The sequence below is a fragment of the Chaetodon trifascialis genome, chromosome 21 (genome assembly GCF_039877785.1).
Source record: "Chaetodon trifascialis isolate fChaTrf1 chromosome 21, fChaTrf1.hap1, whole genome shotgun sequence".
Taxonomy (NCBI): domain Eukaryota; kingdom Metazoa; phylum Chordata; class Actinopteri; order Chaetodontiformes; family Chaetodontidae; genus Chaetodon; species Chaetodon trifascialis.
The window spans coordinates 14,869,843-14,941,931 of NC_092076.1; the positions used below are offsets into that span (position 1 = coordinate 14,869,843).

At 42.4% G+C, this 72,089-nt stretch overlaps 2 protein-coding genes across 2 annotated transcripts; one reads left to right on the forward strand and one right to left on the reverse strand.

Annotated features, from left to right (window-relative positions):
- The first annotated feature begins 15,399 nt into the window (after window positions 1–15,399).
- hs3st3l (heparan sulfate (glucosamine) 3-O-sulfotransferase 3-like) lies at window positions 15,400–28,601 on the forward strand. Its single transcript, XM_070991066.1, has 3 exons — window positions 15,400–16,268; window positions 25,857–26,086; window positions 27,122–28,601. The coding sequence occupies exons 1-3, from the start codon at window positions 15,778–15,780 to the stop codon at window positions 27,508–27,510; spliced, it is 1,110 nt and encodes a 369-aa protein (XP_070847167.1). The 5' UTR covers window positions 15,400–15,777; the 3' UTR covers window positions 27,511–28,601.
- Window positions 28,602–29,137: 536 nt separating this feature from the next.
- On the reverse strand, window positions 29,138–45,397 carry gsg1l2b (gsg1-like 2b). The gene is made up of 5 exons (XM_070990541.1): window positions 44,927–45,397; window positions 43,786–43,833; window positions 41,932–42,084; window positions 32,133–32,244; window positions 29,138–32,049 (listed from the first exon to the last, which is right to left on the reverse strand). The coding sequence occupies exons 1-5, from the start codon at window positions 45,225–45,227 to the stop codon at window positions 31,749–31,751; spliced, it is 915 nt and encodes a 304-aa protein (XP_070846642.1). The 5' UTR covers window positions 45,228–45,397; the 3' UTR covers window positions 29,138–31,748.
- Between the last annotated feature and the right edge of the window lie 26,692 nt (window positions 45,398–72,089).

Consider the following 72,089-nt stretch of genomic DNA (forward strand, 5'->3'; position numbering starts at 1 on the left):
AAGGGAGATGGGGAACACACACACACACACACACAAGCAAATAAACTTGAGCACACACACAAACAGTCCTAACCCTACCCACCCCCACCCTCATGTTCACACCCTCCCCTCATCTAAATTAGAGCGGGGTGATAATGGGGAGGGGATGGCTAATGAAACAGAAGGGGCACTGAGCAAGCAGGGATTTCAAAAGCCTGATGTCTCGGGATGCCTTGACCCCCAGCTCAGCTCCTCACCTTCTTGGCCTCCTTAGGCCCCCATATTCTAACCCAACAGGGCTCAAGGAGAGGCTGAAGCTTTTCAGAGGATTTGATTGGATTTTTCTGTGAAAGGAAGAAAACATCATCCTGTGGAACTGTGCCTCTCGGTGCCTTGCCTCACAATGACGAAGATGTCTGCATGTGTGCCTCAGAGTAGCTATCAACTTCTAGAGGGTCGTATCTGAGTGGCCCCTGGATGGCTTGGAGATGCCTTACATAAGCTGTGCTCACAGAGAAAACATACTTGTGCACACACATGCTCACTGAAATGTGAAAATGTTGTGCTCAGTCACATTTTATAGATCTGATTTAATCCCCTCGAGGCACTGTTTTTAAATGTGAAAAACGTCTCCATGGCAACATTGAAAGAATGAATAAATGCTCTTATTATTTTTACTTACCACCATCATCATATTAATGGTAAATAATACAGCTCCAATAAGAGTAACCCCACCCACCCCTGAACATGCAAGAACAAACAAGAACAGACATACTGGTTAAAAAACATACAAACATTCAAAGACATGCATGATATATGAATATATAAAGGGTAATGCAGCTTTCCATATACACCACAAAACTGAATGCAATTATCGCCAGGTGGCAAAGATGCATGTAGCCGATCCCTTAATGAAACAGCTGATCTTCTCCAATGGCAAATAGTACATAACATCTTTTATCCAGTGACCTTCCATTCACATAAGATGAGCCTTCAGGCAAGAAGTGAGCAAAAAGCAACAATATCATCTTGAGCTCTGCTTGGGTTAGTTTTTTTATTCGCTCAAGAAGAGAATCCAAGAGGGATGGAGAGGGCAGGAGGGGAAACAGCTGGAATGAGACGCCATAAAGCTTCTGAGCCGCAAATATCTGTAAAAGTTTGCCCTGAGAGTATCAAATGTATTACTGTTCAAAGGAGGCATAAGTGCCATTTGTGTAGAGATCACGCAGTGAGGAGATGCCACTTTTTGACCGTATATCAAATATTGTATCTATTGCAAGAAAATTGGCATTACCAAAACAAAGAAATGTACATGTTTTTTCTGCAGTAATAGTGACCCCCAGATGACTGTTCTCCAGTGATGACGGACTATTACTGTCAGTGCTGTAAAAGCAGATGGAGGGCAGGAAGTGATTTTCTGCATGGGAGGCACTATAACACACACCCAGGTTTTGCGTCATTTATGGTTGCTCAAATAAATCAAACCAAGAAGCTATGAGGAGCATTTATCGAGGACCAAAAGTGGTGAAAAATGCAAGAAATTGACCCAAAAGTGCTCAGGAGGAGCAGAACTGGGTAAAGGTTGACAGACAGCTAAAACACGGTGGGTAGGTTTAATGTGTGCCAAAGACGTGAGCTCACTCGTGGCACTATGAAGATGTTGAAAAAACCTGCACAAAGAGGATCTTGAGGGAATCAGTGTGAACATTTGCAAGCTAGGCTAACTAGCTTTGACATTCCAAATATTCATTGTTGTAAAGGTTAGATCAACAAACAAAGCCAATGAGGGCCTTTTGAAAAGGGAAGAAAAAAGAAATGCCTTGGTGATGAAATAAAATGTTACATATCTTGACATAATATTGCCAGATGTCCCTCTTTCAATGTATTTCTCATTGGCTTTGTTCATTTTCAACAAAAGTTTTGCACATTTATGAAAGATGAACAGAAAAAATAAAAACTGTATGTTGCTTAAAATTTCATTTTAATTGCCTCTTGTATATTCATTTTAAGTACATTTAATATCCTCTTGATAATCCTATCTGTTTCACAAATATGTCCCTCCTCCATTGAAAAATGAAATAACATGAACAGTACCTGCAATACCCTTTCCCTCTACAAAAAATTAAGGGAATTCAAATTTCAATTTGTCTGAATGGATGCCAAAAATCGCAAAAATGACCCAAGAGACTTGTGTTTGCAAACACAAAGCACATATAACTGGTAGAGCCTGACAGCACCAATAGGTCTCATTGTGCCTTGTGGAGTGGAACACATAAAATCAGTGTCACCAGGGGAAACATTAAGGCAAAACTGCATCCACAAAACATGTCCTCACAGTACACTTCATCTAAACAGTCCCGTTCACCTTTAAAATGCATGTCGTACGCCCTGCAAGCTGCTTTACCAACAGATGTTACAGATTTTTAGCTTTAGCAAAGCCTTAAGTCAGTCACATCACTACACAAGTCCCCTTGTATGAACTGTTTTTGTGTCCTGCCTCTGTTGGACTCTTTTGCTTTGGTCCTAGCTGGAGCTGACGGAAAGCGTAAACAGGCCTGAAGGAGGTTCAGTTCAGGGGGTGCAGAAGGGGACATGGATGGAGGAGGGGGATCACAGTGGGAATACAGAGAGTATAGGAGAAAGAGGGAAGGCATGCATGGACGTAGACAAGGACAGAAGCAGGAATTCTAATTGTCTGTTAAGAAGACTTTTGTTCTCTTGCACCGGGCTGACAGCATGTTTCTTTACGCACCCACTAAAAGGTCCAGTGTGTGTGTATGTGTATGTGTGTATGTGAGCATGTGCGTCTTTTACGTGGCCACTAACAGGTCTCGGATCACTGGTCGTGAAAAGAGCGGCTGGTAACCGTTGTGTTTCTGCCGGTGGAACTCTGCTCTTTGATTGGTTGGCTGGAGTGCTGCTGCTGCAGGCAGGAAGGGTCATTTTGGATTTGTGAATGGAGGCCATGTGTGCTGTTGGGTAATCTTTATCCATTATACAGTTGGGACCCAACTGTATAATGGACCAAAGAACGTGGCTTCTGTTGTGTACACGTGCTTCCTTTCACCAAGCACTTATTCGGCAGACTTCTTTGTGGCATGAGATAATGTTCAGAGATGTTTAAAGGGACATTTCCACACGCTTCCCACACTTTTGACCAACTGTATAAACCAGGGAAAAATAGATTGATCAGTTTGTGACATACTGACATTATGATTTATTAATAAAAACTAACCACTAATGTTACAGCACCATTTTGCAAGTATAATTGCAGAGAGAACAGGCATTCAAAGTTTTGGTATCTCTTTGTATTAAGATACACATATTCACCATTAACTAGTCGCTTATTAGCATGCATATTAGTAGCATACCGACGCTTTATTAGTCATTATAAAGTACTTATTAATGCCTTATTCTGCACGACCATATTTTACTTCTACTAGGCCACAAACTGAGACATGCTTATTGATAGTATAAGCAAGTTTTTGTACATGAATTACGGTCTGAATAACCTAACCCAAACCCTTAATAACACCAGGCCATTAACTAAGAGTTTTCCCTCAATAACCTCCTAATTACTGCTTATTAGTCGAAGGACGTTCTTACATGATTTTTCTTAATAACCTAATCCTAAACCTTAATAACACTAATCCCTCAACCCCAACCCCCAGAGTAAGGCATTAAAAAGTGTTTTATAATGGCTAATAAAGAGCCAATATGGCACTAAGATGCACCCTAATAAGCTATTAGTTAATGGTGAATATAAGTACCTTAATACAAAGAGATACAAAAACTTTGAATGCCTTTTCTCTCTGTATTTATACTATAAAAACTTGCAAAATCGTGCTGTAACAGTAGTCGAACAAAGTCATACTCTTGCTCTTTTTTTTTTTTCCAAAATATTTTTATTAAGATCAATTGCAGTTCAGAAAAATGAGATAGAAAACATTGCCATTTCTGGTAAAACCTTTCAGTGCATCCTCTTATCGTGTATTTTATTTTCTCGAGTTTTAGAAAAAACATCATGTCCTGGAGCCACAGGGAAATAGAGGGACATCTGGCAGATTTCCAGTGCAACAGTAGAGTACGTCTTGCTATTAAGGATGTAAAGGCCACAATATCCTTTTGTGCCGAATTCAGTACTAATGATGGATCAGGAATCCCAAATATGGCAATAAATGGAGAGGGCAGCAGAGTCACTTTAAGGACCTTGGAAATAATTGCAAAGTAACTGGACCAAAAACTGTATAAATCAGGGCAAAGAAAAAACATATGACCAAGGTGACAGGGAGAACCCTTGCATTTATCACAGCAATCATCAACTTCTGGGTAAATCTCAGAGAGTCTTGATTTAGAGAAATGGACTCTGTACAATACTTTAAACTGAATCAAGCTAAGACGAGCACATGAGGAAGATGTTCTAATTCTATCAAGAGCATCTTCCCAGAGCTCTTCAGTCATCTGTATACCCAATTCTCTCTCCCACACAATTTTAATTTTGATGCTTGATTCATCATTTAATCTTAAAATAGAATTATAAAGCTTAGATATCAACCCTTTATGTTGTGGAATATGTGAGACCATACTTTCCCAGGGCTGTTCAGGAGGTATAGAGGGGAAACTGGGGAAAACATTTAGAGACAAAATCACGAATTTGGAAATAACGAAACAAATGAGTGCCAGGTAAGTTATAATTAGAGGATAAATTGGTACATACTCTGCTCTTAACTTAGTTTCCAGTCCCTGTGTTTTGGCTTTTTAGGGCAGCATACCTGATTGATCGATCAGCCTATTATCATTTGATGGATTTAGGATTGTTATCAGTCCTGATGGAGGCCTGGCTATAGTGGTCACCGATGGGACGTTGGTAGAAGCTGCGTTAGACTCAGGGGAGCTGGGGATCGATGGAGGGACTGCTGGCTGGGATCTCCTCTGCTCAGCTGAAATAATGGCAAACCGCTCTGGTCTCTGTGGGAGTATTAGAGTATGTAGATAATGGCAGGGCCAGCTTTGAGCGGCTTAGATGTGCCTTAAACAAAGAAATGAAAAGCTTGGAGAAAATTATGCAAACAAACATTATAACTTAGATTTTTCTGGACAGATTTTCATGTATTAAAAAATATATATTTAACATTTAGAATAGTCAAATTAGTTCAAAAATAAGCTTTTTTTTGTATAAGGCAATGCTTGGATTAGAATCCCATGATGTTATTTATTCATTTCCTCAACATGGATGAGGACAAATATTGGCAGATTGGGATTTTAGCTGTACAAACATTTCTCAGGGGCAAAATTGGAGACAGGAATAATCTTGATTGACTTGAGTTGTGTCTTCACATACAGTGTTTGTTTGCCATAGTTTTCCACAAAAATCCAAAGGAAGTAACTGCAAGGTGCTCAGATGGTGGTTAGTCTTCAGCAGCGACGCCCTACTTGGTAGAGGGAAGATACTCGAGTTAAGACAGACCAGAGGATATCAAAAGCTGAATTCTGTCTTTCTTTAGGGCCTGTGCACCTCCTCTTAAGAACCCTAATCAAAAGGAGCAATGTCTCAGTCCCACCAGGTTATTTTAAACCTAAAAAAAATGATAAAAGTGCTGCACAACAAAATGAAAGTCTTCTTTTAGTTGAGCTTCGTGACAAAAATGCTAAAAAAAAGCAACCACAAGCAGTGTTGATGGAGAGGGGTTCTGCAGACGTTGTGCTTGGGATAAGCAGTTCTAAGCATTTGCTATCTGGTGGCACCACTGCAGCACCACACACACCTGCAGATGACACCTACTGATGTGACTCCTCACAAACACACACTGTTAACAGCAGCCTTGCAGCTCAGAGTGGCCAGTTGTCCTGTTGTCCAGTCACTGCACTACAGTGCAACACTGTTGGTGTTTCCCAGAGCAGTTTTTACATCTTTTGGGGCAAGCTCAAGTGAATTTTGAAGTCCTTAAAGCTGCTATAATTAATATATGTTTATTAGCAATGTCTGATGTGATGACTATATGTAATGTGAAACAAGATGCCCCTAATGGCACTCCTATCAGCTGACTCTGCGGTTCTCTCAGCTCTATTAAGCGCAGCCACAACTTAATTGTTTATGTTCACTCTCACTGCTCTCATCAGCCTCATTTCCAGCAGCGTGCAAGCAGTTATTTTCAGTGAGAAGACTTCAATAAACCCACTGTGCGCCATCTTCTCAGTAGCAAACAGCAGGCAATATTGGAGTTCAGTGGCCATAAACTCCAAGTCAATGATAATGTTGTTCAAGCTGCTGGCTGAGTCAGTAAGCAACTGTTTGCTTGCTACAGGAACTTTATGAGGTGATAATGTGTCGTTGGGTTTACAGCTGATTCTACTGAATGCAAGTGGCCTATAAATAAATATATAAATATCAATATCAAGTATTAAATCTATTATCAGGAAATTGTGATAGGCTTGGTGAAGAACCCATTATTTTACTTTTGGACTCACACCCTCAATATTTCAGACTTGATTCTACTGAATGCAAGTGGCCTATAAATAAATATATAAATATCAATATCAAGTATTAAATCTATTATCAGGAAATTGTGATAGGCTTGGTGAAGAACCCATTATTTTACTTTTGGACTCACACCCTCAATATTTCAGACTTGGGACTTGATTTGGGACTTGACTGTCAAGTCTTAAGACTATCTTGTCTTGCAAGATGATGACTTCATCTTGAAACAGGCAAAAAGTTTCAAGTTTCATGTTCACCGGTACAGATCACCTCTTCCATCTGTGTGTGTGAAGCTGCTCTCCAGAAAGAGAGACAGAGTCAGTGGTGCTAAACAGTGGGGTCCTCAACAACATACTGTCTTTCACTCTATGGTTCTTCATAAAAACAAGGCAAGTAGTCCCAAGGCCCATTAGGCTGAATGTGTTTGTGTGTCTGTAGATACAAGTGAGCAGTGTGTTTACGTGTGGGTCCATTAGGTGAGAGCAGCATATGTCACAGCTCAGTCAGATGGGCTTCTGTCTCAGTGGGAATACACTCCCTACAGCTGGCATTCACGGGGGAATGCACACACACACACACACACACACACACACACACACACACACACACACACACACACACACACACACACACACACACACACACACACACACACACACACACACACACACACACACAGAGCACAAGGAAAAGATGTGTAAATCTGTCCTTTGTGCTTAACCTCTTTACAAGATGGGATTATTTTCACTGTATAATTAGGAATTGTGACGTGCCTCGGTGGAATTGGGGCCATTAGCAACAACAGCAACAACAACAAAAACAGTTCAAGGTATATTCATGTGCTCTCAGATACATCTTAAAAACAAAGTAGGATAAGCACCATAATAATCATATTTTGAACAGTCAACAAAACGCTTAGCAAAATGTATTAATGTGGCACATTTGCTGCGTTGATTCTACTCAATATGCTTTGAAGACCTTATCGTCAAGTCTAAAGGTCTGTTCACACCAACATTTGAAACCACAATTTTTTTAAAAATCATTAATAGATTTGCTCACATGGAACAAATGAACCTGGGAGAACTCTGACCCTTGAAACTGCACCACTGACCAATAACAGTCTGTCTTGACAGAGCTCACCTTTAAGGAAACCGAGAGCCTGAGAGTCCAAAACAGATTCAGCATTATTAACCTGTTGCAGCTTCCACTTACAACCTCCTCTGTCTGCTTCACAAATGAGGTGTGGTGCGCAAAGAGGAGTCAATGGTGCAATTACTTTTGAATAAACTGTGAAATTATTGTCATGTTAGCACTGAACTGACAGTTTTGTCTCTCTCTTCAATTAAATTCTTTACTGAATTATATGAGCTCAGTACATAGAAAACAGAGAGAAGCTCATGGAGGTATTGTGACTCATCGTTGCGCTAACGTGTCCCAGATGGCGAGCGTGTTAGCAGTTAGTGCGCCCATAACATTAGTTCAGTCCTGCAAGTCGGCACTTCATCAGCAAACTTCTAGATGCAAATGTGAATGCTGTGATAAGTCTGCACGTATGTCGTACTTAAAACTTCACTGTGTGTGTTCACCTCAGTGTTCTTTTGAGTCTCTGTGTGTGTGTCCCATTAGGAGCCAATGAGATGATGACCCCAGGGGCTAAATAAACAGGGTCATCAGTCTCTGGCTATTTGCTGCTGTCGGGACCAGAGTCAGGGGGGAAGGAGCAGGAAAGAGGGGTTTGATTCAAGGGATGTGGACACGGGGATGATGCTGAGTGGTAGCATTACGGCTACAGAAAAATAAGCTCGGGAAGCTGATTTAAGAATACTGATGAGAGCTAGTCGAGAGAAAATGATGCAGATTTGATCTCGATCCTGCTTTGCCCTGCCAAGAAGTGAATCATCCAACATCCCGACATGAGTGGATTGGAAAGAGGTGAGGAGAGTCTCTGCTAATATTTCACTCATCAACACTTGTAGGAAGGCTCAAATGTGATGAACGAAGTGAATACATTGAGGGTGTAATCCTGTTTGAGATTAGGGGTCAAAGGGGGCGCACATTTAGTGGCAGGGGATGCTAAAGGGAAAACTTAATCCCCAGTTCAGCCGTGCATGATAAATTGTGATTAAACATACCCCACTACTGTGATTTGACACATAACTACGGGCTAATATAGAGCATGTTCTGCATGGCGTTCTATGGTCCTGTTAGAAAAACACTGTCAGATGGAATGCTAATGGGTCACATGTAGCAAATAAATGAATGACAATGAGTGTGAACAAAAGTCCTATTGTTTAAATGTGAGAAAATCCAATATGTTCAATCACTTCTTATCTAATATCCTTTTGTATTGTAATCAGATGAAAGCCTGGAGAAAGAGAAGACATACAATTATTCCAACAAATCCATATGAGCGGTTCTGAGGATTAATTTTTCTTTATTGTGAGCCGTGGAACGAAAACACTAAACAGGACTTGTACCGAAGGAACATCCATTAGCTGTGGAGAAGAGTTTATGAACCTTGAAACGAGCTTGTAAAACTCTCAACCAACCCTTTGCGGACATACTCCGGACACGGTCCTTCTTTCCATGACAGCAGGTTTTATAAAAAGGTGAAACAGGAAACTGGATGGGATTACTCCCATATTGCTATACTCTATCTCTGTCTTTAATCCCCTTGCAGAGAGTATCCCTGTACAAACCCTGGATAACAGATTTATCTGGGATAACGTCTATGTCGTTACACAGTCTCCCTCCTCTCAGAGGCCGTGGGGAGCAATAATCTGTCTCTCTTTACAACAGGGATGTTAAACAATGCCAGCAGATGTGTCTAGAAGCCTGCGGAAATGAGGACAGGCTTTCCAGCAGGTAGTCTTAATCTCTTTTTTTCTGATCTGTCTCTCTCGCTCTCTCCTACACACACACACATACACACACACACTACCAGGTTAAAGTGGAGAGGCAGCATTAACCTGTTGTCGGCGGTGGTGATGTGACTCGGTGAAGTTGGGCGCCATCAGCTGTGCGTGCTGGCGAGCGTTCATGCATGAGCGCACAATTGCTTTGGCCCGGGTGTGATAATACATTTTAATGGCAGAAAACAGTGTGGAGAAATATGGTTCTCCTTGTAAAAAGCCAAATCAATATGGAATGTGAGGTGTTCATGCTTCAGCTGACTGCAGATGGGTCAATACTAAAAATGCATGGAGACGCAGAGAGAGGCTCTTTGCAATTACAATTCATTATTATTCCGTTAGGATCCATCGAGAAACACTCCCGTCGATACAGAGAGTCCTGCAGCACCTGCAGGCTCATTCTAGCTCCTGAGCAAACTGTAAATGTAGTGCGTCCTTCCATGCGAAAAGCCTGCATCCCTTCAATTGACTGTTTTAATCTTGTAACTTAAAGAGGTTAGAGGGTGTGGCTCAGCTGATTATCGCAACTCTGCTGCACAGTGGAGATGTAGGCGCACTGATAGTGGTGTTGGCACCAGCAACAGGGCATTAGGGCAGATTAGGGTCGGCCTAGCAAGCCTATTATGCCCCCCCCCCCCCCCCCGGATTGTTCTTGGGCTCTGGAGGAGGCATGACAAACCACGGCCGCTGAGCAAGGCATTGGAAAGTCAAGACATAGTGAGGTGTAGTGTAGGTCAGTGTAACTAGGCTGCCCAGTGCGTTGTCCAACCACATCTTTACTTTACCACTTGGAGTGGTGGGCGGCTGTGGCTCAGGAGGTAGCGTGGTCATCAGGAGGTCGATGGTTCGATCCGTGGCCTCGGCAGTCTACATGCTGAACTGTCCTTGGGCCTGTACCTCAAACACTGCCCCCGATGCTGTGCCATCGGTGTGTGAATTCATATGTACGTCGCTTTGGATAAAAGCCTCGGCCAAATGACTAATCGTAATTACAACTTGGGAAATCAAGTTAGCAGGTTTTTTTTATCCTGTTACCTTTGCTTGCCATTAAACTACATTTCCCAGCTTCCATCTCTGCAGAATCTCTGTAACAGAGTCTAGTGGCTGTCGACTGCAAGGACTGTAGGCTAGTCCAGTGACAGATGCCTAGTTTTGCTAGCTTGCTAGCTAATGTTACAGTAATCATACCTGTGGTCCTCCCTAGTTTTGATTAGATCTGCACCCATGTTTGTTTTCGAAATTTACAAAAATTGTCACAAATTGACACAGCCTCCCCTGATTTCACTGCTTAAAGCAAATTGAAATTTTGAATGTTTGAGTCAGGGTACAAATCAGGGAGCTTGGATCCAGTCTTTAGAAATCATGACTGTGTGGCAGTTCATTTTGACTGGACCTGTCCTCCCTCACGGAGGCAGCTTCAGACTCGATAAAACAGAGGTGTTTGAAAGCTGAGTGTTGACCTTAGTGACCAAGTGCTCCAGCTCTGTGATGTAGTCTTTTAACTTCCTGTCTACATCAGAAGTGGGTTGTTGAAATTGACATCTGCTGTTTTTCATCCAGAATCAGGTATTTTCTAACACTTGCTTTGCACTCTTTTATACTCAGCCTGCCGAGTCTCAAGCCTATTTAAGCTTTGAAGTGCTCCAACTGCCATTCACCAATACCGGCCTAATGAACAGGACTTTAAACTTTAACTTTAAACCACCAGATGCTGATAACAAAATGATGACATTTTTATTTTCCTCATTCATCTTTACAAATTGTGCTTCCTCACAGGTCAAAGTCTTCACAGGATGTCTTCATGCCCACTTTTTCCCCCTCTGATTTGTTTCTATTTTACTGTGATTGGTTGAGTAAGAGCAGACGCAGCCTTAGTCACAGAGGAACCTTCATCTTTGCAGAGATGAGCAACACCAAGTAACTGATGTTTGATAGTGAAATCTGAGCATCTGCAGCATTTGCTTCCTGTATCTGAAAAATATATATGATAGCTCACTGTAGGTTTGAAAAAGCTCACAAATAAAACATGGCCACAGCCTCCAACTGCCTTAATTGAAACAGCTCAGTGGATCAGTGGACCATGACCTGTATTTTACAACTACACAATAACCTCATTGGAGCTACGACATGGAGGGGTCAAAGAAGCACCTTGCTCATTAAAACCAAAACCATATACACATGAAAAGGCCTGAGGGCTCACACAAAGGAATTGCTCAAATACACACACACACACACACACACACACACACGCACGCACACAAAAACCCTCCCCAAAGCAGCATAAGTAGAGCTTATCCCTTCTTGGAGTGCTCTGATCTGATCTGGCACCTCTCATCCCTGTTCACCCTATGGGTCAAACGCACACACACACACACACACACACACACACACACACACACACACACACACACACACACACACACACACACACACTCTTCATCAGAGCACTGTGTGGTTTCTTTGCCAGCGTGTGGATCAATGACAGGTGGAGAAGGTGCTGGGGGAGCAGGAGGTGCAGGCCTCTGATCTGGGTGTGGCTCTGGCAAGGCTCAGTGACCCTACAGGCCTCCAATCCAGGGACACACGCAGGACATCAAGGCTCTTCAAGAGAATTCTGGACAGTAATTCAGCCACTACTACAGTACCTATTCATTCCAGATCCAGTTGAGCAGAAACTTACGTGAAGTTGCATACAAAAAAAAGACTTCATTATGTCTTGAATGCCCTGCAAAACCATTAAAACCCTGTTTTTAATACTGGCAAATTAAACTGGACAACACATTCAGAATGTGACGCTATGATTAAGCTAAGAAATAATGTTGCAGGCTTGTTACACCTTGCTATACTATACTATAAAATACTATATGATAGTTTTCCTAAAAAATGCATAGACTCATACAAAAGCAATCACTCTCACTCATCTCTTTTGACCCACTAGAAGTGGCGGTGTATTTATCTGCAGAGACCCTGCTTTCTGCCTGTATTTTCCTATTGTCCTCTTGTTTTTCTGTGGCTGGGACATTTCTGGGCCACAACCTTTGAGAAGTCCACGTGCTAGACCACAAGCAGCATGAATCTTAGAAGTTGGTGTGGATGTTCTCATTAGCTCTGAGTGATTCTGGTTTGTTTTCTACCCCTCATGCATGCGTGCATCTCACTGATGTTGCCTCTCACAACCCTGATAGTACTTTCACATAACCCCCGTTACACCGTTCCTTAGGCTGCTAGTAGCGTTTTGGTGTCTTGCTGCTAATTTCTGCACTCATGGTTTCACAGAAAGAACATTTTAAAGCAGGTCTGGATTGATTCAATGAAATATGACACATCCCACCACCTGCAGACTACTTTAAAGGGGTCAGTCCACCCAGCATTTCCTCTCATTTTCCTCTCATTTTACTGTATCTGCATGGGTTGAAGCAACTATAATTAGGAGGAAACTGTGCTTTTTTTTTTGGTAATTTAGGTGAACTGACCCTTTAAGAGCATGGCATGTGGTGCTGAGTGAAGTCCTAGGTCTTTATGTTTGAAATGGATGGTGAGATCAGTGGTCAGTGAATGCGGTTCATTAGTTTGCGACTGTGAGTGGCTTGAAGGTATAAGGCTCTCCACTGAGTGACTTATGGCTGTAATTTAGCCTTGATTACATACACCATTACTTTAACCCTAATTAGACTGTCACTCAGAGAAGAGGTGAAGGATGCAGACAGACTCCCTGCAAGGGATTCATAGAGGCTGTGTTGATGGCAAATATGTAGATTTTAAAGAGGAGCCGAGTGCATTAAAATAGAGAAGCTTCCAAAATTTGATGACAGAAAGCAGAAATGTAAAGTCACTGACATCCAAAACGTGTTTAGAAGTGAACTCCACAGTGACTGGTGTTCAGTTTAAAAGTATACACATTTGTGAAACCTCCTCATTTCATACATTGTGATGCAGGAGCGTATTAATCAGCTTGCTCTGGCCCTGTGTCGGATAATGAATCACTGCCTGGGCTCCGGCCCTGACCCCGGGGTCATGCTTTTATAGACGACCACTTCATCATGGAACAATCTGCTGGGCGACTGCAGACAAAAGACACACAACCTCACCTGATGACCTTGCTTCATGATCCATGGAGGGAGGTTGGAGAATAAAATAAACAGGAAATAAGAAAGATATAGATTCATACACAGACACTTTATTATGTCTGTGTATAAATTCTGTTCCAGTCTGCCTCACAAATGTTTGTCATGTCATGGTGGAATAAAGGGATACTTGAGGGTGACTTTGGTGGTAAGTGTTATTGAGTAGGCACATAATGATTATTATTTCAGGGTCAGTTGAGCATTGCATGGAGTTATTACTGGACTGATGACCAACTTCGGAGCGTTGATTTTCAACATTTCTCAGTGTAGGAATATTTCTGATGGACTCAGCAGCTCTGCATTTTTTTTTCAACTATACATCTACGAGCCCTCTGAAACTAAACATTAAATATATAACTTCATGGAGGGAAACCTGAGTGATGAGAAGTGATGATGGTGATGATTTTTATGGAAGAAAAAAGAAGTGGAGTCCTCAATAGCACTTATTTTTTCTCAAGTTGCTGTACATGAGATTGGGTCTCTCACACTAATGGCAACTGGGACAACTGGTCAATAAAGTGTCAGTAAAACAGAAAACTCTGAGGATGAGCTAATAGACATTTTAACGGACTAAATCAAATTATATCCATCTTTCATTCAGCCAGATGAAAGTGTCAAAATATATGGCATAATATATGGCATGCAAATGAATCTCCTTTGTCATAAAATATAACTCACAGTATATTGACAGGTATATGGTAAATCCTTTTCTCCCTGGTGGTTGGTTATTTTCTGTCTCTATAACAAGTACACAGGACAGTCAAATAAGAAAAAGTTTAATCTTGTTGAAAATGGATGGCAGATCTGTTTAGTCTCTCACTGCAGGACAATGTAGTGGTTTTATGGCACGGGTCACATCTGCTATGGGATAATGACAGGGGTAAGCCAAATGGAACATGAAGTATGTCCGTATTTGTGTGTGTGTGTGTGTGTGTGTGTGTGTGTGTGTGTGTGTGTGTGTGTGTGTGTGTGTGTGTGTGTGTGTGTGTGTGTGTGTGTGTGTGTGGTTGGAAGGGGGAACTAATGAGTCTCCTATGAGCTATTATATGTACCTTAGCTCCGCACTCTGCAATAATAAAAGCCAACATTGCAGAGCTCCCTAACTGGAGACTGCATCACAACACACGCCTCTGTTAATGCAAGTGATAAAGCATCCGCTGATGAAGTGCACACCTCTTCTTGGATCAAAAACAGCAAATCACCAATTGCTTGTTTGTTTGTCTTTTCAAAGCATGTGCCATTTGTTTAAGACTGGCATCATCTTTAAGAGTTGTTGATATGATTGTACAGTTTTGGGACATTTGTGCATGAGGCCTGGACGTGTATTCACACAGACTGTCCTTTGGGGTCAGGATCAACAGACTATTGGCAGCTGCACGATAGTCTAATACTGTCTGACCACTAAGCCAATTATGTGATAGGTCTTAGAGTGCAGAGTGTCAGCTGAGTGTGATAAACCCAGTTTCAGATGGCGCCAATGACCCACAGTAGTTTACTGATACATCCACTCCTGCTCAGAGTGTATCTGTGGGTACCTTAGTGTTTATATAACTATTCATCATAGAAGCAATTAGCTGGCACAAAGCTGCGGAAGACACAACACAATATGTGGCAGAATTTAAATCAAGCAATCATGTTAGATGAGAGTGATAATGGCACATATGAGGTATGGGACATGACTATCGTCTGCGCACTGGATTCATCCCATCCCAGGTTCCCCAATAAATAATACTGGAATGATGCGCGCCTCAGGGCATGACCCTGTGTGTGTGTGTGTGTGTGTGTGTGTGTGTGTGTGTGTGTGTGTATGTGTGTGTGTGTGTGTGTGTGTGTGTGAGAGAGAGAGAGAGAGAGAGAGAGAGAGAGAGAGAGAGAGAGAGAGAGAGAGAGAGAGAGATCTGGACGCGAATCCCCATGAGATGAGCCGTGGTGGAGAGATGCAGAGTAATCCCGTGGAGTGGGGAGAGAGGAAGATCTCCGCAGCAGCCCGGCTGCTATTAGAGCTTTATTCTCCCTACGTTGCCAGGGTGAGTGAGTAAGTTGGCGCACATTCTGGATATCACGCAAAAACTAGTTCCTCTGATTCACTAAAGCGGGCTGGTGGGCTGGTTGTGGAGGGGGGCTCAATGCGCTCCCGACGCGCAACATGAAGGGGGAGGAAAGCAGCGGAGCGCACTGAGAGACTCTCCAAGAGTTAGCGGTGTGTTTACGGCGTTTGAGTATGACGGGATGTGAGCTGAACTTATGGTAGAATGGCACCTTATCTCGCACGGATCTCTGAGGGATGGCAGCTTTTCACCACCACCACCATCATCATCATCACCACCACCATCCGAGCGCGGACCTGCGGCGACTCTTCCACCGGTTCACCATCGCGTCCTCTCTGAGCATCCTCTGCTTCTCCTTGGTCTATCTCCTCACCGGATGTTGCGAGTCAGAGCTGACAGAAAACTCTGAGATCAAGCCACCCACGCGCGAATTCCTCGCGTCAGGGTCGGGATGGCCGCACGAGAGAAACGGAACCAGCGTTATCAAAGAGGTCACCGCCTCGGCTGGCGAAGGCGCGTCCAGTGGTCATCCTGGGTTGGAGGCGAACAGCTCGGGGAAAGAATGGACAGCCACTCGGAGGCTACCCCAGGCTCTCATCATAGGGGTTAAAAAGGGAGGCACCAGGGCTCTGCTGGAGTTTCTGCGGCTCCACCCGGACATCCGCGCCCTGGGGTCAGAGCCGCACTTCTTCGACCGGCATTACGCACGGGGACTGGACTGGTACAGGTACGCACACATTACGCAGGGATTCTATCGCAGCCAAGGCAGTAAATCCACAACCAAATGTCCAAATTATGTTGTTTTTCATTTTCGCTTTTCTCTGTCTTATTCTGACACTACACTTCTAGAGATTTTCTCACTCCATTTGCAACTTTTTGCATAAAATGCTGCTCAATGCTTGACTAAAACACATAATGACAGACTCCCCTTGTCATTTAAATATTGGACTTTTTTATGCAAATCGGATGCTTTACATCAGTGCAGTCTAACTTGTATTGCCAAACAGGAGCCTGCAGCTTCCTCTGGAAGAAATGGATCTCTTTGTGTTGTTTGCATACCCAAACATATCCACAGCTATTCCGCAGAGGTTTAGGTGACAGTCAAAGAGACTTTGCCATCTGGCTATGCCAATCTGTGCATGTGTGCATGCGTGTGCCTGCAGTGCTTGCTGCGTGTGTGTGTGTGTGTGTGTGTGTGTGTGTGTGTGTGTGTGTGTTTGTGCATGTGTGTGTGTGTACAGTAGGGAGAGAGAGAGAGAGAGAGAGAGAGAGAGAGAGAGAGAGAGAGAGAGAGAGAGAGGCCTTGCAGGATGAGTTCTCACAGAGCAGCAGAGTAATCATCTCTGGAGCCTGAGCCAGATGTTACTGTTGTCATGTGGCTTTGTTCTCAGCCTGCAGTTCCATGAAAACTTGGAAATACTCAGCACACACACACACACACACACACACACACACACACACACACACACACACACACACACACACACACACACAGAAATGAAATTCAGGGGAACCAGATTCAAGTCACTCAAACAGCTTGAGGATAATTTGGGATGATAAAGGAAGGAAGAAAGGTTTTAACCAGACCCAGGATTTCAGGCTTCACTTTGCTTTTTCTAATTGCACATACTATAAACGCATGCACCTATAGACCTACAAACTGCTCCAAATATGGCAGATTAAAAATGCATCCAAATCTGGACTACGTGGCGTGCTGTTAACCAGATTACAGTATATTAATGGGGCTCAATAGTGCCATTGGCTCAGCTCTGGGAGCCTCTTTGGCATGTCAGCAACAATTTAACCTATGACGGAGATAAAGTGAAAGGATGAATTTTTGTTTTTAAGTTGATATGTCACAGACAGATGGAAAAACATGCTACTGTACATAGATGAGGGATTTTAACACAGCTAGGGAATTTGTGAAATCTGGAGGTACTGGAAAAGCCACTGTAGCCTTGCTGGTCTGCCAGCATGTCTCATGTGTGTGTGTACATGCGCGTGTGTGACACACCAGGTGATGTGAATGTGATACCAGATTGTCACGTCTTCCCCTCCGGCCAGATGGGGCTCGCTGCATGTCAAGCCACTTGACATCACTGTCAGCTCTGTCAATTGACCTCTGACTCCAGGTCACTTTATGCTGGGAGTTAATGATGTGTTCACACCACTTCATGACAAACAGCACACACCCAGAGTACACATCCTGACAAAGGAAATGCGTCTTTGTTTTGGTTGCTCAAAGAGAAAAATACAAGGAAGTTGCAAAATGACTTTAAAATTTAAAAGGTATATACTTCTTTATCAATTCACAACACATTTTCTTGTATGCAATTTAACTCTCACAGTTCAGTCAGAACTTACTGAACCACTTTATATAGAGATAAAATACCTAAAATGTTGATAAATCCCTCATTGCACAGGAAAACTACCGTTAAACACACCTACTGAATAAAAGGTCAACGCTGAAACAGACAAACGGACTCTTGATAAACTGCTAAAACCTACCAAAGCAAATGAGCTAGTCTGCTAGCATGTGTGCTGCTGACTGACCATTGCTTGCTGTTTGCTGATTGGATGGCCTATGTGCATGACTTCCACAGGGCTCGGCAGATATACTGCAAAATCTATAGTGAACTAGTAGCACAAGAATGGCAGAGAAAGTTTAGCCAAAATTTCCCAAATACTATCATGCTAGCTTGACATCCGTGCTGTTTCCTCTACCAAAAATTGTATTATTACATGCAATAGTTTTTTCTACACACAGCACTCATTTAACTATTATTCTACTTACATGTGTAACATTTAAGTTGCTGTTTTATATCCCCTTCGAGTATTTTCAGTTCCTACCTGCCATTGTTTTAAGAGGGGCAGTGATGAGTGTGACAGTTAACATGTGCAACACTGGAGTACCTAGAGAGAGTGAAGTTGGGTGTACACCATCTTACCATGTTGATGTTAGTTATATAAAATGAAAAGAAATTGTAGCTTCAGGGCTGGAGAACACTACAAACCAAGAAAACACCAAGAGAAAAAAACCAAGAGTTCCACTAGTGTTGAGTGGTGGCTTCTTCATTATCTGATATTCCTCCAGACAGACATTGGTAGAAATCACAGACCCACATTAAAGCATTTAGGGACGATTTTGTAATAAAGAAACTGAAAACTAACTTACGTTGATCCTTAACTGTTGTTTTAAATCTTATTAACTATAAGTTCTGTTTGCATGAATATTCATAAGGGGCATAATGTAATGTTTTTTGGGGAGGTTAGCTTTTTTTTATGTATTTCTCATTGTAACCTTTAAAGTAGAAATTATTTGGAATGATTCCCTTTGCATCGCAATGATAAAGCAATGTGCTGCTTTGTCAAAGTAAATATGTGACAGAATACAGAAAAAGTGTTTGATGGTAACTGAAAAGTCTTGCCATGGACCTCTATTAAGAAGTTCTATGTCACCACATTCCCAGATATCAGGTATTGGGATATTAGATTAACTTACTAAGTACACTATCAATATTATTGTTATGTTTGTTATTGTTATTAGTTCCAAAAACTATAAAGAATTAGATGCATGTTACTTTTCTGTGTAGGTGTTTTTTCTCTTAAGTCCTATCATGGACAATCAGAGAGGATCAGATATAATGCATCCTCCTCTGAATCACTCCTTGTCTCTCTTAGAGTAAAATAACATTTAGCTTTACCAGGGTAATTGAGATCAGAGCCCCTGACAAAGATCCACTAATGGTGTTTGGAGCGGAGATTGGATCTGGAACAACGCTGCGATGAGCTCTGAGATGGACTGGAAGCTTCCTCCTTACAGTGCTGTCTGAGATCGATAGCGCTATCTCCTGGCTCTGACCTTGGGTTGACTCCAGCATTAGAGCGGTTAGCGTTGGTCAGCTCGGCTTCTGTTACAATTAGGAGGAAGCTTTATCCTACATTGGCATAATCCCTCTGCATAGGCACACAGGGGTCATGTTACACACAGCCTTTTCAGTCTCTGTAGCTCTGGAGGAATCCATTAAAATTGCTCAGCTGGAAATTCACATCTCCCTCGTGATGGGCTCTTGCTGAAAGATGGCATGACAGGTGGACAGTGAAAAAAGGGGGGAGATAAAATAAGAGATAAGGCTCGGGTGAGCTGGAGGTTAAAGGGTGAAGTCAGTGTTACCGCAAGCTCACACATCTCCGTTGACCTTTGCTTCAACCCGGGGGACCGTCACCAGAGCTGTGTGTATGTATTTGTGTGGAAAGGCTGACTTCTTCTGGTTCTGTCATACTGTGGGGCCGGCTGTATTTTGTTCTTGAGGAAGATTTATCGATATATTATTGACTCTGATTTACCGGCACAGCTTTAACCTGATAGGTTGCATTGTCAGTGTTTGTTGCTCATTCTTATTTCCAAGAAGTTGTATTAAAAAAAAAAAGTCGATAGAGAAAACAAAAATGAAGAAGTCAACAGCTTTATTTGTGCTTTGTTGGTGTACAGTGATAAATTTTCTTTCAACAAATCCTCAACATCATCACCTGACAGCATATAATTGAATGAAATACATTTTAATAAAATTCCAAAAGCTAAGTGTAGAGGAGCTGCTAAACTCTAAACTCAACAGTATTGTCACCTTGGCTCTCACACAGTGGGTGTTCCACTAGCTAGTTAGCTGGACATGCTAATGTTTGCAGCTAGCTACATTAGTTACTTACACTTATGTTTTTATTTATTTATTTAATAAAAGCTTGAGAAATGATGCCAGCTGTCTAAAAATGTTCCTTGAGCAGGAGCTTCAGTTTGACTCTGTTTTATTGCAAAGCTTAGCATTAGCCAAGTGCTTGCCATTGACTAGGCTATTAACTATGGCTAGCATGAATAGCGTCTCTCAGATTTTCTCTTGTATTACACATTTTTATATGGCCCATCTCTTCTTTTATTTCTTTACCTGCATATGTTTAGATGTTTTGGGATGTTAACTAGGGCTGCACGGTGGCGCAGCAGGTAGTGCGTGTGCCTCACAGCAAGAAGGTTGCCGGTTCGATCCCCGGGTCAGGCGGGGCCTTCCTGTGTGAAGTTTGCATGTTCTTCTCTCCGGGTACTCTGGCTTCCTCCCACAGACCAAAAACATGCTCATTAGGTTAATTGATGACTCTAAATTGTCCGTGAGTGTGAGTGTTTGTTTGTCCTTGCATGTGGCCCTGCAATCAGCTGGTGACCGGTTCAGGGTGTACCCTGCCTCTTGCCTATTGTAGCTGGGATAGGCTCCAGCCCCCCGCAACCCCGAAAGGGATAGGCGGTATAGATAATGGATGGATGGGATGTTAACAAACTTTTTACTTTTTAAAGTAACTTTTTCAAAGGGATCAAAAATGTTTTAGATGTTCTTTCTCTGAGGCCTCTGCTTGCTTGAATCAATTTGGAGACACCATGCCTCTCAGGACATACGATCACAAGATGGGAGGGCCGAAATTACTCCGTCTTTTCAGAGTCAGCTGCTCTGATGGCACAGATTCATTTGCAATTCATATTGAACTCGTTAAGGGAGGCTTTTAAATTCATACCCATACATTGGTGGCTTTGTCCTGCCGTGACACAGCACATGGTGCTACTTGTGTTTTTTGTGTTTGTACAATGGAATATAATTGCCATGCAAATCAGAGAAGAATGGCTGCCAAAACATTTGATGTTCAGCACAATTCAGTGGGCGAGAATTAGCATCAAACACAGATAGGCAGATTTTCAGATGAATCCGATTTGTTGATCTGCAGGAGGGGAATCAAATGTTTTCATTTTTAGCCTTTTTTGGCATGTTTTTTGCACTGAGAAACATCATGTTGCATGTAAAGTAATTAAAGCTATAAGAACAGATTCAATTTTGGCTGAACTCTATAGGTTTTCTGTGGTGTGTGTGTGTGTGTGTGTGTGTGTGTGTGTGTGTGTGTGTGTGTGTGTGTGTGTGTGTGTGTGTGTATAACTGGGGTTCAGGTGTGGTCTGTCCTGTCTACGTACTGTATTGGAGGTGATCACCATAAGGCCCAGACGGGTGGGGCTATCTGGCCCTCATTAAGGCCCTCTCCTGGGGATTGGGAAGTGAAGGCGGGGGGTCTGGGGCCCCTCTATGATGGATGTGTCCTGGAAGTGGACAGGGCACAGCCACAATGGGCCGACCCCTTAATGGTCCTCCATACAGAGGAAATGGATGAGTGGCCCCCCAATAACACACTCATGCATTCATACAGACAAAAAAAAAAACACAGTCAAATCTCATATCTGGCTCATAAATAAGCAGTCAGGTGTGTATAATGAGCACAGTCAATACTCTGCTCTTTAACTGGTTATTGTTTCCTCCTTGGATGAAACATCAAAGATAAAGAGACCAGATTTTACATCTTTGATCGAGCACCCCCTCAAATCCCCCAATGCCTTGCTGAATATTTCCTGATGTATATGTGATGCATAGTGCAATTGCTTCACATTTGTTAACACACACACACACACACACACACACACACACACACACACACACACACACACACACACACACACACACACACACACACACACACACATGACACAGCATGCTACTTTGGGGCTCCAGAGGGTCCTGGCTCCCCCAGTCTCCACCTGCCACTCTTGGTCCCAGCTGAGGCCCAGTACTGCATTACCATTCGCAGCCCATCCCCTTACTTTTACACGAACGCCTTCCTGCCTCATACACCCCATCATACTGCACTCATCCCAGTACACACAAATCCCTACTGTCCCCAGTTGTACACCATCCACACCCGCCTACGCATAGTTACCCTAAGCCCCCATAGGATCAATAGCCAGTGGCCTTGGCTGGCCCAAGGTAATTCACCAGGGAGACTTCCTGAAATATTGGGAAATGGATGACAAAAGAGTGGTTCCTCAAAGGCAAACAGGGGCTTATTATAAGCTGCAGGATAATCCCTGTGTTCATCATACTGGATGTTTGATCTCACACTCAATAGTAAATGAGCAGTGTAAGGATGTTGGTAAAACAGGGGTTTTAAAATGCCAATTAATTGAGCCATCTTTTTTTTTGCTGGGATTTCCTCTGGAACACATGGTGTCACCAGCCGGTTCTATTCACCTGCCAGTGATGGGCTTGAATGCTTGGGAGTTTAACCCCCCCTCCTTTCTCCCCATTCCACTCCCCACTGTGCAAGCACCCAGGACAACCACTAGGAGTCAGTAATGCAGTAACGAGGTGAAGATGCCTCACTGGCTTCGCACCTGTGAACACGACTGATAAGTTATGCTGCTTGGAACCCGGAGTTACACTTTTTGTGACACATGAGAGTCTCAAAGTAGCAAAGATGGAAATAGCATGATGTTTGTTGTAACTTTGCCAAACATATTTGGGAGGCACCTGGGATGCATGATTGGATAAGAAATCAGATGACTCAGATTTGGAAAACTGGTTCATGTAACATCTCCCACCAGCAGTCAACACTGGATGATGATGTGTTCCCACCGATGACTATCATCTTTCCCTCATTTCAACCGAAACTGTTTCAGTTTCTTAAACTTGAATCTCACAATTTCTCACTATTTTCTCTAGATTCTTTGCTTTTGAGGATTGTTGCATTTCCTAATAAATGTCACATGCTATTTCTGCTAATATCATTCTCGAAATTTAAATGGCAAAATTTGTATTCTTTGGCTTTGCCCATTTAGATTTAACTCAATTGATGACATTGCATCTGACTCTGAGAAAGCATTGCATAACTAAAGCTTCAGTCTGCTTTCATGCAGGGATTACATGGCAACTGAAGTTACAGACATAACCCTGAGTTTTCAATGCCAAGAGCACCATAAGGGCATATTCAGTTATTAGCTATTTTGTCTGTCAATTAGTGTATCTGGGCAAATCATATAGCAGAGGCATATTTATAATAGATCTTTTCTTTTGATGCTGTTCTTACGGGCAGTAATTAGCTCTTTGTGCTTAGGTAATGGTATGGGGCTCTTGGCTCTAAGGCTATTCACAGACAGATTGCTAATGGAGGCACGTTTGTATGCACTCCCATCATTCCTTCATCAGTCACCCACCCCTTTCATTTAAAACACTCTAGCAAATGCTCAGGGACACACACACACACACACACACACACACACACACACACACACACGCACACAGTTGGGTGAGCACACACACAGGCTTTAAAGGGTCTGGTAAAAATCCACCACACCCACCTTTTATGTCTTCAGAGTTTGTGTGTATGAGCGTGTGTGTTAATGTGTCTTTTTATGTGTGTGTGTGTGTGTGTGTGTGTGTGTGTGTGTGTGTGTGTGTGTGTGTGTGTGAGGGATGGGTCCAGTGGGATGATCACAAATGCCTGACTAATGAGTGAATAATAAGTATATATTTGTGTTTTGCTTTGTGTATGTGTTTGTGTCTGTGTATGTGTGTGTGTGTGTGCCTTTGTACACTGGGCCTGCTGCATGTGTGTATGTGTGTGTCTGTAACAGACTGTGTTGCACCTCCTGTTCAGGGCATTGGAGTTAAAAGGGAGGTCCTCAGGCTAAGTGGTGGTAAGCACTATCCCACACCGATCAGATCAAATGAAATCACTGTGTGTGCGTGTGTGTTTGTGTGTGTGTGTGTGTGTATGTTTGTCAGATTCATAAAAATGGGGCCTGTTTCGGGGGGTGGATGTATTGACAGGAGGTCGTGTTGCAGGCACATCTGAAACCCGAGCTGATACCAGAGGACAGCCAGAGCATCCTGTCCTCACTGTATCAGCCATGTGTCCCCTCTGGTCTCTTTTTGTTTGTCCTTCTTTAATAACGTCTCATTTATGACTCCTTGGGAACATCTTTTATTGACTCTCTTGGGTTTGTGATACATCCCGAAAATAGGAGACTACATAAAAAAACAAGGTCACCTCAGTACTTACTTGTGAAGTGTCTCATTATGAGAGAGAGAGAGAAAATAAACTGGAAAAATAAAAGAAACAAATGTTACTCAAAACAGTTGCAACTGTGAAGAACTTAAAGCTGCATTAACAAATAATCTCATATTAACAATGGGTCAGCTGCCATTGTGCAATGTGAAGGGGATCACTTACAGTGATGGATACATAGAGAATTATGCATATATGTGAGTCAGAGGAGGTCTGCTGGATGTGTAAATTGACAGTTAGCTAGCGTTTACTGTAACTTTATTGTAATGTGATAATATGTAAATACCTTGTTCCATTGGTCCCAAGTGGCAAGAAAAACAAAACAAAACAAAAAGAAAAAGAACAACTGATGGAACTTTGTCTTTTATTATTATTATTATTATTATTATTATTATTATTGTCAACAAATGTCAACATCATGGTCGAACACCTCTGAAGGTTTCATTTTTAACCTGTGTATTTCAAAAAGCTTGTCAGTATATATATATATTTCTATATATTATTTGAAGGTTTGGAGATTAAAATCTGCCATTTATAAATCCATATCAGTTTAACGGACCAGTACCTTACTAAAAAAATGCATATTACATTGTACATCACAGTAACAATTTGCATCCATGCTGCCATGTTTTACAAAATTGAATGTATTTTTTTTAGCCATTTTAGACAACCATTAACTACCATTTGTACCCCTAAAGGCAATGTAATAGTTTCTATTACCAAACTTGCTTATTTTATGTAATCCACCTCAGTAAACATAGTTTGAATTATGTAGTTAAAGAGATAAACACACTGTTATGGGCCCTTAAGATCTGTTTAAATAATCTGAGATGCTGATTCAGAGCTGTGTATAACCATGCTGCTGAGGCTGTGTGTTTGGTCAGACAGTCAGGTGTGTGGCAGGTGTGTTGGCAGATGTCCTCGAGTCCCCAGCCGGTCCTGTGGACCCTCTGGAGTCATTTATCTCTAAATGAGTCCCATCTGCTGGGCTTCTGGTGTGGAAGTAGAGGTGAACAGAGCAGACACATTCAAGGAAAGCCCACTGTGTTTATGTCTCCTGCCTGTGTGTCTGGATCACTGAAGATCTACACGATGCATGCTCACTGCTCAGTCTGTAAGAGTATGATGTCTGTCAAAGTGACTAATGGGAGATTAAATGAGGTGTGTGTGTGTGTTTCTGATTGTTGAACACACACTACAAAGCCATCATAACCTCAGTTTCAGGCAAATATCTATATACATCCTTAACTTCTTGAACTATTAGAATATTTCCATGAAAACACATTTGAAACAGTAAGCAGCCTACAGTAACTGCAACCTGCATGCTGCAAATGCAATCTCACAAAAAAAAGTATTAAGTCTTAACAGCACATTTTTCCCGTACTTCCAGAAGTATGATGCCCAAAGCCCTGGACGGCCAGATCGTTATGGAGAAGACGCCTCGTTACTTTGTTACCGTGGAAACGCCAGCACGAGTCCATGCCATGTCGCAGGACGTGAAGCTGATTGTGGTCGTCCGTGACCCCGTAACCAGAGCCATATCTGACTACACACAGATCATCTCCAAGACCCCCGACATCCCTCCCTTTGAGAGCCTCGCCTTCAAGAACCGCAGCACAGGTACTGATGCTGCTGTTTGACTCCAAGATGGAGTGTTTTGAGTACATTCTCAGTATGACACCTGACACACACCACAAACATCGGACTCTTTTTCCACCTCGGTCTTTGATTTGTCTTTACTGTGCACAAGCAAGTAAAAACAAAAACAGAAAAAAGTCATCACACTCTCTCTCAAGGGCAGATATACAGGCAAGCAGCATGAGATGTGTGATCATCATTAGACAACAAGCTTCAGGTGCAGTGGATACAATAGAGATGTTCTTACACCACGGCCTTTATTTATTCAACTTAAATGAATTAAAAGTGCTCTAAATGGCCAACTCAGCTCATTGACTTCAATCTGCTTGTGTTAATATCTTTAGTACCAATTAAAAAAGAAAATGTAACTTGAAAAGAACAGTGATCTAATATAGTTTTCATGCATAAATATTTAAATAGGAAATGGGTTTGATATGGAAGCAAAAAGGAAGCCAAGCTGGAGCAGGAAAGAAATTCTGCTGCTCCTACATGAGGTACATCAGAGAAATCACTGGGAGAATTTAGTCCCACATTGACAGTTCAGACAATGAAGACGCATGGAAAGTGACTGCAGTGCCAGCTTTATTTGAGCTGTCTGAACCTCTGAAAAAGAAAATAAGAACGATACAGTATATCGAAAGCCTTTAGTATACTGAAGACACTGTCTGATTGGGCTGAGTTTGGATGCTGATTTGCCCCACTTCTGGCTGTAACACACAGCTCATGTAGGATATCTGACTTTAAAACCTGCCGTTCTCCTATTTGCCACAGTTTGTGTCAAAATTCTTCCTTCTTATAATTGCAGAACTTGCAGTTAATGTAGCTAATTTTGCATAATTCTAATCGTGTTAATTTGACTTTCTCAACTATCCAATCATATACAAGTACTTGCCCTGTGACCAGTAAGTAAAGGGAACACCTCAGAGGTAAAAGTTGGGATGAGATGATTTGAGACAATAGTGACAGTAGCAATGGTAGGTTTGAATAAGAGCCTTGGTATATCTGTCTTGTCTCCAGGTCAGATCGACTCTCTGTGGAGCCCGCTGTGGATTGGCCTGTATGCCCAGCACCTAGAGCGCTGGCTGACCTGGTTCCCCAGGACTCAGATCCATCTGGTCAGTGGCGAAAGGCTCATCTCCGACCCTGCCGGAGAGCTGGGCAAAGTCCAGGACTTTCTGGGTCTCCAGAGGATCGTCACAGACAAGCACTTCTACTTCAACAAAACGAAAGGCTTCCCCTGCCTAAAGAAGCCAGAGGGCAGCAGTAAACCTCACTGCCTGGGGAAGACAAAAGGGAGGACGCATGCCTCCATTGACCTGGAGGTGATGCAGAGACTGAGGGATTTCTACAAGCCACATAACCAGCGCTTCTATCAGATGGCGGGCCAGGACTTTGGATGGCAGTGACCCTTTGACTGTATGGAACCAGAGGCTTTTGTTAGCATTACAGTAGTTTGGGGAGAAGCCTGTGCAAATTTTTGCATCTTGACTGAAACAGATGCAAAGACTCAGAGTGCTAAAGATTCAGAGAACAGAGCCAATTCTCCACATCTGACCAGCAGGTGGACATGTCAGATACCCAGTGTCAATACATTTACCTCTATCAATCAATTGTCTTGTTCTAGAGTTTGAAGGACAGCAGCGTCATTTTATCTATCATAGATGTTCAGTCAAAAGGTGCTTTTGTGGTATTAACAAGGGTGTCTCCTTTCATGTTTGGTAGGCTACTTGTTCCTACCCCAGGTGGTAAAATACAGCATTTGTGTGCAAAGCTGGTCATGTGACTGTGGTTGCTATAGGTCGCAGCTGTAAAAAGTTGAATGGTGAAATACACAGTGTAGCTTTTCGTGTCTCTGGTCTGCAGTGTAACCCTGATGCTCTAGTTGGTAGGCTGTAGTGGCACAATGAACCAAGAACAGACACACTGTCACATTCCTGAATTTCCATAACTTTCTTTTTCTACCTGTTTGTTCTTCAGTCTCACTGGTTAAGAATTTAAGGGCAATCAATGCATATATATTGAGTATCGTCCTCCAAGCATTGTTCTCGAAAAAGGGGGGGATGAATCTTTTATGTGGTGAGCAGCAGCAGGGTGAGTGAGAGAATCTTTATATGAGCTCAGATTTGACTGAGTGGTTTTGTATTCCTGAATAATGAATGTGGATAAATGGATGTAGGGGAACTGGTGTGGATCACTTGCCTCTTTGCCTATTGGCGCATTTATGTGCTAGGCTTAGGTTAGAATCCAAATGCAGAACTACCCTACTGTACCTTCAGAGAAGTAAAGGGGCCACTGGAGGACAACCAAAACAAGACCAGGTCAAATCAATGAGAAAAGGTCGACCTATCAACGGTCATTTCTCTGAACGTGATGTATAAAGCTTTGAGGCTTTACTGTGTTACTGTGAGAAGGCCTGCTTACAGGGTTGTCTGTTTTCAGTTTGCATGTATTTGCACTAGTTTGAAAGCATAAAAAAATAAAACTATTTTTAAGCAAAGGATTTTTGTGCTGATCTTTCTCATATTTCTTGTTTTTCCTCATTGTTTGCCACAAAATGCTGTTTTTAAAAGGTCTCACTGAACCTTAATGAATCAGGTTTGGATTTATGTTGAACGTGAGTGCAGACAGCATTAGTGCAATTGCTTGGCAGATGTAAATCTGTTGACGTCAGAGATGTAGCCTACAAACTGCCTGCTTGATAAGATGCAAAAAATCTGGTGTTCCCTGTAATAATGTGAATCAAATTAGAGTAATGAGGAATTTTAATGAATTTATAATGTTGGTTTGTATGGGTAATTTGAATTTTAAAAGGGCTAAATTAAGATTAAAAATGTAAATTTGTGTGAGAAGACATTCTGGTATCCCAGTCCTGTATGTGTGTAGACAAACAGCTGAGTTAAAGATGGCAAACAAAGAGCAAATTTCATCCACAAAAACTGAAATTGAAAGCAAAAGACATGACATCTCTGCCACTGTCAGAGTTAGACAACACTGACACCTTGTGGAGAATAAAGGAAGCATTTGAGAGCTGTTGGAAAAGGTCCGGCAGAGAACGTGGTAAAAACAACTTCATTCTTTATTATGATGTTCCCTCCTTATCTACCCTTAAATAATAACTTTTCATAGAAATTTCTTCATATCAATATATTAGGTTGCAAATTATTATCCACAAAAAAGTAACTAAAGAACACTACACCAAAAGTGCCACTGCAAAGAAGTCTGACGTACACAAAAAGACACAACGATCCATGCTTCAGTATATAATGCAACCCAGGGTGACGAAAGAGAATTTGAACTGAAACAGAACAAATCTTTAAGTTTCTACAATAGATATCACTTTGAATTAAACAAATAAAATCCACAAATATATAATATACATTTTCAAATGCACTTAAAACGACTGGAAATAACAATCCCGCTCTGTGTTTCTCCATCAATATGATTCTGTGTGTACATACTGTAGGAAAAGTTATCAAATAAATATTACATAGAGAGCTTCCAAAGAGGTGCGCTCCTCTGGCGGATGAGTTTTGGCAGTTTGGACGGACAGCTACATGTTTCCTCTAATGCAGTTATGCAGCATCGCCCTCATTAAAATGTTGTGAGCACAGAGCATGCTGTTGGATCAGAGGCATGCCGCTGTAAGTAAAGGCACTCAGCATGGCCTATAGGCATCCTCCACCCATTTTACACTCTTTACACAGCTGTATTCCTCTGTGGGTGAAGCAACAGCCCTCAGGTCCACCTTGTTGCCACCTGTTACTTCCCTACAATGGCGAGACAAATACTCTGTAAATACTGTTGAACACCTGATGAGGTTAAGCTACGTAATGCTGTTTGGTTCACGTGTCAGGTGGATGTCACTCTACTATACAGTATGTGTACCATATGAAAAGCAAAATGTGGAGCTTCTTATCACAGGGCTGTCCATCAATACGTATCTATAGCTGAGTGAGTCACAGAATGTCATGGACACACACTTTTAGCAACTTAGTACATTTTCCTCAATGAATAAAATCCAGCAGGCAGCGAGCAAAGAGGCGCTAGAGTCATTATGGTGTGCTAATTTTGGATGGAAGAGTGTCGGCCGAGGGGGACCACTGATTGGGCCACTCTCGTCTTCACAGAGCTTCATCTTTGTACTGAGGGTTCTGTTGTCACAGGGTTTAAGCACCGACCCTTCAGAGCAGTATTGCTTGAGAGGAGGTGTAGGCCCACTGTAAGTTTACATCTGCTAACATAATTGTAGGGTGGATGTGGTGAGCTCCATTTGTTGAAAGATGTTATGTGTGGTTTAGCACTGGTCTTTAAAGGTGCTATATGTAACATTTAAGCATCAATACATCATCACCGCATCAAGTCTGAGACATTAGTATAGTATCTGTAAACAACTGAGACCACTGTTTGAAAGACTGCCAACCTTTATCTTGCAATTTTCACTTAATGTGACTGGTTCCTGGAAAAATTATCTCCATTATGTTTGTCTTGGAATGGAAACTGTCTCCAGGGCAGTAAGCAGGACTTCAGAAACACTGAAGTGTTTTGCCTGGTTTGGTTTCAATATTGCCTAAGCAGTAGCCTCTTGGTTATAATATTTGAGCATAATAAAAAGGTCTAATTTAATGTAAATATTGGGAAACAAACAAACAAACAAACAAAACACAGACTTGCAAAGTACATAGGTGCCTTAAAACATTAGTTCCCAACCTTCTGGCAGATGGCATTTGCTAGGAAAGAAAGTGATTTGGCAAACATTTGGCTGAATAATAATATCTTTATACTTTATTCGGTATTGTTGCTGTATAACTTTGGCACGTCTGTTTGTGCTACATCTCTCCTCTTTGCTCCCTACTAGCCCACAACCACAGAATTCTGATTTTGAAGTATGGTATCTTATCAGTCCATTACCAACTACTTGGTAATTCAAGTGTGTAGTAGTGTCCTAGCTAGCTAACTGCTGCAAGATAACGAGTAAAAGCAGAAACATGAAAAGTCTGAAACAGTATTTCTAAGGATGTTACAGGCGTGCTGTAACACCCATATGTCTAGCCTACTTTGAGCCAAATCTATATTTGGTTGTGATCAACTCTGTTGGCTGCTCTGCAACAACATTGTCAACAGTCCTGTGTGGAAAAGGTCGGGAATGCCTTAAAACATGATGATGGGGGTATATTATACACTAGTATGGGCAAGAAAGTCACAATGGGAAATATATCTTCAGATTCAAAGCTGCACTAATCAATAATTTTCTAACAACAACGGCTTAAATGACTATGTGTAATGTGAAAGGTGTTGCTGGCAGCATTGAACCTACAGGGAATCATCACCAGTGACACTCAGCTCTAAAAACGGTTTCAGCATCTGTCAGGTCATTGCTTTGGTTTTAAGGCCCACGACTTTCTTGTTTGATCCAAGCCCACCAATATCATCCACTCTTTTCAACCAAGTTCCAGTTTCCAGCCAAAAATCCCAGACGAACCCACTGTGCGCTCCCTGCCCATAACCAAACAGCAGCCGGAATATAGCAACGACTACATCACCAGAGCTCTCAACCATGTTCTCATTTGGTTCACAGTAATTATCTTATTGTACCACACTGGACATGACAATGACCTGCTGATGTTTGAAAATGCTACAAGCTCCTCTAGCAGTACTCCTCTCCCTGTGGGTCGGGCAGGTCATTGAGGTCCAGGAAGATGGAGGTGTTGGAGAGCTTCCGGCCGTTGGACGACAGATCCAGCAGCTCCTCGGCAGTGCTTGGCACCGAGCTGATGTACATGTCCCACACCTGCTCCGGAGAGTCCAGCTCCAGTAGCTTCTGCTTGATCTTCAGGTTCTTCTCAATGTTCCTGCGTTTGTGCTTGAACTCCAAGATGGTTTTGGTGTAGCGGTTGATGGTGGTGACTGAGGACGCCATGCAGGCTGTGAAGGAGCTCCACGCCAAACTAGAGGAAAGAGACTCAAACAGTTTGTTCCTTCCAAACAAGACATTGTTCATTCAGATATATCAGCTGTCTGTGGAACTCACATGTACGACCAGCTGTAGTCCCATGTTTGAGGTTTCCAGTCCTCTGGGCCCAGGCTGACAGTCAGCTGGAAGGCTGTGGTGAACATCATGTGGGCCACCATACCCAACAGACCTGCCAGACAGAGAGGGGACAACAGGTGGTGAAAGAGAGATCCTGAAATTCTCCTCTGGCACCAATCACTGCACTTCACCTCAGTCACCACTGGGTGGCAGTGTCATATTATACTAGGCTGAATACACGCTGAAACGACACAGTAAACCTACCTTCTGTGGGTGTCACGTAAGAAATTAACTAATCAATAGAACTGAACCTGTCGTATACCACATTTACCTCACCTCAATATATGAGAGCCAAGCAGCCATTTTATTTTCTGACAGCTGTACAAATAAGTTTCTCTCTTTTGTGTGAGCTTTGTTTGCCATTAAAATGTAGGCTTCAACACCAGTTTTGAGCTCCCTTACTGCCACTGATGGAACTAAGTACCTTTACTCAAGTAAAATTTTGAGAGACCTGTCCTTGACTTGAGTGTTAACATTTCGTGTGACCTAAAATCTTAGTTATTACTCTCCTAAATTTCCTTCACAGCTGTAGTTAAGATTTGAACACACATAATAAGCTTATAAACTACTCTTCCAACCTGTATTAGTGTGTGACCTCTTATAGAAAAGCAGTGTTGAGCTGTGAGCAAGGTGATTTCCTCTGTGAACCTTCAGATGGTTCACTGAAATAACAATCTGAGGTTAAATAGTCTAATATTTCACACAATGAAAAGTTTGTATTGTGATGGAGTAGTTTTACATTGTGAGAGCTTCTGCCATAACTACTGATTGCAATGTGGTTTATAGTGAGCCACGTTCAATATGCAGTGGCTTTACAACTGAGTCAAGATGTATTTAGGATATTTGCTAGGTATATCACCTGCCAGTGATCAGATCAGTCCACTTTTTATATTGAGACAAGGTATAACAGTGAGTCTACACCTTGGACATCAGTTCATTGCAGCAGAAATTACAACAAGAATGTTTTTCATTCTAACATAAACTCATTTCCTTACTACAGAAAAACATGGACAAGCACAGCTTCTATTTATGTTTTATTGTCTGCATATTCAAAACTGTTTCACCTTCAGAAAAGAAGTATCTTTTAAGACTATCCAACGTTCTTGGCAGATGTAACAATATCTCATGTAATGTTAGCAGGGGTTGCTGGACAGTAAACGTACCCAAATCCATGAAAGAACACGGCAGAGCTGCTAATGTTAAGCTCTGATATAATAGCACCTTGGCTGTCAGGTAACCTGAAATGTATTTAGCTAATGATGGTTATGGGCTTTAGAATTAATGCTGCATGCCTACTGTAAGTTAATACTGCAACTGGTCCTGCCTGTGCACTGTTATCTTCCACTCTTCCAGTCAATGCTGCATGTCCTTTCTTCAAGTACACCTCTCCTTGTCTCTCCTTTTCCAGCTCTTGCGTGGCTTTCTCTATACCCCTTTCATTCATTTTTTCCTTTTGTGTCCATGTTTTTTTTGTCTGTCATGTTTCAGATTTTGGCTGTGGCTCTTCTCACGCTGGACTTCTCAATGCCTATAAAACAGAGCAGGAGTGAAAACCAGCATGTGTAGCCTACCAATCCGATTACCACATAAGCCGCCCAAATCCTTCAACTGAACAAGGGCGCACCAGATTCGGCACCAAACACCTAAATTCTCATCTCATCCCTATCAGTGCTCATGTTTATTCCTAAAGATATCCCAGCGCAATATTATCATAATGTTATTCAGATCAGTGGCAGCTTTGTGTCAGGATGAGTGGAACAAATCTGAGATCTGAGTCTTGGCACGTTCTGTCATGTGGAAATTATGCATGTTCTGCTCAGAGAAGGTCAGGTTATTCCATGTGAAGTCAATAAGTGTCAATCCAGGTTGTTTGTGTTCAGTGGCAAAGCACTTAACAAGGACACACCGCATCACGGATGCGATGTTCCTTACACTGTTCAGCTGGATTACAGAAAGAATGTGGTTTTAGTGTTGTCAATAAACATCGTCGTGCAATGACGGCCACTAGAGGGAAGCACGGCTAACTGTGAATGACAACTGAGAGCAAGGTGTTTTCTCTCTGTTCTGTTCTGGCACATTGTGCGCAAGCCTCAATGAAAGTTTTACAATACACGCTACATCTTCATTATTTGGGCATTTAGAAGCCCAACTCTTAGTTTGGTTTCTTTTTGCGTTGTATTTGTATGAACAAAAAATGTAGGATTCACTAAGGAGTAAAAAGTTAATTGAGATTATATTTTCCAATCTGTGATCAGGACCTCTGCATAAAAACAATTCTGATTAACAGGATAGGAAAGCAGAAAGAAAACAGCTCCACTAAATTACTTTTTTGCTTGTAAATTATTCAATAATTTCACCTCTAAGAAAACAAACAAAGAAAAAAAACAACAACCCTGGAGTGGTCACAACTGCAAGGGACGGGTAACAAAGCAGCAGAAATTGATGTGGCCTCGTTTAAAAGGCCCCCACACACATTCACTGCATGTCACAGTATGGAGCTTCTTAAAATCTTGATCATAATCAGTGTCAGACTGCATGATAACAATTTTTAGACATGGCAGATTGTGTGATGAATGCCAAACAGCAAAATAAATGTAAAAGACATGCATTTTCCAAGTTCCTAAGCCTGTGGGTTAAATCTTACTATTCAGGTCATATAAAACTGGACTTGACTGTTAGCTCAAGGGTTGTAGTAGCTAGCAAAGTGGCAAAAAACTTTGAGAGATGTGGTTGTATTCTTATTTATTTCTCCCTCCTCCTCCTCCTGATCTAATAGTGTGAATGAGGGAGGTGTGGGTGGAGACTACACCTATCATACTGTATTTGCTAAGGATTTGACTCATGCCACATTTCCACTAGAGCGGCTCGACTCGACTCGACTCTACCAGGTTGTTTTGTGTTTCCATTAGGGATAGTACCTGGTACCAGATACTATTTTTAGTACCTGCTCTGGCGAGGTTCCAAGCGAGTAGAAGCGATACTATATGTGTGACGTCAACAGCCTGTCGGCCACTGATTGGCTGGGGGGTGTCGTTACTGGTCTGCGATGTCCAACACCAAAAAACAATCCCGCCCCCTCCATTGTAACGCCGGGCAACAGCAACGGCTGCAGCCCAAAGCCTTTTCTGGGTTTCTTCTCTTGCTTTGTGTGTGACAAAAAGCCACAAACCGAGCAACAAATACAACACCGCCTCGATGTCCTCCATTGTTTGTCAGCTCTGTTTGCGCCGCGTACAAATTGACGTCATGGCAGTTTCGCGCAGCTGTGTTATAACGACCCCCGCCTACGTTGAGGAGGTACTATGAAGTACTCAATTGTAATGGAAACTCAACCAAACCAAGTAGAGTAGAGTAGAACCGAGTCGAGTAGAGCTGGAACTGTGTAATGGAAATGCGCCATCAGATTCTTTTTGATTATAATATACCCCACCCACATCTTTGTTTGACTCTTACTTTTGTTTCACTGTGTGGTGCTTATAGTGTCACGTTTGCCAGTGAATTCTGCATCAATTCATGCTGTATGCTGATTGTTTGCTGTTGGGCCACCATGTCCGGAAAACTTTAAAGGGCATGCTGAAGAAGCAGGTTGATATGCAGGAGTAATGATGCAAAGAAAGATGACTAAAACAGAGGTGAAAACGGACCACCAAGTAAATGTCATTAAAGGTAGGGTGAGTGATTCCAGTGACTAATATTATCTTGCCATGATAATGCCATCTCTCCTCACAATGCATTTGCATGTTAGCATACTAAATTTACCATCCCTCTGGCTCCCCCATCTCCCCTTCCCTTATCCCGTGCATGAGCATGAATGCCACCTGTTGCTGATTGGCTGGAATAGTGGTCAGCCGTTGCTGATTGGCTGGAATAGTGTTGCGTGGCTCTGTCCGAGCCACTTTGTTTGTTTCCTATTTACAGAGCCAGGGCTGTGTACACAAACTAGATTTTTTTTTTTTTCTCAGCGCACACACAGAACAGACAGCTAGCAGATTGCGAGGAAATATTTACCAAATTTTAAATTCAGGGACTATCAGCAATCTCTCTCCAGAATGACTCACGCCACCTTTAAGCTGAAGCAACAAGAAGAAAAGAAAACTTAATGAAAGCCTCACAGCAAGCTGCCATCTCCTTCCTCCCCCATACTGCAGTGAATGGCATTTTACCTTCTTAGCCTCACTTAACTGGAGCCTACCACCTGCACAGGTAAGTATAGGGTGAGCTAAAAAGTGATCAATCATCAAAATCCATCAAAATAATTAACAAAACATTGATATAAAATTTCACTTACTGCTGGCATCACAATCGACCTATAAGAGGACATACACACCGATTCTAAACACCCAATTTAAGTCATCTACTACTGAACTATTTTATCTACCCTCCTACCTCTTAACAGTGCAAAGGCTCTTCCTGCTAATGATACAAGCCTGTTTTCACTGTGCTGATTGATCTACCACAACGTCCCGGGCTGAACAACACCCCCCCCCCCCCAAAAAAAAAAAAAAAATAACAACATCACACACACAACAGGGTGGATCCCTTTCAGCAGCTTAGACTCCTTTGATTCCACAAAAACACTAATCTTGTTATTTATATAACCTGATTTTTTATCTGATGTAATAAAAAAAACCTGATAAATCAAAATCAGTAATTATTTTTAAATACTTTTCCATGATTTAATGAAAGAAAATGAGCAGAATAAATATGATCCATTGGACAGAAACGTTGCTGCAGTCTGCTGTGTTGGCTGCAGTGGTCTGTGGGACTGTGGGGTAAGAGGTGGTCTGTGAGTGTGATGGTTCGGTTGACGGGCTACCCCCAGAGGAGCTTATGGAGCTTTCTACACGCTAAAGATTTCATCAAATTCTGAGATCCTGAGACAGAAAAACATAGTGAATAGGAGGGAACACGCACAAACAGTTGGGACCCACTGTTCTATTCCATTTCCATTTGGCATAACATCGTTCATTATCACTACTACTAAGGTGCAAAACATGGAAACACATTACAGCTTGGATGGCTGCAAAAAAAAGTATTTTTTTTAACATGGTAAAATGAATCAGCTGCACTGGAAGCTCATTTTCAACAACAATTTTTTTCCCTGTCATGCACTCACATGCTACCTCTCCATACACTCTCATAACCCCCCAGATGATTGACAGCTATAATAAAACTTAATCTGGTCCCTTCTATTGTTCCCCTGCACCTCATTACCATAACCACTCTCAATCTATTCACCCCACTAAAAACAAAAGCAAGTTTTCAATGCCTCCCTTAATTCAAACATTTTACAAGCACACTAAACCCTTTGTGATAAGCTCGGGAGGCCGTTTAAAAAGCCAACAGGCTGCGACAGATGCTGAAACATCTTTCTCACAAGGATGACAACTACACTCAGCGTGTAGTTCAGGGTTCACCTCTCCGTTTACGCAAACAGCTCACTTCTCCAGACAGTGAGTCATGTATAAATAAAACATAACACATGCAGACGAGGCTGACAGGTTCACTTACTGTTCGACTGAAAGTTAGAGCGGGCAAAATGCCAGGGCATGGCCGTGAAAACATAACTCATTCAAGCTTGAGTTTGAGAGGCTTCGCCAGCCAGAGAGCACGCTGGGTTCAAATCCTGTCAGCTAAGAATGAAAAGCTGAGGACACCACGAGCGGGTGGCTGGATTCATCTCTGTTGAACTGATTCTGAAGATGGTGTCGACCCCATATGAACCTATAGACTGACCCTGTCGCGTGTAGAATGCACCTAAAGCCAAATGTTTTCTGGCAACTTCTCTTATCCTGTCAAGTTGGGATGAGGCTCCTGCTCAAGCCATTGTTCAAAGGAGGAGATGGATTAGTCTGGATTAGTCAATAATGGGTCATTACTAAATGTAATGTGAAAAAGGTGACCAACACAAAGAGAATTATCTCCCGACTCTGCAATTAGCTTCAAATCTATTGAGTGTTTTAACATCTTTCAGCTAATTTGTTTGGTTTTTAGCCCCTTAACTCCCTCCACTCGCATGAACCTCATTTCTGGCTGCAGCAAGCATCTGCTTATACACTAAACAGCGGACAGGCAGTGTAAGCTGCTAGCTGGTGAACTTAGTGGAGCATTTAGCAGCTAAAAGGTCACTTATTTTCCTCAGGAGTTGGGTGAGACAAAAATAGCGCTGCAAATGAATACTAATGCTGCTCTGTCACTGCTGGATGTGTGAAGAGGCAACGGCTAGCCAAAGGCTTTGCAGTATCAACTGGGGTGATAATATGTCAATGCTGTGTTTACTGCTAGTCCCGCTCCCCTGAAGTGGCCAAAAGAAATCAAGTAATACAGGTTTAAGGTACACAAACTGTTGACTAGTTACTAAGAAAAGAATGAAAAACAAATGAGCAACTGTTATAGCAAAGACAATGATAACTTACTTGAAAACAGGTGCATTATGCTAATGAGCCTCTGTCTAATGATTATACATAGCTATCTGTGAATATGCAGTCTGAACAATTACCTTATGAATTGTTCCTGATGAGCTCTGAATCAGCAGCTAAATGACAAATGGTTCACGGACTGCACTTATGTATCACATGTTTGTGCAGAACACTTTCCAGTCCCTCACATTCACCCACGCTTTCATCTCTTGTTGTTAAAGGACACGTCTATGTGCTCTTATAATCTTGATTAAAAGGTTCTTTTTTAAAAAATTCTGCTCACTATGTAAACATGTGTGTATACATTAAGTCAGTGAGGCTCATTAGAGGATTATTCCAAGACCAAAATCTGTAAGTGGCTCTCAGCCCACAGCCCACTGGTGCCTTTTGATGATATAAATCATCGAAAATTAGTCATAAATATGTCATTTCATTTTTCATTAGCAAGGTTCATTTTGAGTAATTTCCTAATACAACTGACCACTGTAGTTTTTCACTAAACGCTACTCAAACAAGGGTGAACAGTGCATTGTCTGGGGACTATTTTCAGCTGTGGATGAACACACATGTATGCACTCGGAGCAGGATGGTATATGTGGGATTGACTTGGAATTCCTGATTTGGCTTTTGCTCGTTTCTTGCTAATTATTCTGTTTTTTTATGTTCCAACTTTGAATGGCATTTAACTAGCGAGGGCACAGCCTCTGCTGTTTCACACGGCAGCTCAATCAAAGGGGACTTAGCTGATTCTGTACTTAGCCTAAAATCAAAGCATTAGTCAGACTCTCCGAAGCCAAGCTGATCAATATGCAACCTCAGGCCCAGCAAGGTTTAATACCTCATGTTTCTGAAAAGAATGTCTCCAGATCTTTGTCAATGGAGTCTTGCACGACAAGATTATTTAAACTTTGTTTGCTGATGAGGGGCATTCCTTTATAGACATAGTGTTGGAGGCTTCAAGCTAGATAATACTTACTGATCTCAAGATCCAGGAACATGACAGTGACATACGTCAATTTGGACTAAACCCTATACAGACATAAGGGAAAATTCTGTTGTTTGTCAACCTTGGCCCTATTCCCATATCCCCACATGTCCATCATGACCTTTGCTCACAATAGCTACTCAACAGAAAACATCTCAAACAGTCATCTTTTAATTTGACCAAAAGCAAAAACACAAAGCAGTCAAAAATACACCTACCAACACAGTGAGGTCATTGGGGTTGCCAGGTTTGGTACACTGATGCCAGTACAGACACCTGTAGCAGAACCTTTGTACTGACCGTACCTAGCATCTCATGAAAAGCTATCCCTAGAGCTCTGTTTGTGAATGAACTAAATAGATAAGATATGACATCTTAATTAGTGAGATTTAGAGATGTTGCTTGCTGTATTGTGGAGATATAGCTACATCTCTCTGCTTTGAGTCTTTATGTTAAGCTACGCTAATTGTTACCCAGCTCCAGTTCTTTACTTAACACACAGACATGAGAGCGGTCAAGCTCATGTTCCCAGATTCCCTCATCACTCCATGCATCCAAGAATTTAGGCTGTTCTAGAGTGAAACGCCAGCCTCACTGGAACTACCTGAGTGTTTCTAATAAAACAGACACTGTGCATACGGTCTTCATCAAAGAACATGTTCAAAGCGTGGACCCAGGGTGTACAGGGAGTACAATTCTTCAGCCTATGGCACTTTCAGACATTTCCTGAACCTGACCAATCAAGTCACGAAAAGGCCGCGAGGCATTGCTATTGAGCAGAGTATCTTTCACTGCTGATTCACTGCCCAGAGTGTGGCGGTCGGGATCATTTCCACAGAGCGGATTAGAGAGAAGGTCATTGTTAAGTCCTCCGCCAAGAGAGGGAGGCAGGCAGCAAACCGGCTGGAAATCTTGTCAGGCGCTGAGAGGCTGCAACTGGCCTGGATGTGTGATTGGCTACGTCCCAGCAACAAAACATAATGAAGAACTTCATCATTTTTAGATGAAAGGATAAAATTAGAATAAAAACAATACTTAACACCTTCTTAATGAAACAATGAATTCTAATAATTCAGGAGGCAAAATCACCACCGGAGCAAAATAAGTAAAATGCCAAATTTTTGGAAAGACGTAACAAAATTCTCCATCCAGTTTTGAAGTAGAAGAGCTAACGAATGAACAGTTATTATCAGCTGCCACTGGATGAACAGCTGGGTAAAGTTATGGATTGGGCACACCTCCCGGGCTCAGTCATCCTGTGGGGGAGGGGCCAAGTCAGGTCGTGGACTGGTTGGGGGCCATCTGTTACGTTATTTGGCTTTCTAAGTCATTTTGACGTCCAGGAATTGCTTTCTGACATAGCTACATTTATAATCAGTCTGTATGTGCACATAGACACATATCGAGCACATGCACACACAAAATGTGCTGTCAGGCGTATCATGGTAAACCTACACTGTGACAGCAATTCGGTGAACAATTTCTATAAGTTTTATTGCTGAGCTCTATGTAAATGTAACTTTACTTGCTTCATCTTAGCAGCAAGAAATCTGGTCACTGGAAACTTCTCCAACCCTTTTTTGTTGTCAGGGGAATCTGCTCCATTGGATTCTGAGTTGAAATTGAGCTATGAGTTATTTCTAAAATACTTCTCATGTCATATCTATGAACAATATAGCCATGTGTTTTGTGTACTGGGATAGATGAAGTTGATTTAATATTATTATGTGATGCTGCTGTTTAAGTTAAAGAACACTTTAGGCTACAATTGCATTAAATGCCAACATCGCTCCACTGAGCCCTTTTGCACAGGCCCATCAAAAAATTCCAAAATTTCATTTGTATAGACAGAGTTTGCAGCCTGAGCATCACCTGATTATCAGTTATAAATATACAGCTGCGCTCGTCAGTATAATCTCACTAGAATTAACCAGAAAAGAGGACAAAGCTTGTTCAACACAAACGACCAACAATAAATAAAAAGAGCTATTCACACCAGCAGGTGCGACAAGCGATGCTGTTACAAAAATGAAATAACGGGCACTTGAACAGCAGAACAATGCATAAACAAATCAGACATCACAGAGATGTGTAAACAATATCAACTCCACAGCAGCTGCAGCCACAAACACACAAATTGAAGCAAAGAGAGCTGCACAGTTTTACACAACGCTGACGGCCTGAAGCCAGTTTTATTCTCTTTTGAAAAATGGAAAAGTATGCACAATAGCTGAAGTATTAAAATTTAACATTTTCTCACAGAAAAATTGAGGAAATTTGAAATCATTGCACTACATTTGATGGCAAAGGCGGCAGATATCATGATGCGACTCACCTGAGAGCACAGTGAATATGGCGGCGAAGGCGTTGAGCTTGAGGCCGTCGATGACGTTCCCAAAATGACACACCTCTATGGACATGAGGATGCCTCCGGTGGCCAGCAGGAGGATGTACAGGCACTCCGCAACAATGCACAGCCACAGCACTCCTGTAGAGAGAATTGGTTATGACAGAGGAATAGCAAAGAGGAAGAATAAAAGACATATTCATGTTGTGGGGGTGCGCATGAGTGAATGATGGAGCGGGTGCAGTGGTAGGAACAGAGAAGAGAGGTGGGGGTGGGGAACTGAGAAAGAATATGGAGAAGCAAGGGCAAAGGGAGAGGACAGGGAGAGGAAAGAAGGAGGAAAGGTGGACCACTGACCCCATCACCCATATCATTAACCTTCACAGACAGAGGAAGGATACATGATGTACCAAGAGATGAACAACATCCTGAGCTCAGGCTGGCGTGCGTGGTGGGACGAAATATCAACGGATTTAAAAACCTGTAAACGTAAGCTGTGGTGTAATTGCATATATCACCCAAGGGCAGGTAGGTATTGTGTGGTTAATTAATCACAAGGTAAAGTTACCCAAAATATCCCTGTATGAATAATGAATAGAGTTACATCCGTCAGCTGAGAAAGTTTTCTTTTTTTAACCTGTTCTTAAATGAATTCCACACTAGTAAACGATTTCTTTAATTAAATTTATGGCAAGAGGGTGGAGAGGATTAAGGAAAATGTTATTAGAGGACGTTTAAAGCCTGGCTGCAATTAAGTGCATTTTGTAAGAGAGTTTCATCTCATTTCGCTTTGATATATCTGATATTTTAATCATATGATAGCAGCATGTGGTAGAGTGGAGTGCAGACGAAACTGCAGCAAAAGAGGCCGATGCTCACAAGTGAATGCAAAGCGAATGGAGTTGTGATTGCCACAGTGTCTAAATGCACTAGCATCCAAGCATCCACACTAAATGACACCTTGAAATTAGTTCGTTTGGCATCAATGCTGTGTCATTGTTTGGTTTTTAACGAGTCAGGCGAAAAGTCCACACTAACCAAGATACTGTCGCAGAAAATGACTTTGGAGGGATGCATGTGACATTTGCTACTCAGTGATTCATGCAAAATAATGATGCCGCGCAAACAGAAAATGGCCAACATGAACGCAAAGTCAGACTGAATGATTGTCAGGCAAAATATTGAGAGCATGGATGAAAAGCAGGTTTCAACACAGGAGCAGGGCTGAGGAGACTGATTTGAGGACACGTGATTGATTTGTTGGAACACCACTTTACTTATTACCTAACAGTGCAACTGATCCGCTGCTCTGTGGTGTCACTCCACCAACAAGCATAGACTGTGCCACAGAAATGAGGCTGATTTAGACCCGGTTATTAAGTTGTTGACTTGATTACATTTGCTGTCGAAGAAGGATGATTTATTTGTGGAAAGCAGTGATACTATAGGTTACTGCCTCCTAACCTAGTGATGAAAAGAGGAAAACAGGCAGCTCTTGGAGGATGACAGATGTTCTAACAACCGTCTGTTCGGTACAGAGGCACTGCCAATATGTCATCCCAGTGACAAAAGACCCTTTTCCAAAATGACCACGTCAGTGAAAATGGTCACCACGGTGCTAAGCAGCTTTGCTCGAGATGGCAGAAAACAGCCCTTAATGTTGAGAGAGTGAAAGATTTGAGACCTCAAAAAAGGCTTGTGTTTTCCTGCTATGAGCTGCTTCCCTGTGTCTCGTCAGTCTTAGAGCCACATGAGCAGCACAGTGAACTTTTTCATTAGACTGGACGATGTTTTTTGACACTGAATTAGTGATGGACAAGGGCGTGTGAACTGTGCGCTTACCTCTTTCATTTGAAGGTGCAACATAAAGAAAACTCCTGCATTTTTCACCTGGAAAAGATTAGAAATTCAACATTTTATTGGCACTCACTGGCAGTGTATTCGCTACTGCAACATGCTGGTTGATGAGACAGGACTCATCTGTAATCCCAGATGGAGACAGAGTCACAGGTAGCCTGTCTCACCTTGTGTGTCAAAGACAAAGCTGTGATGTGAGAAAAAAAGCACCGTTTGGTACAATCTGTGAAGGGATTTTCTTTCTGTGTTTGTGCCACTTCCCCCAGCACTTCAGACTCTCCTGCCTCAAATCCAGCTTGTAGCAGTGTGCCGGCCAAAAATTCAGTGGGATTTCACTGCCAGCAGAGCAAACGCTCGTATGGCGGTCTGGAAACAGACACAGATACTGACACATATTCCGAGATCCACAGCTGGAGGGAATGTGCAACTCTCAGCTGGCTAATCTGGAACTGGCCAATAAATCAGCTGAACAGCCTTCACAGTGGTAATTACTGTACGTAAGAGAATAAAACATCAACTCTGAAGTAGCCATAATAAACCTTTCATATAGCTTTTTCTGGGGCATTAAAATGAGCTTCAATTCGATTAACATAGTAAGTCAGCAAGTACACATTTTTAAATAAAAATTGCTTTTCTGGTTTCAGTTTCTCAGATGTGAAAATAAGATGCTTTTCTTAATGTATGATAGCCGACTGAACTAAAAATCTTTGGGTTTGGGGGTTTGTTGTTGTTCACATTTTGTTGACAAAATATGTCAAACTGGAAAATGGAAAAAAAATGACATATTATGAACCTTCCATCCTCATCTTCTTTACAAAAACCTTGCTATGAAAGTCCGTCATCTGCGTCTCATATGAGCACGAAAACCTGTTTGATGAGCAGGTGTTAAAATAACGGATTATGCGTATTTTTCATCTAACTTTAATATGATGTCCTGAGGTTAAATCCGAAGCCTAGCCTGTGGGAAAGTGGGATTACTTTCTTTTATAATGAAAAGTGGTGCTAGAAGCAGGACTTTTTCTGGTTAGGGGTTGCTGGATCGGCGTGCCTCTCCATGGCGCACCGCTCCGTGCGCACAGCCCGCGCGCTCCCCCCTGCGCTCCGGTGCCTTTCTTTCCAAACTTACCGGTCATGTTGATGTTCTGCTCACAGGAGAACCAGATGCCGGTGTGAAACTTCCTCATCACGTACTTATCCTCCCCGGTCTCCCAGATGTACTGCACCAGCCGCGTGTCGTTGATGTTGGAGCTGTTGAACCTGATGCAGAACGACTGCTTGGTGGTGACCGGGCCGGTGCAGAACGGCTTCACCACTTTTCGCGTCCCCTCGCACCAGTAGCTGGTGGTGAGAGCCGACACGGCCAGGAACAAAGCGAGGAAGTTCAAGGTGAGAGCCAGCGATGCTCTCCGCCGCCGGTCTATCCCCATAACGGCGACCGGAGGAGTGAAGACGCCTAACTTAATCCCTCGCCTTGTATGACACCGGATTCTGGCGACTTCTCTGCCTCAAATCCACATAATCCGGTTATTCCCGTTAATATCCGCAGCTAATTATCGCGGCGCGTCTGGCCCCAACAGAGTGGCTCTCACATCTACTCTGCCAGCGCTGCTGACTCTCTCATTTTGTAGGCTGCCCCCCCATACCTGATACACCCCCTCACTCACTCTCACACACACCGCGCACGCCTCCTCTCAGCCACAGAGGAGCACCGGAGCGCGTGTGGTTCTCTGAGGATTCTTGATGGAATTTCTCTTGTTATAAATCATCACATAATACACCGGACAAAAATAAAATATATAATGCGGCTTTTCTCGAACCAACTGTTGTCAGAGGTCTGAATTCTTGCTGTTTCCCAGGCAGCTGCACTTGTTTCAGGCTTGCTCTTACCTCAGAGTCTTTAACAAAGCGGAGTGATGCAGATCTCTTGCGTCAAGGCTATTACTGACTCACCTGTAGTGATGAGCAGCCCTGAAAAACACAAACAGGCTGCACTGAAAACAGGTGGCATCCCACTGGCTCAGTTTGTTCAGATTTGTTTCACAGTGGATAAAAATGATTTGTCCTTCGTCCCTGTGGATACTTTATATCTGTAGGTTTAAGTCTACACTCCCCACTACAGTTACAAGTGCCTTTAAAAAGCATTCACCCCGGTTGAGCTACCCCAGCCACTGCTCTTCTATAAAGTTATAAAGATAAATTTGAATCTGACTTTTAGTCAAGCTCCAATTACATAGCATCCTACATTTCCCACAATTCAACCTGTGACATCTTTATCATCGCCTAGTGGTTTATTCTTTTCCATCCTTTGTTTTACCGTTTTCCAACTCTGAATCACAGTAGATTCATCAAATATATCAAAATAAAACACTAAATCACTGGTTAGCTGTGTTTTTCTTTTTTAAAGGCACCCCATTATTTATTTAGGCAGCGTAACAATAATCTATCAACAAGTGGAAGTAAATTATGTAGAAGTGACATGGAACGTAATGTACAGGGACAAGACATTTTTCCCCATTGTGCTGACAAAAATGGAATTCCAGCAGCATGTTGCTCACACGGCATTATGGACGAGCAGTATATAAACCTAGCGTCTGAGAGACAGAGCTACTGAACGAGTGAGATGTTTGGGAAAATGAAGATTAGGCAACTGTCTGCTTGAGTTGGAGTGAATCTTGTGAATGAAATGGAAAGCAAACCATGGAGTTAACCGGAAGATTTTCCCCTCTCCGCTGTATTTTGTACATTAAATCATGCAATAAAAAGCTCTTCTTGATGTAAATGATGTGGGATACTTGCAGGTTGCAACAAATGTCATCCCATACAATACAAAAAAGTGTACCAGTTGCACAATATAATCATTTCCTGCGTAAATGCATGGCTTATTTTTTGGGCCATAACATCTAGGACCACTGGTGGACCCCCCCCCCCCCTCCTGTGAACGGAGAGAAAAATTACCACTGACAGCAAAAGTTTATCACTCCACAAACACACAGTTACTACCTCCATGTAACTGCTACCTGGGGAATAGCTGTGCTGGTTTGGGGTCAGGGTGGGCAGGACGGCTTTCAGTCACTGACAGAGGCACAGAAATCCATCAGAGTGGTCAAAGTCGCTAATATCTAGCTTCTATTTTTAGCCGAATATTCTGTTTATATGAGCGTGTGTTTCTTCTTTTCTGAGGACATTCAGTGCAGTGTGATGTCCATCAGTAATTTCCTCTGACGACATGCTGTAGATGTGAATAAAAGTGAGAATAATGGTGTGTGTGTGAGTGCATGTGCATGTGCGTGTTGGAGTGATGTGGGGTGTGTGTGTGTGTGTGTGAGGAGGCTGCTGAAGAACTGCAAACGTTTGTCCCCTGAGATTAAAAGTCATCATTCTTTCCTCCTTGCCCTCCCCCTTCTTCTGACCTACACCACCCCATTCCACACACACACACACACACACACACACACACACACACACACACACACACACACACACACACACACACACACACACACAGTGTCAGTGCAGTAGTTTCATGCTGCTGTGCCCCTAGAAGCGATACAAATATGGTTGTTCAATTTCATCCCCCTTCACATTCTTCTCGGCGTTGGACTAGAATCATATTTAATATCAGTGATGTATGCACTGCCTCTGCTCCCCATCACATACATTTCCTCACTGTGCGTGTTTGTGTGTGCGTATCAGTCCTAAGGGGCACCAGAGATAATCAATAGGGGGTGTCAGTGCATGGATGTGACACACACACACACACACACTGTTTGATCCTCCACCCTCATGCCTATTATCCTGATTCGAGGCAGCCTGAGAAGCCTTCTGCTCGCTGTCACCTTCAGGTTGATCTATACTGTTATTGTAGAGGAGGGAGGACTTACTCTGACTGGAATATCTTGCTGAGGGCTAGCGCAAATGCTTTACCCCTATTCTGCCCCAAAGCCACGGAAGAAAGACTCCAAGGGCGGCCAGCGAGATAGATTCTCGTCACATGCGATGACCTTGTGGGGGCCCGGACGAGAGGCCAGAGAGGCAGAGATAAATATTTGAGATGTTTCATCTTCGCAGGAGGGCTGGTTTGCATAATCGGCTCAGGTGATGGATTGGTAGAGGAAAGGTTGCTGTTTGTGGCTGAGGTCAAAGTATGATCAGTTTCTCTTTTCGCACTATTTTTGCTGCACTTATTCATGTGATTTATTTCTTTGCATTTAACTTCTTATCGTGCTCATAGGAAGGTGACAGAGTGCTGCGCTGATCTCCACCAGTAGCCTGTTTTGCACATTCAAACACGGGAGACTGTCAACGGTGGCGGACCTTTCAGCAAGCGGCACAGAAATGATGTATGTTTACATTCAGGTGACAAAAAGCTCAAGCAATGCTCATTATTCTGATGGGAGCAAAGGAGGAAGTCAGGTGACAGTAATGCAGAATGCTTAAGTCTGTGCAGGAAGGACGTTGTGGATGGATCAATCAACAAAACGCTGGACGTTAATACTTTCTCAGACGTTGAACTTGGAAATGGTGTCCATGTCAACATATCAACGTGCCTGAAAACCAAACGTGCCATATGCTCACACATGGCGCCACAAGATGGAGGGGAGCCAATGAAGAATAAATCTTTTGCAGTTAGTCAGTCACTGCCATTACATGGCACATTGCTCACTCTGCACTAAATCACCTGTAGGCTAGTGGACGCTGTGCAAGGGGTACATATCAGTACTTCAGATTACTGCATGATCAAACATATGATCTCTGCCTGGATACAAGTACTGTGTGTGCAAGTGCATCACCAGCTCCTGCACAGATGATCAGAAACCAGAATAATGTTCCACAAGGGCATAAATGTTGGCCTCTCAATGTCTTATGCTCTGTAGCATGAACGTGATTGATAGCAGGATAAGCCATAACAGCGACATTAGTGGGCCTCTTCAAGCGCTAAATAATACCAGAAGTTAAGGTGAGGTAGACAAAGTTACATAAAAGTAAAATATTACAAAATGATTTTGTGCTATAAAATTATTATGTGTGCTGTAAAATATTAAAATGGGAAGAACAATCCCTCGGGGGTGCCACTCCATGGAGTTTAAAAGATATAGTGATAGCTTGTCAATGCGCAGTATTTTTAGCGTCACACAAGCAGCTCTCCAGTCATACACGCCTCCAGAGTCGATGATGATATGAACACTGGCATTTTGTAAACGTTTCTGTCTTCACTATCTTTCCATATCACCTGTATGAGGTGAGCGCAGCAGTAATGACAGACTGCAGATCAGTCGTTTAATGGCGCATTCAGGACTGCCTGTAACAACCCACTACTCCTCTGACTTATATTCATATATTAGACCGTTCTGCACCTCGTGATTTACAACTAATGGCAACACTCCAGTGCCAGTGCAGGAAACAGTGTGCTCTGGATGTAGTGAAGTGCACAGTAAGGGTATGGAGGTCAGGGTGGTCTGACATTCACGAGTCTGTGTCACAGACCTGGAATTAATGCTGAGCCTTTTATAAACTCTAATCACAGCCTTTTCCTAACTGAAGTGAAGCAGTAAGTTGCCCCACTCAAACATACCTCAAAGGAGTTTAACAGACATTTAGTATTGCATTTCTACACAGTTGAGTGGGCTTGGGAGAAATAGATTGATAAAAGGATGGTCAAAATTGATGCAGCAGAAAAAGCACAATATCCTGACTTTTAACCTGATCCTACAATTCCCATCATGCAACTTGACAGTGTCTTTCGTTCGCTCATCCCCGCCACACAAACTTCACAGCTAACCCAGAGATAACCCAGATGATGACATCATCAGGGTTTTTTTTGTACTTGTAAAAAAAAAAAAAAAAACACCTTTGGTATGTAAATATACCTCAATCCAAAAAGTGTTAAAATAAAATGCCACTGCTGATAAATATGGCACAGTCATGGTACCGTAACAAATCCTGCCAACTTCCTGGTTATACATAAAATTTTGGAATGTACAATGTGACCTTTTTTTTGGCCTGTTTGAGGCGAGGCTGTTTCATTTGGACATCAAAAGTTTTGCTTAAAAGCACCTGGGCAGCACTGTTTCAGGATGGAACAGCTTCACTCCCCTGCTCTCTTTATATACCGGTTCTCTGGATTTGCAGTTGCAACCTTTACTGTCTCACCTCCCTGTGTTGATGCAGGGTAGTAAAGAAAATAAAGGGGAATAAGGGAAATGATTCCATAATGAGAGAAATACATTTTATTGATTGTTAATTAGAATTTTACAGACCAATTTTATCACAGTGCCTGAGTAGTTAATTTTAACACGTCATATTTGAGGCAGGTAGTGTTACGTAATGAAAATAATAACAGTGAGAGCAATAATGTTTTATAGTCAGGGGGACCCATTTTTCTTCAATTATATAAGAGGCTCATTTGAATAAAGACGCACAGTTTATATGGCTGTAAAGTAGCTTTAGGACCATTTAGCTGATTGAAATTTGCATTCATTATTCACTTATCTGCATGCTGGGCTGCAACGTGCAAAACAGATTTCTGCTATAAATATAAAGTCTGTTGTGCTGCTTTTGTTTGATTAAAAGTGCCTGGCAGGCCTCACAGGCAGTGAAATATGCCTCTGAGTGTGCACACAAGAGGAGAAATGTACAGGTGAGTGACTTCCTTTCCTCCTTTCCTTCCTTCCTCCCTCTCTCCTTCCTGAAAGGGGCAGTATCTGTAAAAGCCAGCCGCTGACTGCAGCTGGCCAGTTTTTTGGCTGGCACGCTTGCCAAACAGCGTCCTCACAATCATCTACTCGGTTGTCTCGGTTTCTGCTGTATCCTTTTTGTCAAAAGTCTCACTTGTGGATGTTTCAGATTGTGGGAGTCACTCACTTGCACATTCCAGGATCATGAGAAATGAAATGTGCACTGTGCCAACACGCATAGCTGTCGCAAGCTGGAGATGCACTTAAAAATGCACAGCACCACTGACAGCACTTACCAAGAAATACAAGTCACAAAGAGTTTCCTCTTGCAGAATGAAAGCTCTCTTTCCGCACTCACAGTTCCACCCAACATGAACCAAACAATGGGAACTTTCTAGGTCTGGTGGAGCTGCTTGGCGAGTTCGACCGAGTGATGAGCAAACATGTCTGACAAGCAGAGAAAAAAGAGGTTGCTGACCGCAATATGGGGGAAACCTTACAAAATGAGGCAATTGCACTTGCTGCGGACAAGACACTGGAAGCAATAATACAGAGAGTAAAACAATCAAATCGGACTGCATGACCGACGCTCCACACAGAGCAGCTCTCTTTGAAAGTGCAAAGTCAGTGTTGGGGTTTCTGTTTGCAAGCAGTTGTTGGTTTCCTACCAGTACTTGACACTGCAGGCCGAAGAAGCTATTGGACAAGTTTCAGGGGGGCAATGGGAGCAATATGACGAGGAAAATAACAGGGTACAGAAGAGGGCACTGTTCATGCCATGCACAGTCTAAATCTAGTCATTATAGATGCTGCAGAGTCACCAGTAGAGTCTGAGAGCTTCCTTGTGGTGCTGCAATGTCTGTACATAATAAGCTTTTCAAGGAGAACATCCCACCGACGACCCTCAGATGCGGATCCAATGTGCAATAGGAGTACTATGTGGAAGCTGTGCTACTCGCTTCCTGATGTCGGCAATCTCACTGGTTGATCATACCACAGAGAAAGGTGTGTGCTGTGTCTTATATGTTTGTGTGCTTATGATCATTTTAAGTGTCACTGAGTACTCCAGAAAGCACTCCACATACTGAATCTGATATTATTGTTATTACGAGGTGACAGGAAAACGTGTCTGCAGCCAGAAGTCTACAGCAGGAGATCATGTCAGTGAAATTCCTGCTGACTGTTGTCATCTGGTGCTACATTTTACATGAGGTGAATTGTGTCAGCAAGCTGCTCCAGAGCCCACAAGTGGGAATCGACATTCTTCAGCGTGAGTATGTTCCGAAATTCCTCTAGGAATACACAAAGAGAGCGGCCTTTCATCTGCCCAAAAAGATGCCAGAGACACAGCTGAAGAGACGGGGATGCCGATGGTCTTTCCTACGGCACGAATCCAAAGGCCAAAATGTTGAGGTTTTAGACAGGACCACCCCAGAATGAATCAAAGGTTTACCTCTTAACACATTGTTAGCAGAAACAAAGTTAGTAATAATGACTAATTTCAGTCAATGCATTGAGGCAGCGACCCACTTATTCTCTTTCCAGCATTTGTGATTTCTCTCCTGCTTCTCTCGCTCTCCTCGTCTCTCGCTCTCCTCGTCTCGCTTCAGGCCTGCGGTAAGCTGTCCATGGTGCTGAAGGAGCCTGAAGCATGGTTCATTGTAAACTACCAGTAGAATCAGATATTTATCATTCCCAAGCCAAATACGGCATCGTTTTTGTTGTTTCATTTGATGGAATAGTTAAAGCTGTATTTATGTCAGCTGGTACCCGCACACAGTGCTGTTCAGTGCAGACAAGCTCTCCACATTCCAAAGCAGCAAAAATCTCATTGTTTCATTCATTGCTTTTTTTTCCTCTTATGTTTATTTTGTGGGAGAGGGGGTGGTCTTGATCTTGTTGATCTTTTGTTTTTCTGAGAGAACACTTATGAATCAGTGTCTGATGAAGCTTTCATTTGTGTCTGTTGAAACACATGCCTACTTTCCCCTACCTCAATCTTCACAGCATTACCTCAAGTCTCACTGAAATAAAGGACACACTCCTCCAATGGCTGCAACTACACATATCTGTAATCAGTTCCAGAGTCTGAGAAGAAGCACTGCCGAGGAGTCTTAGTTCAAGCTCAAGTTTATTGGCCCTGTCTACAGGATTTGAACATTTCTCACTTTGTAGTGGTAGCATCAAGAAACACAAAGTGGTAGACTGCAGCCTTTGCCAACATGCCCCACCCCTCCTCCCATGGATCCAAACTGGGGACACTTAAGCCAAAATTATACTTTCTGCATCTGTGAGTGTGTGAGGGTCTGCTGGGGTCTGCGTGGTGTAAATTTCATCATCATGCATTGCAGGTGTAGGCTCTGTGCAGACATCTGCATACTGCTTATTTGTTGTGACCTCTATGCTACAACAAGCGATGGAAGACGTTTGAGCACGTGTGGAACATGTCCTATGTGTCCGCGGCTTTCCATGAACACAGGCAGCGGCGCTTTGGAGGCGCTTCAACTGCATTTTTTCATGTTTCACTCGTGCTACATGCACTTGAAGGCTCTCCATTTTATGCACAGAACTGCAGTGATTGTGTGTTGCGCTGTGATCACATTGGTGACGTACACTGAACACTACGCCTGGACCCGTCCTGTGTAGACACAGATGGAGCGCTGCTGCTGCTGCTCTGCTAACATGCAGCTCACGCCGCACCTCCTGTGTAGACACAGTGTTGGAATTAACTGACTGAAAGGAACACATAGCCCACACCATTTTCCACCAGGAATGATACACTTTTTTTTAAAAAAGAAAAACATATGCCATCAGATTAACTCGAAAAATACTATCGTCACACAAAAGCAGAACACATAAATTCATCACCTTCTTTATTCCAGATGACTTTCCCTTTGGTATTATGGGCTAGAAAGTGCCACATTTCATGCATTAAATGACTGAAATGTTTGTTTCGTGTTTCTGCATGAGCCCAAAATGCACCAGTGCTTGCAGAGCTACGGCTTTAATGCAATGGAATGTGCATTGTCCATACAAAATAAAGCCAGGAATGGAATAATTACACCACCAAAGTAGAAAACCTCATGCAAATGTAATCATTCACATTTACAATGTAATTAGCTTCTATTACATGAGACAGTTCCACGGACATGACATGAAGCTTTGTGAAAATGGGCCCCAAACAGCACTTCTATCTAAGAAGCTATCAAGAATTCTGTGCACGGGGCTGAATGTTGTGAATTCATGAACAATACATTCATGTAATGCATTTGAAATTCAATACGAACACATGCCACAAATATCTGACACTGATATTTACATTCTATCATACTTATTCCATAATATTTATTTTTGTGCAAATGCATTCTGTACTGCAAAAAGTCATATTCAGTGGCCATAGATTATTTTGTGCAAAGGTTGCATTTCCTGCAACAAAACACGCGATTCCCAGCAGGTGATAACATCTCTTTCCACTGAGGACACTCACTTTTCTGTTCCCCACTTTGACCTGCGTGTTCCATCAATCTGCTGCCTCAGTTAACTGGTTTGTGGACATACTGTGGAGATCCTGCTTCCTTCACACTCAAACACACATGGCGGCCCTCTGCGTCCGCTGACTCATTGAAGAGGCCAGAGCTCATCACACCCTGTCCACCTTCAGCCCAGCGATGCATTTGTCGGCCTCTGCTGCTGTGGTCTCCTCTTATAATCACTTCCCTCCAGACCCTCGTTATCTCATCTCCTCCATGTTTCCCACCACTGATGATGTCGGCTCACTCTGGCTGATTATGAGTGCCTGTAATGACTCACAACTGTAATGCGCCTCATTTGGTGAAATGGACAATGGCTTTCAAGGTTAAGAAAGTGCATGTCCGCTAAGGCTTGTTTGTGAGTGTCTGAGGTGTGAGCGTGTTTCTGTGCGTGCATGCCTACGCACTGTAATTGTCAACACGAGTGTGTGTCAGTCTCTCGCTCTGTCATTGCTGAATGTCAGAGCTTCTCTTCCTAATAAACTAATCCCACCTCAGGTAGAAACTCATCCTCCCTTAAATGTGATTTACTGCTGACAGTAATGTCCAAAGTGCATCACTGACTCGTTACCTCCCCGGCTAATGGAGGCGCTTGCAGCCGTCTTCCTCTGAGCTAGTTTGTGGGAGTCATTACTCCTTTTGCCCCAGCTCAGATTTGTAGCGCTGCAGTTCAGCACATATCATTAATCAATCCTAAACATGCTGCATTCACTTCTCTTGCAGCCTCTCAGAGGAGGCGGAAAGACGGAAGAAATCAGCACACATTTGATGTGTTTATTGGCTTTAGTAATGTTACCTATAATTGTTCCTTTGAGGCAAACTAATACCCAGTAGCTAAATTTACATATTTCCAGGAATAATGAGGACGAAAGAACAACTCTGTGTTCTAGACATTACATCTACACGGTATGTCGAGCAACCGTAGGCACCTTACCCAGGTCATATTCTCGACTAACTCGCTCTAATACAAGGGCAACTTTTCTCTTTTAGTTCCATGTCCTCTATCACCGGCTGGTGATGATGCTGACCTTTTTCCTGCCACCAGTTAGCTTCAGTGTTTTAGCAAGAAATAATGACGCCATCGAGTCTCCTGGAAACAATTAAAAGTCAGCTATTTCAACGAGCTATTGGAGTTAACATTAATTGAATCAGCTAGCTAGCAACAGCTAGATCTGCGAGCAACAGTTGTCATTCCAGTCTCTAAAATCTGCCATAAGAAACTGAATTTCTCTGAAAACAGATTTGCTGTTGCAAGTTAGTATGCACAGTTCAATTTCCAGGAGACAGTGTGATATTTATCGTAAAATAATATGCATCCTGAGACCACGCATGACAAGAAAACTTAAGTCTGTATGCATTCGATCAGAGCAGGTAAGAAAGTGGAATATACAATGAGTAATATAAAAAACTGTTCCATGGTATTCCAGCTATCCTCACAACAGTGGCAGCCAGCTCAGTGGCCTACTTTTCAATGAGCTGATTTTGTGGAGAAAGAATCTCATCCCCCCTCTCTGCACTCTTCACTTGTTTTTTGGGGGGGAGGTTAAAAGGAGTCTCAGGTGGCAGGGCACACTTGCCAATTACACAGCAGATAGGAGTATAACAGGAAAGCAAGGACAGTCATAGGACTGGGAGGAAAAATCAAAGCCAGGCTGTTACTGTTACAAAGCCAGATGGAACAGACAGGCATTATGCCTCTGAGACCCTTTTTACCAGCAGTATATATCTGCAAGTATACATCAGCCCAGAGTGGAGCCACAGCTGGAGAGAAAATGGTGATCTGCAATCTGAGCAGATGGATTTCTTACAAGATCGGAACACCTGATTGGCTGCTTAATGGAAATGGCAGGCAAGTTATTAAGACAATGAATAAATGACTGATGATTGGATAAATGAAGCCGCACAGCTTTGGTCGCTCGTTTAGATCAAGGAGGAACTCATATTTGACGTGACAAGGCTAATAGATGAAAAAATGATGAAGGTAACAAGCACCAGGCCAAGGACACCGAAAATTTAAAATGATTGGTAAATTACAAAACACACTTTTATCCAGAGTTACTGTATGAGGGTGGATTTTTTGAGTGTCATTTTTCAGTTCCTCCTACTGTGTTGAGGTGGAGGACAAACAAACCTCAAACCTGGACAAACAAAAGTAAAATTTTCCATTTTGGATGTGGTTTGGGCTAGCAGGCTTCAAGTGGACTGTGTGTTTCTGCAGTCCAACAAGCAACAAAGACATAGATTCAGTTATCTTAACAGAAATGATCTGATCGATTGAGAGAGAGAAGGAACAAAGATCCCCAATCAGACACAAACTGGTATCACTGCGGTTCAGTCATCGACAACAACAAGGGCACCCCAAAGGTACGCATATTAAATCAATATGTACCGTTTGGAGACACAACATAACACGACACTGACATATTATCACCTTATTAAACTGCTGTAGTGAACAGTTGCTTCATCCCTCAGCGACATTAGCATTCGTTTGGAGTCGTGTTTCTTTTCACCCGACATGACTATTTGGTTCTTTAATACAGCTCCACTTTATTCACAGCTATTCACTAACTTGTTCTGTCTTACTAGTGGGTTTATTAGTGCTTTGTTGCTGAAAAGAGCCACCTGCTGCTGGGTGACCAGAGCAGTGAAGACTGAACACAAACAGAGGTTTGTTGTGGGCCATAAAACCAACACAACGATCATAAAGATGCTGAAATTCTTGGTAGAACTGAAGGGAAGCACAGTCGGCTAATAATTCTCTGTGGGTTGGTCACTATAAACTCCGCTTTCACAGCGATCAGTCCACCCCCCCTTGTTCATAGAAAAATACTGATTAGTGCAGCTTTAAACTACTATTGGAATCAGCTCCGTCCCTATTTGGGAGCAAAAAGCTCGTGAAAACTAAGGTATGGAAAGTTACACCGCGTATTTCAATGTGTCAAATATATTTAATCAACATTTAATCTGCTCATCTCATTTTCCAGTTGCGTCTACAGCTGAGAACATTCCTTTGGCTGCCACTCAAAACTGTCGTGTTTCTGCCCTCTCACCCAACAAAAGCTGATTACAGATCCAAACTGAATCTTTTCATTTTCATTAATTATAAATGTAGCCCCTTTGCAAATGTTGGAAACAACCTTATTGGATCCGACATCATTACATTTGATGTGGGATTCAATTTAATAAGCACTTTAATACTGAATTTAGCTTCAATAAAATGCCAAACCTAATGAATTGATGCTGCTGGTGGTAAGTGAGGCAATATATCTGCAATATGGGTGAAGTGACCTTTGAGCTCCTTTGAGTTATTTATTGCAATATTTTTAGCCTCAATAAGGAAATGATATACTCAGGGTCAGAAATTCTTAAAGGCAGCTGGGATAAACATAGCTAGCTCAGTTCTTAGCGTTAGTCACTGGTCGCTCTTTTCACATATGGACCACATGATGCATTTATGTGCTCCATACTTCAGAGCTGTGATTGTCCATGAGCTCCATTCCGTTGCCTTCATGCAAAAACTGAGATATTAGCCAATAAGGCAGCTACAGAGGGTCAATAAGCTCTTAGTTACGGTTCACTGAGACCCTGGCTAGAGCAGCTTGAGATGTATGACCAGGTAACATGGGGACTGCTGTATCAGTCTTACTGCTGGTTGGTGCTTGACTAATTCAATTAAACGGAGCCTGCCGCATGTCTCCTTTGGGGCGAGAGCAGTTGATGAAAATAATGAAAGCTTTACTTTGATTGAAATTGCAAATAATGATATTTCTGCTGGAAAGCAGAGCACTTGACTTCATTGCGTGATTGTTTTGGCTGGAAATTCAGTGAGATTCAATCAGCCCCACGGGACAGAGCAGGGCTATCTGCATGTAGTTACACAATCAACTGATAGTGTTTTATTTTGAGTGATTTTGTGATGATCAAGAGATTATTTCTTGAACAACCAGAGAGACATCAAAGAAAAAAAAGAAGTTAGATGTAGAGCTACACTCCATCCATACAGCTTTTGTTTTATGGCCAGAGTAAGGGAAGAAAGGAAAATGTTCAGAGATATATTGTATGCACCTGTTAGCAGCCAATGATGCATGCAGGCAGCTAATACGGACATCTTGCGCTTGAATGACCTCTACAGCAAAAGAAAAAACAGTAAATTACATGTGTTTTAAATTATGATAACAACAATAAAATCACACAAACACAGAGAAATCTGTAAATATGGTAACATCAGGCCAAGAAGTCTTAAAGCTGTTTCAATCACTGTGTCTGTATTAACAATGGGCCAAATGAGTTTGTGCATTGTGAAAGAGATCACACAGAATGACAATTAACTCTCAACTTTGCAGTTTCAGCTCTACAGAGCTCATTGTTTTTGGTTTTACAGCCACAGCTTTACTGTTTTGGTTCAGCGCCACCGCTCATCGCAGCTTTGCGGCGACAGCAGGAGCGTTTGGCTGCTGTAAAGTCATATTTTTTCAGGAGTGGGTGGAGACCAAAAACAGAGCTAAAAGGAAAGAGAACGTTGGGGTGACACGGTACATAACAGAAGAAGTATAATAGGTTAGCCACATTTGTCTTATTGTCACTAAACTGTGTGGGTCAGCATTTTGGGAAACAGATTCACTGGCTTTCTTTCTAAAGATGGGATGAGAATATAGACATCAGTATCATGTCTGTGTGTTTAGTACAGAGCTAGAGTCCTAGCTTAGCTTAAAAAACAAGAAGCAAGAGGAAAAACAGTGACCATGCCTCTCTTCAGAAATGCACTTCGAGATATCTGCTATCTACTCTCTTAAAGGTCACGTTGTCATGCTGTTAAAAAAAATCAGGAATGTTCCAAGTAAGGCCGTGAATGGGGTAAAACTGAAAATGTGAACTGAAATGATGGCACCTGAGCAAAGGTCATAGGAAAAGGTCACAGGGTCAAAATCAATAGACTGCCTCCTCGGGGAACATGATTGTGAACAGAAAAGTTCATGCTATCTGGCCATCAGTTAGCTGTTTGACAGAGATAACCAGACTGCTGTCTATACCTCCACTGTGCCTTTATAGACAAACAGCCTCAGAGAAAGAGAGAAAGCTGAGATGTTATGAGTTACTTTCCCCACACAGGTCATCAGTTTTCTACTTTTGCATTCTTCTCAGCTTTATATTTGCCTATCTCCCACAGGAGTGAATGGGAAGATACTCAAGACCGCTTTCATGTTTCAGTGTTCCTCATTCATGTGACAGCCATATCACCGCCTCTCCATGCTAGCAGCAGTAGCTGTGTGGCAGTCGACACTTTGCTGTTCTCCCAGCAGCAAAAAGCAGCCGTCAGCACATTAAGTCACAGAGGCCCTCGAAGTATAAGGAGCTCCCGCTTTAATACTCCAGCTGCTATGGCAGCAATTCAGCATAGATGCTGTCGAGGTGATCGTTTCACTATGTTTACTGTCAATAAAATGCTTGTGCAGTGGAGTCGGTTGTTCCTATATTTTACTGTGCCACCAAGGGCAGTTAAACAGGAGCACATTTCAGAGGTACAGATGCTGAACTGGATTAAAGTGTGGGAAGCATTTCATTTAAATTCTTTAAACTCACATTATGTAGGTCATTACTGCCTCTCTGTGTGGAAAAAAAATTAAAAAATATACATGTGTTGACAGCATCACCGCCAATATAGACAACTTCCTGTATGCAGATTAAAGAAAATGCCTCCTTGGAATGTGTTTCAAGTAGATTTTAAAAGGCACGGGGTGATGGAGGATCCTGTTCAGATCAACTTCACAGAATCTTTCAACACACAGGTGGAAAAATTAAGGATGACTCCATCCGTCAGTTCAAGATTATAAAAGTGACACCAGTCTACTGTGGTTAGTAATTAGGGCATCACTGTTGACTTGTTTGAAAGTAATTTTTCAATGCTGTGAGCACTTTAAATTCAATTCAATTAGCATCTTTTCTGCTGGGTTTGTCATCAACAGCCTCATGGACCTAGATTCCTGCATATTTCAAAGTTTACGTGATGCTGACACGGGACCTCAGTGGAGTGGAAATGTTCCAAAGTTGTGGTGTTTTTATTAAGAAAATTCCCTCTTTGTGTTTCTGTCCCTTCAGTTCAGCCCGACAAGAAGCACTAAAAATGTCACTGGAAGATGATATGTCTAAGTCAGACTGCTGATGCCTCATATTAACTTCAGTCTAACTGTAGAATGTATTTGTACATCACAGGACCGTGGGTTTTGTCTCCATCACAATAACAGTGGAGAACATATGGACACCTGATTATTGTTTAAAGACACACTTGAACCTATCCTGTAATCCTGCTACAAAGCATGGCCAATTGTTTCTCCAACTGGAAACCCCCAGTCTTCACTGACAAGCTGACAAAACATAGATGTGGACAGTGATGTGGAGCTCTGGGAGCATTCTAGGTGAACTGGCCTTAAAATGAATAAATAAGATTATTTTAAAAGGGTACTCCAGTGATTTACTGTTGTGGCCTGCTTCCATAAAATTGTGAGACTTGTGAGAGAGAAATGAGAAAAAAGGTCAAAAAGGTAGAAAAAAATGGCATCCAGATATCCTGGGTTTTAGTGCCTGAATCGAGTCAATGCCCTAAAATACTGGATCCTTAATTTCCCACAATACAATTCAATAGCATGTTTTGATAGACCGCCCTTGCCTTCACCATCCTAAGCCAATCTTGTTTTGTAAAAACAGTGAAATACTAAGTTGTTCCCATGCATTAAACACATGAATTCATGAATGTCATATCATTCTTCTACACCTTTGGATCCGATATGTGACCATCAGACTCACATGAAGGTGTGATTTAATTGGCTGCCTCTCTCCACCTCACACTCAGTGACTCTCCTACATGCTTGCATGTGTCTGACTGTGTCTTTCATTGCCTCTTCCTAATTACCGCCAGATTTCCAGACACTGTCCGCACGTTGTCAAACAAGGACAGTGAAGAAGTGTGTCTCAGTCCTCTGTTACATCCCTCACAAAGACATCGTGTCTCACCTGGAAATAAACAAAGTGGCCACAGACAGCTTTCAGGAGAGATAATACGTTGGGCTCTAAGTCACCCTGAATTACAAAAGTGGTTGAGATATTGTGTCACAGAGGAGAGGAGAAGAGCAGCGAACTGATAGGAGTGTCTGATAGTATAAGGCTGAAAAAAAAGGAAATGAGTGGGCTGATGGGAGAAGACAAGGCAGTGCTGTGCAAACAGAAGGAAAGAGGTGGATTGTAAGTAAAAGTGTGGTTGGTTGTCTGGACTCTCAAGTAAGACAAGTGGTGGGGACTGAAGGAGACACTTGAGAGATGAAGTGATAGATTTGGAGACTGCTAGCAAAGATGAGTGAAGACAGTATCAGCAGGTTGAGACGGGAGGGGACACCTTGTTCACCGATGCCTCAGCTCCTCTAAAGCTCTGAAAGTATCACCATAATGAAGATGGCACTGATTTGTCTCAGAGGAGAGGCTAACACGAATGTGGTGCAATCACCAATGTGCTTTTACTGCATGAAGGTTGAGAGACTTTAACTAGGGCTCAGGAGAAATATGAAGTGAATTCTGACAATCTGAAATAGTGTTTTTGACACTGATGACATGCTGTACCTAGCGGAGATGCAACAGCTGTCAGGACCTCACGGTGGAATAAAACAGTTCTATCATCCAGGCAAGCAGACGTCCCTACATGGTCCACCTGATCAAACGTGACAACAACCAATTGAGTTCTGTTTGTGCTGTTGCTTGAAATCCCTTTCTAGAAATGATTTATTTTATGTGCTCTTTGTGGTACTATCTATGAACTATATCTCAACATCTGTTAGATTCACTGGCACAAAATTTTGTTGCAGATGTTCATGGTCTTTGGTGATTCCCTGACTGTTCATCTTGCACCACCACCAGCTCAAAATTTCACTTTTGGATATGTTTATGGCTAAATACCTGCAAAACTAATGATATTCCTTTCCATGTCAGTTGTTCTTTGAATTTATTGTTGAACTTTTTCCCTTCTCCAACAAGAAGGCTATATGTAAGGAAATGTAAGCAAATAAAATCTAGCTCAAGCTAGACAATAGTTAGCTTAGCTTAGCATAGAGAAAGGAATTTGAGGGAAGCAGCCTGTCAAAAACATAAATAATACACCTACCAGCATCTCTAAAGCTAACATTTAACACGTTACATCTCAGTGCAAAATCAAAGTGTGAATATGTACAGGGGGTTATGTGATTACTTCTTAGCCAAGTGTAGTAACTGGTGGTTAGGCCAGGCAACCAGCGAAGTCCCTGTGCCCAGCAAAGAGATAGCAGGCAGATTTGGGCAGAGTTTAACAGCACCAAATTATGCTTGCGTCTCAACACACGTTGTGATCCGCTTGAACATTCAGTAATGAAGTGTGATCACCTGAATCTGTCTGGTTCGCGAAGCTATTTTCAGTCCTAACAAGAATAAAAGCACCCGTGGAAACACTGAAGACTCCTCAGCTGATAGCCTGAAAATGATGAAATGTGAAGAGTCTTATCTGGCCTCAAAAACCCACATCAGTCGATCTTCATTGTGACACTACATAACTAGGCTGACACTGTGCCCGGCGTTGGCTTCCTGATTCATGTGTCACAGAGGCTGAAAGTTAGTATCAGGTCTGAAATCTCCCGGGTTAATGAAGCACTGCTGCATATCAGGCATGTGTGGCGCTGCAGAAAAGGCCTGGGATCCATCCAGCAGGACAGGCTCCTGATAAGAGTGTTTCAGTGACATGAAACGAAGCAGATCAAGAGAGAGGGATTAAGAGGTAGTGTGTCAGGCTGGGACACACAGCTGTGATTGACAACAGTTATGTAATAAAGCATGGGTCACTGACAGATGACTTCCACTGTTGGACACCATTTCCACACACATGTTAATGTCCGTCAGATGATGGGTGACGATGCAGGTCGAGGCATTGTGCAGCCAAGGCTAAAGTCTTAACATGTGAACAGGGCAGAGCTGATCCACACACTCTCGTTTGCATGTTTGTTGGGAGTATTTATGCAGGTCATGTCATACATTATAATGGCATTTCAGGCTCAGTATTTCCTTTGACCTCTGTGGGCACAGGTCTACATTTTACAAAGAAACAAAATGTCATTTCCCTTCAGTGATGCAGCTCATTCTGCTGTATTTTAACTTGGATCTTGCTCATAGTTTTGGTGGTTGTTTCCATTATGATAAAACTACACTCACCAAAGTAATTGCTTAGATCTGGGAATGTGAAACAAAAGAGTCGACGGAGCAAAAATCTTAATGCCAGGATCAGACTACAGGTAATTTTTGTTTGTGATGATGGTCAGATCAAATACCTTCTTCAGATCAAACGATCACAGTTCCAGAAACTCTTGTCATGTTTTGGTTGGGTGCCTGGCAAGACTACATATATGACCCTGACCAATCATGAGGAAATCATTAGAGGAAAGGGGGTTTTAAAAAAATCTGCTTTAGTCACTAAAAAGGTGCTGCTGTCCAGTAAGCATGTACGCTCATATAGGTGAGCGTTTCTGCACTGGATGAATGTTTCAAGGGACCTTTTAGCCTAATTAATAATATTGTGATACGAAATGGATGTAAGTTACCCACTGCTTAGCAAACACTAACATTAGCTAAGTTTAGTATAGAAATCTGAAGTTGTGACAGCATTAGGGCACGATGCTGAGTAAAAAACAATGACAAATTGCATATGCTAAGCTAACCTTGTTTAGGCAATGCTATTTTGACGGTGTTTCTTTATTATGTTTTCTTTCTATCATCATCATCACGGCATGACACACACACACACTGCCTCCCTGCACTGGTTCTCTGCATGCTGCTCCCTCCCCACTGATTCAAATACACTCTTCTCCTGCACCTCAGCCTCCATGAGCCACTGTCATAATGCATCTGACATGAAAAGCAAAGGGAACTGAGGGGGAGAGTCAGGGCAAACACAGGAAGAGATGTGATTGGGCCAGCGTAGTGTCATTATAGAAAATGAACCAATGGGCTCCAATGCTAGATTGCCAGTCCAGTGCTGGTACAGTAGGTAAGCACTTACGGCTAACCTAAACTTGCTGCGAAATGAACAATGTACAGAACCCAGCATGGCCAGATTTTCCATCAGCCCGGTGGGAGTGGCGAGGGATTGCTGAGCCAAGATTATCTGCTTGAGACAACAGCAAGGAAGCAATCAAGCTCTGTTGACAACAAGGTGAAAGCTCAGGGACCTTGTTGGGACAAGAATGGTGTTTGGATGCAGTACGCACGCTGATCCTGTAGGACGAGGGTCCAATGTCAGTCTTTAAGTTATTTCTGCAATCTGAGACTTCAACCTCAATATGTAACTGGGAAATAACCTTTCAATAAACCCTTCCCTTGTACAACAATTGTCCAATCATAGCTCAGCAACTGTATCTACGGCACGGAAGGTCTGTCAAGTGTTGGATTTGTCAGTGTTGAAGCTGTTTGAATGAGGTTCTGGTAAAGGTGTCGTATTTCCTCACAGGATCCAGATCCTGGATGCTTACCAAGTTTAGTCTAACCTTAGCAGTTGTGTCCTGCTCTGTATTAGTTTTGGCTCCAGCAACCCCAGTCAATATCCAAGTCAATGTAAAGCATATCAAATATATCGAGGAGTACTCATCCTAAAAGCCTTTTTTCTTTGAAAGTTAAAAATGAAAATATAATGTTTGGAATATATGAAGAATTTAAGCTAAGCAGTTGAAGAGATTTATGTTTGAATGAAATTAGAGTTCGATCTGATTTCTATCCATAAGAAGCTCTACAGGACAATGCTGCTACTTTATCTCCATGTTGTCTGCATCGATCATCACCTGCTGATGATTCTGACCCTTTGGGATCTGTTCACCTCAGTCTTTCAGCACGATATCGTATGTGTAAATACAGACCAAGTCAACTGGAAACATTAAAGAGTCACTCCAACCAATCCTGCAGCTAATGTTATCTTAATTAGCTACAGATGATTAAAATCTACCAGTGACTGAGCCGACTAGAAGAGGCAAGTTGCTTTTGTTGATCTGTATTTGAAGGATTCGTTATTTAAGAAAATAGAGAATTTGCAGTGGTATCTCTACCATTTCTTATCTTTGTAAACTCCTTATGTGCCGTGAGACAATGGAGAGCTGGACAGGTATCGGGGGGGGGGGGGGCTTAGCAAGCTGTCAGTTAGGTCAAACCAAAGCTGTTTTGTTCTCCTCCTTCAATCTTACGTTGTATCAAAGGTGCATGGCTCAGCATCAGATACTCATGCTCTGTAAGGATGACGTCCATTGCAGGTAGATTAATCATTGTTTGCACTGAGATTTTAACTACTGCCTTAAGATTTGCGTTTAAATTATAACAGGAGCTTGCTGACGATCATTTCCCTTACGTTTCTCCAGACGGGGATGTGAAAAACTAAGCACAGGCAAACAAGACTGATTCACCTTGTTGCTCACAGCATCAGCCTCCATTGTTCATCTCTCAAACATGATCAAACCAAACTGTATTCGACGGACACATGCAGCACAGGGAAAGGCAGGAGCATGGCTGGTGCTGTGGAAAGCACAGTCAATCGCATTTTGCTATGTATGGGAGCAGCAGGGGATATTATAGCTACAGCATAGGCTGGGCAGGCTGAGCTATATTAGTTAGGCTGGCTGGTTCCTAATCCTGGCCCACACTGAATTCCCCAGCTGACTGAGCTGGGTGGAGCGCCTGCATGATTGCCTGGGACCTTTCAATTTACCACTCTTCACACCTGCTCCCATGGGGCGGAGGTGGAGACAAGGAAAACTCATAATACCCATAATACATATACATAATAATGAAATTGTGTGATGATGCATTGTATACATATAATTTATACATGTAGCTTATTACAGCTGTTGGTATATGAGCAAACATTTTCGTGAGAGCCTGTTGCATGTCCCAGAGGACTGGCATGATCCACATGTTTTGTTTTGCACATCTCTTGCACAGCGGAGTGCTTTGTAGATGATTGCCCAGCATGGTATTTAACACCAGAGCACATTAGAGCATGTTCCTATTTACTGTGAAGTGCAGATAGAGAGGCGGAAAGATCTAGGGAATCACAGTATGATCAGAAAGGCGCTCATACATCCTGAAACCACATAGTACACTGTACTCCAGGGTTCACTGCTGCTCTGACCTAGATACACTACTTAAGCGCGGGAGCACTGGGGCAATTACTGAAAAGAAGATTCCACGGGCACAATGCCTTAATTAGACATGCGGTTTTAACTGCCGGCTGGCGAAATTAATCAGAATAGAGAATGGGCTTCAGGATGGAAGAAATAAGCGAAGGACTGGGGAAAGGGGAAAGATTAAAAGCTATGAGAAGGAAGGCAAAGTTATCATGGGAAACACTGCTATGTAAACTTAACTATAGCTCTGCCAAACAAAAGAACTGACTTGCCTTGATATGCTTTACTGAAAAATGCACCTGTGTGATTTATGGGGTGCAGGCTATATTTGGTGTTTTTTTTCTAGCATGTCTGTCTACCCCTGTTTCTCTGGGGTACTCAAAATGGATTATATCTGTGTTTTGTGCATCCCTTGATTCCAGCTTTTTTAAATTTTTGATCAATCATTCAAACTGAAAAACAAGCAACAAGTATTTATGGGAGCCAGAAGTAGGTCAAGATGGTTTCTTCTACCATCCAGAGCCACTCGTCTCTTTGCATTAGCTCTCTTTCTGTGAGCCATTATGCTGTGGCCACAATCAATGAATTCACTCCCAGAGAGAGAATAATGAAGAAAATGGGCCTTATTTGACCGTACTATTGTGTGGTTTGACACAGAGAAAGGGGCAGGAAGAAATGGTGTGATTTAAACCATTGAAAAACATCTTAGGGAGGAGGAGACTGCAGTTCACATACTCTCATATCAATAGTCAACAACATCAATGCTTTTTTCTTATCCACTTAGTTTGAACAGTCTATTTTGCCATTTGGGTGTGAAGACTGTGAAGTCTTGCCCCTGTTATTTTAGCTGTATGGTTGAGAGTCATGCATTGAGGATTTGCTTTGAACAAAAGGAGAGTTGCATGTCGAGGATCTGACAGTGAGCGCTGAGTCAAAATCAATGTACTGTTTCGGCAAAGTCAGTAAACTTGTCAGCAAGTAGCCTCATGTGTTAGGGTTACGAACAAATAAACCATATTACGTGGAACTCCGTTTGGAACGTTCCACAGGTAAACAGGTTCATTGGCAACAGGTGCTAGTATCATGACTGGGTATAAAAAGGGCATCCTGAAAGGCTCAGTTGTTCACAAGCAAGGATGGAGCGAGGTTCACCATTTTTGTGACACATAAAGGATGGTACCACATAGACTCAGGAACACTTGACTACTGTTCTACCAGTCTGTGATAGTGGTTGTGGTTGTCAGTGTCCTCTTCTACACACTAGTGTGCTGGGGGGGCAGCACATCCAAGAAGGACAAATCCAGGCTGAACAAACTGATCAGGCGGGCCAGCTCGGTGGTCAGAACAAAGCTGGACTCTCTGGTGACAGTGGCAGAGAAGAGGATGCTGCAACAACTGCTGGACATTATGGATGATGCCAGACATCCTCTGCACACCGTCATCAGTAACCAGAGGAGCCTGTTCAGTGGAAGACTGCTCCTTCTCGAGTGCAGGACAAACAGACTGAAACACTCTTTTGTCGCTCATGCCATCAGACTGTACAACTCCTCACTCGGGGTGAGGAGGTAACAATGGGACAGAGGGTAGGAATGGAAGGAGCACTGGGACACTTACTGGTCTACTACAGTTCACTTCACATCACATCATGGTATATATTGTATAGCGCATATTTTTCTCATATTTTTCTCTATTTCTATTGTATTTTATTACCTTTTTATCTGTATCGTATACCCTTTGAGCTGCTGGAACTCCAATTTCCCTGACAGGTCCTCCATAAGTGATCAATAAAATTCATCCATCCATCCCTCCATTGTCTATACCCGACTATCCCCTTCCGGGGTTGCGGGGGGCTGGAGCATATCCCAGCTGTCAACGGGCAAGAGGCGGGGTACACCCTGAGCCGGTCGCCAGCCCATTGCAGGGCAACATCCAGACACAGACAACCATTCATGCTCACACACCTAAGGACAATATAGAGTCATCAATTAACCCAATGAGCATGTTTTTGGTCTGTGGGAGGAAGCCGGAGCGCCCGGAGAGAACCCACGCATGCACGGGAAGAACATGCAAACTTCACACAGAAAGGCCCTGCCCAACCCAGGGATTGAACCGGTGAACTTCTTGCTGTGAGGCATGCGCACTACCTGCTGCTCCACCGTGGAGCCAATAAAATTCAATCTAATCTAATCTAATCTAATCTAATCTAATCTAATCTAATCTAATCTAATCTAATCTAATCTAATCTAATGTCAGTACTAGTAGTCAGTAGCAGTGTCATTTGCAAACTATTGCGTTTTGGTTTTATTCACATTCAGCACAGCGTCCCAACTTTTTTGGAATTGGGTTTGTGCCTTCAAACATGCAATTATTCAACCATTTCTGAAAAAAAAGAAGGGAAACAAAATCTGGATAATCTCTCATTCAGTAATTAGAGACACATTTTTTAAATTACACATTTTTATGTATGGTCCTGGAGAACATAATTTCAACCCCAAATTCATAATTTTTATGCATAATAAGTTTTCAATCAGGTTTTGGAGTTTGCCACAGCACAGAGACAGCCCTCATGAAGGTCTCTAATGGACTACTGTCAACAACCCATAGAGACGACTGTTATGTCCTTGTGTTTTAGATTTGAGTGCCGTGTTTGACACTATTGTTCACCTCATTCTCCTGCACCGTCCAAAACCCTGGGTTGTACTTAAGGGAACTGCCCTATAACTGCTATGCTCCTATCTGTCTGAACATTTTCACTTGTTATATTAAAGCCTGTCCCCAGCTGCTGGCTTGAACCGTGGTGTCCTCCAAGGTTCCATTCTTGGCCCATACAGCTTTATATTCCTCTCCAATCAAGTAACTCCAGCAGTTTAGTACATGTTAATGTCCTCGCCTGCCTCAGTGATTTAAAATGCTACATGTCCAAGAACTTTTTAAAACTGAATGATGAGAAATCTGAGGTCACACTGTCTGGTCAAACATATTCCACCAGCCTGCTTCACAGTAAGCTTGGTTCACTGAATAAAATGATTAAGCTGGACATCTTGCAGTAATCTTTGATACAGATTTCAGTTTTAAGGCTCGTGTTTTTTCCAGTCCTGCTGAGAGTCCTGAGTCAGATCATTCCTGTCTCCAACCGATTTGCCTGAATTCATCCATGCCTTCATTTTTTCCCACCTAGACCACAGTAACACGCTTTATGTCAGTATCAGTCAGAGCTCTTCACTGACTCTAACTGCTGCTGCTTGAATTGTAACAGGCATCAAGAAATATAATCACATTACTCGTGTGCTAGCTGCCTGTTCTATTTTGTATTGATTTAAAATGTTATTGATGGGTTTTGAAGCTTTAAATGGCCTTGCTCCAAATTACATAAAAGATGTATTGACTCCCCATGTGCCTGGGCATTCTCTGAGATCGGTGGCTGCAGCTCTGCTGGTTGTTCCTGGATCCTGGCTTGTGACCAAAGGGGACTGGGCCTTTGCTGTTAGAGCCTCCAGACGATGAAATCAGGCTACATCATTATGAATTCTTAAACATAAGTTACTAGTTTTATCATTCTACTCCTGCCATTTAACATTTCCCCCACTGCTCTATAATCCCACCTTGTTTTTATTTGGTTCTTCTTTATCTGCTGTTCTTTCTTTTCTTTATCTGTGCTGTTTTATCTCTTGTTTTTTTTTTTTCTTTTTCCATGAAGCACCTTGTTACCTTGTTAAGAAAAGTGCTATAAAGTTTGTTATTATAGAGAATTTATTGTCATCCCCACCTCTTACTGTGCCGAGCTGAATGCTGCCATGAGTGCCTAGCTGCCAAACACTGCCCATATTTTACTTGAGTTGGCCAACGGAGGTCAAGATTACTTCATTTTATGGGCTAACAAACCAGAAAGGTTGAGAAGCACCACATACTTATTTGAAATTCATTCAATTCATTGTGATTATCCAATGCTAAAGGTTTAGAGAGTGCCATAAAAATGCATATTTTTAAAGACTTCTTCCCAAGAACCCCCACAGCTCATTACTATTTTCACTTTCTTTCATTATTTATGGGCACCCCCTACCAAGCTAAGAACAAACAAAATCCAAAATGAATAGACAAGAGAGGGCTACATGCTAAAACCAGACTTCATGTCAGATTCAGAAGGGTGGGATTTTTAACGATCAGTTGGGCCAATTGGATCTTGATCTTGATCTTGATTTGATCGTTAGATGACAGCCAGCAATGTACAGTGTAATCCTTCCAAGATTTTATTGTGATGTTATGGTGTACCTGTACAATACGTACTGATGTATCAATGGGAACAAGATGTGAAATTAAAGAATAAGAGGATAACAACCTGGGAGTTTTCATCACACAGTACCCTGAAATAACATTGTTACCCCCTTATTCCTATCTTGTTCCCTCCCTCTATATATCAGTATGTGCTGTACTAAATTTGTATCAGCTATCACATATATCCCTGTTGCTATAGATACGCTCCTTATGGATATGAGCGCCTATAAAGACAATTCTTCCACACTTCCATACTTGCTCGTCGACCACTCTTCCCGTCCCTCTTCTTTGTGCTTGCTTCTGGAGGAGGATCAGTGAAAGTGGTGAACAGGTGTGAGCAGGTGTGCTGAAGGGGTTTGATCTCTCCCTCTCTGGCTTCATTCATCTCTCCCTGTCACACCCAGCTGTGGCTCTCTGTTGCTACCTCATTGTCATTCTGGAGAGATGTCTGCCCTCCAAATTTATCTGTAGACAGGCCGGGCTCTTACACTGATTATACAGATCCTCCAGAGGAAGAGGAACCTACCGCCAGCTCTAACTCAGACATTATCTCCTTGTTATAGGTGACAAAAAGGAGCCTTGCACCAACAACAAACAGGCGGTAATTTAATGCTTCATCTGATATGGAGGATTCGAAACCAATGAAAACACTGACTTTTTTTCCACCAAAAATATAAATAAAAACAGAAAGAAAATCCTGTAGAATGACAATTTTTTATTTAATTGAAAAACATTCAATGTTCAAATAGATTAAATGTATTGTTCTTTACAAATGTGCACTGATTGTGAAGTTGATGCCTGCAACATATTCAAGAGAAGTTGGGACAGGAGCCTGATTATAACAGCGTAGCATCGTGCTCCATCTAATTGTATATTGTGCGTCATAATGCACCACACATTTTCAATGGGAAACAGGCCAGTCTAGTACATGCACCCTTTACTATGGAGCCAATACATTCTGCCTTCGTGGAACAAGCAGGGAAGCCAATGAGAAAGACTTCATCTGGATGGTAGCATATGTTGCTCCAAAACCAGTACTTTCAGAAAGGTGCTTTGACAGATGTACAAGTTACCCATGCCCTGGGCACTAACACACCCTGTTCCATCGTAGATGCTGGCTTTTGAACTCTGCACCGGCAACAATCTGGGTGGTTTTCCTCTTGAGCCCTGAGGACATAATGTTCATGATTTCCAGAAATAATTTGAAAAGTGGACTTTTCGGACCACCCTCTCAGATGAACTAGATGGCGCTTCTGGTGCTCCCCAGTCCATCTAGAAATATCTTTCATATAATCATGTCAGTTTTAAATGCAGTGACCCCTAAATGATCGAAGGTCTCAGGGATTCAGCTTTTAGCCTTTTTTTTTTTTTTTTTAAAGTATGATTGTCAAGCTTTGGCAGTAATTCATTTAATGAATTCAATGTTATTACTAATGGCCATGACTATGGAAATAATACCAAATTGTAATGAGCCAACTTGAACATCACACACATATTTGACATACAGTGTGGCTTGATAAATTTGGTGTGGCTCATCTGTTCAATGTGCATTCAGCAAATACAGAGTAACATTGGCATTAGTTTGGAATCATCTTTCAGACGGCCTGTCAAATGCTTTTTCTGAAAACTGCTGCCTACTGCGG

What these genes read in the sequence shown, in the direction of transcription:
- hs3st3l (XM_070991066.1), top strand. Translation starts at nt 15,778, where the DNA reads ATGGCAGCTTTTCACCACCACCACCATCATCATCATCACCACCACCAT. An exon ending in CGGGGACTGGACTGGTACAG is followed by an intron (nt 16,269 to 25,856) that starts GTACGCACACAT and finishes CCGTACTTCCAG; the next exon opens with AAGTATGATGCCCAAAGCCC. An exon ending in CTTCAAGAACCGCAGCACAG is followed by an intron (nt 26,087 to 27,121) that starts GTACTGATGCTG and finishes TCTTGTCTCCAG; the next exon opens with GTCAGATCGACTCTCTGTGG.
- gsg1l2b (XM_070990541.1), bottom strand. Translation starts at nt 45,227, where the DNA reads ATGGGGATAGACCGGCGGCGGAGAGCATCGCTGGCTCTCACCTTGAAC. An exon ending in GCAGAACATCAACATGACCG is followed by an intron (nt 43,834 to 44,926) that starts GTAAGTTTGGAA and finishes AATCTTTTCCAG; the next exon opens with GTGAAAAATGCAGGAGTTTT. An exon ending in GACTACAGCTGGTCGTACAT is followed by an intron (nt 32,050 to 32,132) that starts GTGAGTTCCACA and finishes TCTTTCCTCTAG; the next exon opens with TTTGGCGTGGAGCTCCTTCA.